Here is a 71,741-nt window from a genome sequence, read left to right as displayed (position 1 = left end):
TGATTTATGGTTGCGCGTGCCAGTAATACATTTTAATATTTTAGAAGGTCTCTTTCCATAAGTCTATAACATATAACTAAACTATTGTTGTATGTAAAGTAAATAAGGTTTTAAAAATGTTTAAGAAGCTTCATTTAAAATTAAAATGCAGAGCCCCAGGGACCGGTGGCCAGGACCTGGACAGTGTGAGTTCCACTGAAAATCAGCTTGCGTGCTGCCTTTGGCACACGTGCCATAGGTTGCCTACCCCTGATATAGAAGGAAAAGAATTGCCTGTTACAGTCTGCAGAATGGGTGGACATGTTGTATTGGTCTGCATGGGGGCTTTTCCATAAGGGAAGGCGTTTCTGCCTCCATCTTTCTCACTCATTCTCTAATTCCTTCTTCTCACAGTAAGATGAGGTTTCCCTCCCTCCCATGTTGAGCAGACCTGTTTGCAATTGGTAAGCTGACTTAGCCCTTTGGTATGCACTGGCTGGCTGGGTAGCCCGCAGCACATCTGGGCTTGCACCACGTGCTGCAAGACTGTCTGCCTCTCAGCAGGTGGGAGGTGGGAGCGCTCTCTCCCTGTCTTGAGCCCAGCCCACACTTGCACCCAAGCAGGGAGAATGGGCCAAAGTCACTCCCTGCCCCCCCCAACTTCAGTGCATTTTGGCACCAGTCCAAAATCTGGGCATCTGCAGATGTTTTAAAAGCTGTCTGGTGTCAACCTGAGATTTGCCCATGCCACTGTCAAGTGGAGCACATGCCTCACATCTCACAGCACCTATGGCACAGCCTTTGCATGGCAGTGGGAATCTTACTCCGAGAGGGGGTTGGCCCTTGCGATCCCCACAACAAAGTGAGGCCCTTTCTTAGGCAATGCAAATGCACACATATGGCACCGGAGCGTGGGAATGCAGAGGTGGGGCTGCATCGTCACACTACCAGTTCTGGAAAGGTAGGAAAGGCAGTTCATCAGTGCCAGAAATTAACCAAACGTCACACAGGGCTGTGCATGGGAAACCAGAGACAGAACATGCTCTATCCACTCCATGGTCTGTCCTCATTTCTGGTCCCCGTAGAGCCAACTGTGTAATGCCCTATGTCCCAGCCACTCTACCTTCCTAACCAGGACCTTGGAACAACCAAGGAATAGACTGACAAGGTGGGGTAGGTAAATATATTTTATTGGACCAATTTCTGTTGGAGAGAAAGACAATTTTTCAAGCTTACACCAAGCTCTGAAGACGAAGAAGAAAGAGCTCTATGTAAGCTTGAAAGTTTGTTTCTCTCACCAGCAGAAGTTGGTCCAGTAAAAGGTATTACCTCACCCACCTTGTCTCTCTAATATCCTGGGCTACAACAACACCACATACAAGGAATAGACTGGCAGGCTCCATGGAATCCATCCCAGGTTTCACACTGAGCTCACTGCACCCTGGGATCTGACTTTGAGAGTATGGCTTGCTGTGTGAATATACAGACTGTGCAAACTTAAGCAGTAAAGCTAGATTCTCCTCTCTCTTACATCAATGCAAAGTGGGTGAAAATGCCACCAAATCAGACCCCTCCACTTACACCAGTGGCTGCATTTCACATCAGCTTTACACTGATATAAACAGCAGTACACACAGAAAGAATCAAACATAGTTCATGTCCCTCACTGTCGAGCCTCAGTGCCTTGATTTAAGGAGCTTCTACTAACCAGACAAGACACACGCCCCTTTCTTTCTTTTCCTTTTTTGTATTGCTTGCTGGCAGCTCAGCTAGCTTCTCTGCTGATTTGTGCAATGTTCCCACAACACCATGTGCTGCCTGGTTGCCTTGAAAGCAGTCAGCTGGAATTTGCTATTTTAGGACCTAAAACTGAAGAAAAAAAAATATTAATGTGAGCACAAAGGGGCAATTTAACAGGATTTTACACGGAGGACAAATGCTAGGATTAGTTTTCAGTTGACTGGAACTTAATATTTCCATAGTTAGGGAAAGGAAACTAGAACCCAAAGCCAAAAAATTGTGTGTGTCAGATGGGCTAGTGGTCAAGTCACTAGCCCATCGGATATTGTCCTGGGTTTGGCAGGCTTGCACTGATCTAATTCCATCCATCCTTGTGGTCGCAGCTGGAGCTGCTCAGAAGATAGTGATGGGCAAAGCTCTGAAGGGAATAGGGTCGTGGTTGGCCCCAGTTCTCTGTTGTGCCATTCCTATGCTTGCTGCAGACATGGAGGGAGGGGGCAAAATTGGCTTTGAGTCACCTTTGTCCCTCCCCTATTTGGGGCCTAGCTCTTGGCATAAGTTAGTGCAGTGTCAGGACTAATCTAATTTATCCTCTGGCTGCAACAGCCCCCTATGGGCCATCAACCAGATAAGAACAACAGAAGCGCACTGGCTCTTTGGTCACACCTGTCCTTCATCCCTGAACACCCCTGCTATGTCCTTTGTGCAGGGGACTAGGCTGAGGAGATGATCCGTAGCCATTCTGACAGTTCTACCCCAGCTGTACACAGGGGTTATTTCCTGGAGACAATTTCAATTCCCTTTACTCCACTGCAGAAAGGTAAAGGGGCCACGGGGCAAGAACAACTGGCCTCCTGCTTTGTATTGTTATATGACCCGAATGCTTCCATTGCTGCCTCTCCTTCTGCCTCTTATCACACCCCTTTCCTTGAAATGAATCCCATTCCGAGATAAAACTCAAAGCCACCGATTCATGCATCACGCACAAGTCAGAGCTCGCCCCGTCTGCCGTCCTCGCCTCCTCAAGCCAGTCTGACTATCTCATATTACCTCATCTCTTAAAATCACCTGGCAGGTTTCCCAGGCCAAGGTAGCCTTGGAGAATTCTGGCAATGGGGAACACAAAGGAATTTGCTTAAAGAGTTCAGTGTAAACACCCATTTATCCCCCTCATTTTGGCAAATGAATTGACCTGTAGGACAGAGGCTACGTCCCTGAGGAGACTCCTCTGGCCAAGCAGAGTCAGGCAGCATCATCGAGTATTTGCTTTTGCTCCCAAAGCATTTGTGCACAAACAGATCACTAAATCTGGAGCCGCGTGGACTGAGTGAGGGTGGAATTCCCACCAGCAAAAGCACCTTCTTATAAGGGGAAATAAAGGAATTTAACCCCCACTCCCAAGTCAAAGAAATCACTTAGCTGTAATATCAGAGGATCACCTAACTCCCTGCACTAGTGCTAGGGCCAGAGGAGAGGCTGTTTATGCGTCTCCTATTCTGCTGCTATGAGGGGGCCAAGGCGTATACCAGGGAGCTGCCTTAACTTGTGCATCCCACTGCCATAGCCCCTCTGGGGCTGGAGGCAGCAGGAAATAGCCAGAGCAGAGATCTTCCCCAGCCATGGCTCCTCCCTCCTGTGTCTCACACCCACACTGGAATGTCCCCTCCTGGGCCCGGGCTTCTGCAAAGGTAACAGAGAAGTCAGGCTCTAAAAGAGACAGGCACCCTATGTCAACATAGACTTTCACTGCAGGTTTGCAATTCCTGGCTCTAAACCAGAGCTCCTTGCTTTACAGTGACCATACGTCCCGTTTTGGCTGAGACAGCCCCCTTTTTCAAGCCCTGTCCTGGCCCTCCCGACCTTTTTGGCAAATCTGGGCATTTGTCCCATTTGCTCTTGTCAACTGATCATCACCAGCCCTGCGCAGGAAGGAGGGCTCAGGAGAGCAGCTCAGGCTGACCAGCCTCGAGTGGGCTCGAGGCAGCAGGGTCTTGGGTCCTACATGCAGGGGGTAGCAGGGGTCCTCGGGCTGGCCTCATGCATGGGGGAGAAAGGGAGCCAGCCCTGCGAGCAGGGAGGTCAGGTGGTGGGGGATCACGGATGGGGTGGGGGAGGCCTCGGACCGGCCCTGTGCAGTGTCCCGTTTTCTCTTTGGGAAAATATGGTCACTCTATGCCTTGCTGTAAGGTGGGCACAACTGAGAAGAGGATCCCAGTTTGAGTCAACAGTGGCTGGCTGCAGCGAGGTTTCAAACACATATAGACACAGCACAGGAGAAAAAATGCTATTAGTCAGCTAAAGCCATTCAATCTCTGACCCCTGCTTGGCTCCGTTAGCGTAGACCAGTAGCTAGGACTAAAGAGATGTTGGTTCAATTCACTACTCTGCCACAGTCTTCCGGTGTGCCCTGGGGCAACTCATTTAGCTTTACTGTGCCTCAGTTTCTCACCGGTGAAAAGAAGATAGTAGCACTTCCCTACCTCCTAGGGAGTTTGAGAAAATGAATATATTAAAAGATTGTGAGGCATTCAGATACTACAGCAGGAGGCACATAAATACCTTAGATAGAGCCCAGAGGATAAAGGAAATTAAAATGAGACCTTACCATCACCAGGGCAAGAACACTGAACTGAGAGGCAGTGTGTGCAAATTCAATCTTGCAAATGCAAACTCACTTAAAAAGAACAGCAAAGCTGAAGGGGAGAGGAAGGAAGGGCAATTTGTTATGGGCTCCCTCCAAAATATGAGGATTTAAAATTCCTGTTATTTGTATTACACTAGTGCCTGGAAAACCCAGCTGAAATCAAGGCGCCATGGTACTAGGTGCTGTGCAAACACATAGTGACAGATAGCACCTACCCCAGTGAGATTACAGCCTAAATAGACTAGACAGATGATGACGTATTTTACAGATGAGGAATGGCGACACAGAGACTAAGGCCCAGATCACAAAGGCATCCTTGCTTTCAGTGGAAAGCTAGGCGCCCAAACATTTTTGTGGAGCTGGGTCTAAGTGACTTGGCCAAGATCACAGGAGGCGTCTGTGACAAAATCACGAATCAATCCCATCCTTTTAAACTTCCTTCTAAAATAATATTTTATGGCACTGCTTCCACTACCAGCTACCTAGAAACAATGAATTGATAAACTTATCTCATGATTCATATGGAATCAGAATAAACCAAGAGTAAAATATAAGGTGCTGATCCCGCAATTGGATTTGTATGGATGGCCCAAATGTCCTTGTATTCTTTTGAGTAATGTAAACAGAAATAGATAGATGTCTGTTCAGATTCCTGGGGTAAAATCCTGGCCTCATTGAAGTCAAAGGGAACTTTGCATTGACTTCAAGGGAGCCAGGATTTCACCCTTGGTAATTTACTAAGAAGACTATTCGATCCCTTTGACTGAAAACCAAATGCCATGTACAGAAATGTAGTGGACAAGGAATAAGTGAGTGACTTGCAGTCCATTAGGTTAATGACTGAGCAAGGATAAAGCAGACAGGAAACGCCATTGTGTCCAATGTCTGCCCATTCTTTGTGGGGCTTTCTGCTGAGATGGCCAACAAGAAGGCCAAACAGAAATGGTGCCAGTGGCAGGAGCACTTTTTGTGGTGTTGATACTTCTCCAGCAGGCAGCAGGGTGAGACCAAACTCAGACTCTGCTGAGCAAGATTCAACTACCAATTATGACCAAGGCTTTCAAGAGCCACTAGTGATTTTGGGTGCCCCCAACAGAGACATCATCAAGGCTTTTAGACAGTGCTGAGCACCCACCTTCTGGAAATCAGGCCCCTTTTATGTGTCTCAAGTTGGGCTCCCAAAATCTCTAGTCACTGTGAAAATCTTGGCTTAGGGGATATCTACCTTGGAGCTGGGGATGTGATTCCCAGCTTGTGGCGACATACCCACACTAGTTCTCATTGAGCTAGCACATGAGAAAACAGAATGTAGCCATGGCAGCATGAGCTGTGGGACGGGCTAGCTGCTCCGAGTCCGTGCCTATGGTCTCTGATGGGCAGGTACTTGGGGCGACTAGCCTCTCCCGCTGCTCGCACGCCACAGCGACAGCCTATTTTTAGCCTGCTAGCTCAATGAAAGCTAGTGTGAGTACATCTCCTCAAGCTGGGAATCACACCCCAAGCTCCAGATGTAGACACATCCTTAGGTATGTGTATGGATAATGAGAATACCCACAGTTCCATCGAACAGGAAAAGCAGAAGGGATACCCAGCTTATGCCCTGAAAACCCCCAGTTTTCAGGGCATAAGCTGACCTGTAATTGATGGGCTCAGGAAGAAAGTTCCACTGTGGGCAGGTTATTCCATAAATGCCCACTGGGGATTCTTGCACTTTTCTCTGAAGCAGCTGGTGCTGGCCACTGTCTGAGACAGGAACAGGACTGCTAGACGGACCCCTGCTCTGATGCAGCCTGGCAGTTCCTATGTCCCTGTTTCACAAAGGACACCACAACGGCCATCGGATGGATATGGATTTGGGTACCAACTGACCCAGACCAGAATCCAACGTGTCTTAGAGGCAAAAGGCTCCATCTCCTAATTTTATTTAATTGCATTTTTTCCCCTGCAAACCCTGGAATTATTTTGTCTGCTTTGTGAAGCTCTCTGGTGAAAGGGGCTCATCAAAGCTCCTAATTACTGCCGCCCACACACATCCCTGCCCGCCTGCAAGAGGCATCTAAATAGGGAACTGGCACTCTGAGTGCTGTCATTGCCGCCTGCAGCGCGTGGCGCTTCTAATGAACAGCTCTAGCTCCTGCCTGGGCCCAGGCAGCCCAGAGGAGCCCTGGCCCTCACGCTCTGTGCTGGCAGGAGAAGGAGGGATGCTGTCAAAGACGGACTGATTCCTTCCCTCCGATAATGGCGTGGGTGGGCGTTTGTCAGCTGTGGCAGGCGGGGGATCCTTTGCTCGCACACACTCTGCTTGCATAACTTAGCCTGTTAATTCTATTCCAGCTAAAGAAGAGGCAACAGGTAAAGAAGGCCACAGCTCAGCATCCGAGTGGCTGTACTATGCCATGTGAATGCCCTGGTTTTGAGTCTCTTGTCTCTGGGAGGGCCGTGTGCAAAAAGAAACCCAGGACAGTGGGGGAGAGAGGTCACCATTGTGACCTCTCCTGGCCAACTGAGGAGCGGAGTTGATAGATGTTCCCTCCAGCTCATGCTGGTTGTAACACTGGACAGGGCGTTAAATCTTCTATAGAGCATGGAAGAGTGCATGGTAGCTTCTCAGACAGCCTGACAAAGCAGTTAAGGGGGAAAAAGATGGTTCATCCCAGTCATCTCTGTGTTAATGACTAGCCCTCCAGTCACCCATACAGTGCAAGTCCTTTCCCCTCACTTAGGGGTAAATTTTGCAGTGGGAGCTGCTGGGTGCTGAGCACTGCTTAAAGTCTGGCTATGTGTAAATAGGAGCTGAACTGCACTGAAAACGGGTTCCTGACAGAAGATGCTGAGCCCTTGGAAATCCAGCTCTGGCGTTTCTAGGAAATCTGTGGACTCTACTGTAGTCTCCATACACTGAAATAAATACATACCCTTCACTATATGGGCAGCATAGTGCAAGGCGGTGTCTGGGGATTTGCAGGAGAAACACAGTGGGGGAAATAATGGGCTAATATCTGATTCTTCCGGTTGGGCAGGTAGATTACACATGGCAATTAGCCTGCAAACCTGCTCAGCATGATTACCTGGCACTCTGCTGGGACGTGTGTGCACTCCCATGCACTTACTGTCAAAAAGCCTGCTCAGCTACCGCCTTGGCAAACCAGAGTACGCCACGGCATGACCTGCAAGATAGGGTTGACATAACAAAGCAAAACAAAACAAAACAAAACGTTGCGGCACTTGCATGACGTTTGCCACACTCGCATCGTTCACTTGGCTTGTGTGTTCTACCCCTTTTCCCCACTCTTTGTCTGGCCTAGACTGTAAGCTCTTCGGGGCAGAGACTCTGTCTTATCATCTGTCTACACAGCAAAGGCTGTGCACAGGCTAAATGATTACCCGACCTAGCTTGTACCCAGTTAGCGTGGGTAATAGTAGCAACAAAGACAGCACAGTGCAGGCTAGCGAGCCAGGTATGGACCCAAGATCAGCGCTGGGCTTGTCCTACCTGCACTGAAGCCCATGCTGCTCTATCTTCACTGCTATTGTTGCCCAGGCTAACTGGATTCAAGCTGGATCAGGTAGCTCTGGTTGTGTAGACACAACCTTATTTTATGTTTGTACAGCACCTAGCACAAAGGGGCCCCATTCTCGGTTGATCCAGAGGCACCACAGTGATAAACCTGATACATGAAATGAAAAGAGGGGGATGATCAACACTCATTGTCCTTCGTTGCACCTTGCTGCTGTCATTTCAACTGCTTCCCCTCCCAAGGGGCAGGGCGGGATGTGACGGAGTCCTGCCCACTGGTCCATCCCCTTTGTTTCACACAGAGTGCCCAGAGTCCTTCTCTCATGTAGATACCACTGTGCAGTTTATTTAAGGGTTGTAGTGTAGTCCCAGTATTTACAATGTCGTTCAGTTTTACTGCCCCTTTTCCAAGTGGGGAAAGAAAAGGTGTCTCCTCCTAGAGCTCTCCCTTTTCTCAGGCCCTACTAGCTTTTCTCTGTCTTCTGCTAACCCCACCCCCTTCCTGCCTGTGTTCTTTTAGCCAGTTTCCTTGTTAATGGTCTGATTAGTTCATTAGCTACCCAGCCCCAATCTGATCTGGTCATCAGGAACTCCTCTCCTTAATCAGCCTCTGTCTCCCCAGGGGTCTAATTGGTTATACAGTGACCAGAGTGCTGGTTCAGTTGCTGATTCCCAGCACTCTGTCACAAGGGATTTCCTTCTTTCTTCACCCCTGAGACACAAGGCTTGTACAGGAAGGGGTAAAAAGGATGGGAGAAGGTGGAGGAGATGACCAATCCTAGAGGACAGAGAGAGACGGAGATAGTGAAAGGAAGAGAGTGGATGCTGAAGGAAGGGGAGGATGGGGAAAGATGCGAGGAGAGAGAGAGAATGGGAAGGAAGGAACAGGAGACTGGAAGAAGGGAGGAGGGTTTCTCAGTGCAGCCTCTGTTACCCCATCCATGCTTTAGGGAACAAAATAACTTGTGTTAGTTAAAAGCTGTCAGGTTTAATTCCAAGGATCCTGCAGGAAAATGGAGTGTGAGCTGTTAACCTCGGCCCAGCGGCCCGGCAATCCCGAAATGAGCAGTCAGCCAGAAGGGCCTCAATCACGCGCATGGCTTATCCTGATACATGAGGGATGTACACAGGATCTGGGACTTGGCTAGATTCAGGGCCCTGACCCACTTAGAGATGCCATGCATGGGGTCTTTGCAGGCAGGTTCCTGGAGGAGCAGCTACCCTAGGAAAAGAAAGGAAGTGACAGTGGTTTGGGATGTTACTGACTCTGGTTTGTTTGGCTGCATAGGCATTGGGTTATATTCGTCCAGGGGGATCAGGCCCCACCACTATTCTGGAAAGCCCCACTAATGTTTGAGCCAGGGGCACACGCAGAATTTTGTTAAGGAGGGAGCCCAGATTACCTGGCCAGCTGCCCCAGATATGAGTGGCATTGTGACCTGGGGCATGGGGTCACAACTCCAGAGGGAGCGGAGGCCAGGCCAAATCTGAATAATGTTGCAACTTGGCATGCAGGATTGCAGTGCCTCTCAAATTTGGCCTGGCTGCCCCAGCATCATGCCATGCCTACCTAGAAGGCTTCACACTCTCTTCCAGAGTCCTATGTATAGGGGGCTTTGCCCCTTATGCCCCACTGGGGGCTTCACCCCGACCCCTGCACCCCACCAAACCCAACATCTATGTTTGACTGTGGCAGCAGCGCTTGGAGTCACAGCTGGGGAGATGAGTCACTACTGAATAAAGCCAAGTTTCTCCCCCTACCCTTGTACTGAAGTAGCCTCCTCTCTCCTAGCCCCTTCTAAAGGAACTTCAGCCTGAGTGCTGCTCTGAGATAGAAGGCTGTTACTGCTTCTGAACCAGCTCAGCTTGACCCCTCTGAGAGGCATCGATCTTGCCATATGCCCAAGGAGAACTGGACAAGGCCCAGAGCTGAGATGGTCCCATCCCACTGTCAGAGGTAGAACTGGATGGAAAAGGCTGCTTCATCTCAAGTGAAATGTTTCATAGAGACATGTGGGTTTTGACAAAATTTCATTCAGGAAAAAATAAAACACCCCAAACTAAAACACAATGAAACCCTGAAAAAAGTGTGTTAAAAAAATAAATGTTTCTATTTGCTGTTTCAAACTAACTTTTCAGTTCATTTTTTTAAGGTTTCTTGTTAAATGATATACAATTTTACAAAGTTAATTTTTTTAAAAAAGTGTACATCAGAGGGAAGTGTTTTGATTTTGTCAAAGCAAAATGTTCTGATTGATCCAAAACAATTTGTTTTTTATTTTGTTTTGTGGGAAGTTTCAAATGTTACTGGTTTTATGCTGTTTCAGAATAGAAAAAAAATCAAGATTGCAGATTTTCCTGCAGAATAAAAAGCCCATTCCAGCTCTGCAGTTGCCAGGGGTGTTGATTCAGGATGGTCTCAAGGATGAATCCGAATGGGGTTTGGGATTGGGAAAGGAGGGAATGCTTCTCTGCCTATTGGACTCTGTTTGCCTAGGGGTGTCCCTGATGACACATGGATGAACCAACCAAAACACAGGTGTTTAAGTATCATGGATGGGCAAAACATTTCAGTCCAAACAGAACCAGCCCAAAGCATCACTGAATACTTGAACCAAGCCCCATGTGACGTTGGAATTAGAGGATGTTTAAGCACCTTACCCCCTGGCCGGTCCTGGCTGCCTCTACCTCATTCATTCCCATTTTCACGTCAGCCTCAGCACTTCAGGGTTCCTGCTGAGAGGGGAGGTGGAAATACTACTGCAAAAACCTGCTCTTGCCGGAATTTCCAGCCTGAACAGGACCAGGAAGAGCCCAAGACTCCAGCGTGGTTCTGCAGACCCAGGAGAAGAAGCAGTCAGACTTTTGAATGCTTCTGACACTTCTAAGGTTTGCCTCTCAAAGGCAAGGATAGAGGAGTTTGTTGCTTCACTCTAGTGGTTGTTTCAAGCCATTCATTTAGCTCCAGACCTGAACACCCACAGAGTTGAAGAGATTTTGAATCCAGGATATCAGTCCAGGTCTGTCTTATAGCATAAAAGACTTGGGGTCATGGAAACAGAATATATCATCTTAGAAAGATGTGTTTATGAATACAGGCTGAATTTTTCTATCCCACTGATGGGATGTGGCTGCCCATCCAAATCCTCCACCCCCGAGAGAGCTTTGAAAATCTCAGCCATCTATGACTCTTCATGTTGCCAGTCAGTTGGTGGCTCTTCAAACTCCTTGTGATGGGGTGTGTATCCCACACAGGCCCTGAAGGGGTTAATGTGGGCCTGCACGTTAACATACCTGGCAGCACCTGCCAGAGAGAGCAGGAGACCCAGGCTTGACAGACGATGAAGCCCAGCTGGGGAGGTGATTATAAAGCCAGGAAGGGCTATCCCTCTGTGTGGAATAGAAGAGGTAGCAAGTGGTTTGGGGAGGAAGCAGACCTGGGATGGAATCTCAAGTAGAGGGAGGGCCTGGGTTCCTTTACCAGCCACTGAGAAAGCTGGGGTGAAACCTCCAGTGGTAAGGAGTGTAAGGACTATGGAGCCCAGAGAAAAGATGGCAGACCTGATGTAAGGTCATTTGGCTACAGCTGGGTTGGACTCTTGATTACCCTGGAAAGGATGCACTAAAGTGTGACCTGACTGGGGGGCCAAGCTGCAGGAGAAGAGACCACTGCAGTGACTGTCGGCAGGGGTCATGGTACAGGGAGACACATGCCATGCCTGGCAATGAGGAGGTGCTTCTGTGGTGAGTGAACTCCTCCTTCACATTCCTCCTTTGTCTAATGTTAAAACACCAAAAGGCCCTAACAACACCCCAGGACCAAGCAGCCTCAAATGAGGGCAATGTCTGTATCTGGATCTAAATGATGTGTGGCTTTCTGTAGTCCCAGCGGAGTTGCTAAGCAGTTGTGGGTTCCTCTGTGGTCCTCTGTACTGGTCTGTGATGCTAATTTGGGTGGTGGTTAATGAGGCAGGCAACTGCATAGTGGGATTAATGTTGCCAAGTCATGTGATTTCATTGCAAATCTCACAATATTTGGAACTTTTCTTAAAGGCCCAGCTCCTGGAGTCATGGTATTACAGGAGAATCTCAGCTTACTTTTTTTTTTTTAAATGAAAGTTTCTAGGGCTCACAGTTGCAGAGCAAAGCTTGAAAAGGTGAAACCGAAAGGCTCTTAAACCAAGAGGCCAATACAAAGCCCCCAAACTCATTATCTGTTAAAATCTCCTGGTCTTTAAGCCAATCTCATGATGTTTGGATGGTTGGAGTTGGTGATAGTGGGTGAAGAGCTCCAAGCTCTAGGCAGGAACTAGAACCTAAGACTCAAAATCTGGTTTGTTATAGAACCAGGGGCCAGCTGTACAATTTAAAACTCCAAATTGGTTCAGATCTAGGGTCTTGGGTGGGGTTTCTCTATGTAGTCAGTACCAGAGGGTCTTCTGCTTTCAGTAGAGCCCTGAGCAGATACAAAATTTGTATCCACATCCGATCTGCAAAAATTGTCTATGGATATCTGCATCTGCGGATGCAGATTTAAAACAGGTATCTGTGCATTTTCAGGGCTCTAGCTTTCACCCTTCTCCCCACAATTCTTCTGCATTATTCACTGAGTTATGTAATAACTGATCTGGGAATCTCTCTCTCACATACACGCATGTGAATAACCAGCTGGGCAGCAAAAATGTGATGCTAAAGAAGGTTGTGAGGGCAGTTTGTCTCACTCTGTCTGCCTGCCTTCATCCCACAGCTCACAATGACTATTGTACAGGCTGCTTTTCCACCACTTAGGGGAAAAATTGCCCCGGCTTTCTCCAGGGACTATTCAACTTACTGCTTGGCTCTGTTTCCTTCTGCTTCATTGGTCAACAAACCTGAATCCCTCTGAATAATTCAGTGGAGGCGCTGCACTATTTGTCTAAATAATTCATCCCAGCTCTTTGGAGAAGGGGTGGAGGGAGCCAGGCTTTTCCCGAGTTGACAGACTCCTAAACTCCAGTTCAGACTGGAGTTTCCTTCTGATTAGGGGAGGGAGATGATCCTGAGGAACAAAGGAGGCTGTGCTGGGCTAGAAAGAAACAATGCAAACAGCAACATCTCTCTGCTCATGTCATAATTCCAAAGGGGACCTGCTCTGCTTTATGGCCACGGCTGCTTGTATGGCACCAGGCCTTGTCTACACACACAAACTTGCACTGGTTTAACTAAATTCCTGTTTACACAAAGTTACATAGGTTTAAATCGATTTAAACCTGGTGTATGTTAATTCTGTTTAAATCCTTACTGAATTAGCCTAAATCGATATAAGCCATCTTAAAAGCAATTTAAGTATGTCCACAGAGTGGTTTGCAACTAATTGGTTTAAAAACACTGTTAATTATAAACGGATGCAAATTTGTGTGTAAACAAGACCTCAGCTGGAGCCCTTTACTGGTCACGACCTGTGTGTGTGTGTGTGTGTGTGTGTGTGTGGGAGTTCAGCTGCCTTACCCCACACAGAAACCTCATAAGTAAATGACTTGCAAAGCCTCACCCAATAGGAACACCACAGACAATTGTACGGTGGGCACTCTGGGGCTAGGCATTCTCAAATTCTCATCTCTGGCCCTTTCCCAAATGCTCTGCTAAAATATCCCTCTAATCCTCCTATGAACAAGATCCTGAAAGACACCATACACTCCTCCAAACACCCCAGATTAATCTGATGACTCCTTCCTCTTCCAACCTGTCCTTTCATTGTCATGGCAAAGTCCTTCCAGCTAAAGCCATGAAACTGTCCCATCTGGAAAGAGCAGCTGACTCTGCTCTCAAATCCAGCATGTGCCAGGGGAAACCCAGCTGCTCATTAAGGGAACACAGTCTTCCAGGAGGCTCTCAGAACAGCCTCAGCAACAGTGACCCTGGGAATTGGGCAAGTGGAATCACTGGTCTCATCTGTCTGCGCAATCTTGGATGATGCATGGATGAAGTCTGCTATGATCCTCTTCCTTCAGCAATGCCATTGAAATATGCCAGAAGGAAAGGCACATTGCTGGCACCTGGGCTGAGTCAACAAGTGTTTTAGGCTCACCTCAAAAGCACTCCCACAGTATTTTATTAGTGGTTGTGCAACAAGGTGACTGAAGGTTAGGACACTTTCTGGGCTGTACTCCCAGCACTGCAATTCTGGGCAAGTCGCTTCCCCCGATTGCTGTTCCAGTCCACACCCCCTGCTTCACAGCTCTGCTGATGCACCTCATTCCTGCCTCCCCTGACCCCCCCGGGGCTCCCCCCACCAAGCTTGACCAGTATACCCAACTCAAATATGCAGCTCTGCCAATGCACCTTAATTCTGGCTTGGAGCCACCCCTCCCGTTACAATCCTGGGACCCCTCTCCAAACGGGCCACATTTCATTTCCTTTTTCACGGATGACATGGACAGAGCTGATTACTTGGCACCAGGTATCCACCAGTCTCTCCCTTTGCTGGGAGTGGGAGCAGACTCAGACATGACCTCCTATCTATGGTATCCAAGTGCCTCACCTCCTGATTTACCTCTTCCTGGAAGGCATTGGGTGAAGTGCAGGGTGGTCTGGTCGGGAGTCTCAAGACACTGCAACTGGTCGTCCATTCAGTGTAAGCCTAGGCTGTCACTGGAGAGAAGTCTGTTAAGAACCACTCCATCATGCAGCGCTAACCAGAACTCTCTTCCCTAATCCCCTCTAGGGTGACCAGACAGAAAATGTGGAAAAATAGGGACAGGGGGTGGGGGATAATAGGAGCCTATATAAGAAAAAGATCCAAAAATCAGGACTGTCCCTATAAAATAGGGACATCTAGTCACCCTAATCTCCTCTGCGATACCGGGAGGGCAGCAGGCAGAGAGCTGGCTGGCTTGATTGTGGCAAACTGAGGCCTGAGGATGACGAAGCAGCAGAGGATCAATTCTTTTAATGAATAAAAAATAAGAAGGCCAGAAAAAACAGCAAGGTAGTCGGTGATCTTTGTAGGCCAGGGACTCAGCAAGGCTTGACCTCAGTTGGTAGGTCCCCAGCGACAGCCAGCTGAAATGGGCAGTGCAAGGAATCTTCCTTTGATCAGCCTGCGTGAAGGAAGTTGCAGTACCCCTGCTGGGAACAGCAAAACCACAGACTTGGAGCAGCTGGGCTGGTTAGTGACTTAGTGTCAGTCCCTTAGCCACAGGGGAAAGGCATCATACAGCCCCAACCAGCTGCAAACACTATGATCAGCACAAAAGGCTGATCTCTGGGGCCGTAGATTATTAGTAAATAATACCCATTCTACTTTGAGATTATGATGATTTGGGGGGAATGTAAAGAGAGGCAGAAAACTGAATGGGAAAGCAAAGGAAAGGGCTTCTCTGCCTGCTTCTTTCCCCCCCCCTCTTCATTCTTTAAATATATGATCTTGTTGTTCCTGAATGTGAATCACTGCAGCAGCTTGATCCTAGGATTGTTCTAGCAGGGGACTTGCAAGCTTCCCACACACAACTGTGATAAGCACACCTCAGTCTTGACATGCGGTTCCCACTGCTATTCTAGACCTGACCCCCCTCTACAGCTCTGCCAATGCCCCTCAATCTTGACCTCCAGTACCCCTGCTGTTGCAGACCAGTGCTCTCACCACAGTATTATGCTAATGCACCTTAATTGTGATCTCCAGTCAGCTCTCCTGCCCTTCCTGCTACTCTAGTCCTGGGTCTCCTCACCCAGGTCTGCTTGTGCATCTCAATCCTGAGCTGCAGCAGCCCCTGCTGAATCAGCCCTACACACCAACTCTGCCAATGCACCCCAGTCATGACCTCCAGCCCCACCTGCGAGCTGAGTCCTTAGCCCACACGCTGTTCTGCCTGCACACCCCAGTCCTGTCCTCCCCCTACTTTGCCAGGGCACCTTGCTACTCTTGTCCTGAATCACTTCTGAGCAGATACTCTAGCTGAAATTCTTCCAAGATGCCTAGGGGGTTTTGATTCACAATCCCCACTGAAACTAATGGAAGCTGTGTAGCAAGGGCCTGATCCACTAAAATCAACGGTAAACTTCCTATTGACTCATCTGGAGCTGGATCAGGTCCCGAGATCCCCTTAGAAAGTTGGAGCCTTGGATGTCCCATACCGTATAGTGTCTGTCTAAATTCTGTCACATTGTCAAGCTTTTTCAAACAAAAAAAAATATATTTTTTAAAAAGTGATCATGTTAATGAAAATATTCATCTCTTCCCCAAATTTCCAGTTTTTTAAAGAAATGAGTATATGAAAAATCAAGCATGCCCCCCCTTTTTTGGGGGGGACAATTGTTTATTTCAGTTTTATAGGCTTTATTTTATTCTCTATCTGCCTCTTTATGGTGGCAAAAGGAAAATAATAATGAAAATCATAATAAAAAGGTGGTGGGAGGAAACTTCCTTGCAAAAAGAGGGAATATTTAAAAAAAAAATCAATACAAATGTTTGAAAAAATTTGAGTAAAACTAAAACTCATTCCTTTTGGGAACCCAGGGCACAAAAACAGCTAAAAAAAATTTTTTTTTGGTCTCGTTCTGATGGCCACAAAACACTCTCTCCAGGGGTATAAACCTCCACTAAGGCATTGCTGAGAGTCACTTGTGATCTAAATTTTTGCTGCACAGAGGTGACAGGCTAGCGAATTAATGCACTGCAACACTGCTTGCCAAAGAGATCTGTTGAAGGGGGGGAAAAAAATATGGCCCATCTTCACCTCTGCACCCAGAACAGCTTTGAAACTAGGAACGCGTTCACTTCTTTGGCCTAATTTCAAGCCCACTCAAATGCTGCAGGTTCAGAAGTTCTACCTGGATGGAGGCCAGTATTGTTGACATGTTCTGTTAACCAGAGTGAAAGTGAGGAGCAGGAAATAAAAATCCAATGAAAACAAAATGGTGAGAAGTGGAGCAGAGAGCATGGACTGAATAGGAAACAGAGTGAGGAAAAGGAAGAGAGGAAAATTGGATAAAATATTGACAGAGGGCCTATTCTCTGCTCGTATAAACTGAGAGATCAGCACATTTGGGGCCAATGGAGCTGTGCTAATTGACACCAAGAGAGAATTCAGCCCAGTATGTAGTGCATCCACTTGTGCCAGATGAGCTCTTGGGTGGAACTTCTGTCCTTAACAGATGGAGGAAACGCAAAGCTCCCAAACTCCACCGGGCTTCCCTGTCCTTCTACTGAGCAGTCAGAAGTGCATGCTCTCTACCTTGCCAAATAGTCAGGGCGATATTTGCAGCCCACCTGAAATTGCCAGCTGGTGTCCCTTCCCCTGAGGATAAGTCAACCCTCCTAGCAGAGGCTCAGAGCCCTGAAATGAAACCTCAGAGGCTTAAATGAGTTTGACGTTTGATTCTGAGAGCCTGTGATTGCAGCTGACATTGCACGGCAGCTGGGAAATGCAGCGTCACTCAGCGGGATAGGTAATGGGAATAGGTAACTTAGGAGGAAAGGAAAAGGCATGGCTGACGCACCCAGAGAAGGCCGTTCCTCCATATGGAAGGGAGCAATGGGGAGAAGTGGCTGTTCAGCAGCCACCAAGGATTTGTCTCAACCCTAGACTTTGCCAGATGCAACCCTTCCATGGTGATGTGCATGTAACACCGGCTGGAGCCAGAGGGAGAAGAGGCTGCACAATGGAGACCCTCCCTCCTGAAGTAGCTGGGCAGGGAGGGCAAAGTGCAAGTTCCCTCCAGCAGGGGCGCCGTTAGCACTAACGGGTGGTGTAGTGAGGGGGACTCGAGGATGGCCTTTGAGTCCAACCCCACAACTGGGACTTCCCTTTTGATGGGCTGCTCATGAGCAGAACCATCCTGTAGTTGCCTCTGGCTATTATTATTTGGAATGTGAGAGCATCTAGGAGCAGGACCTCATTATGCTTGGTGCTGTACAAATCCAAAGCAACATAGTAGGACTCATTGTCTACTAGGAATGGGAGGGGATGGATCAGAGGAGGGACAGGGTGACTCTATGGCACATGGGGCTACAGGGACTCTGGCTTGTGGTGCAGCTCATGGGCACCCCAAGTAAGGCTGCAATAAATCCTGAGACGGCTCTCATTTACTCTAGGCTCTTCATTGACACCACCACCAGCATCTGACCTAGAATTTGGGCTTAAGGCCAAATTTCCCCTTGTGCTTGGGCTGCACTTTCGGGGTTGCTCCTTACACGAGGGGCAGCATAGAATCTCTTCCAGTATTTTAGCGACAAAGAGTCCTGTGGCATCTTATAGACTAACAGACGTTTCTTCCAGTATTTTGTTTCACTTACTGTCTTAAAGTTACAGCACACAGTTGCTGTGTGCCTGATAAAGGCTGTCACATTCCACCCCAGAGGTGGCTGCGTTTCAGCAATGGCTAAAGAAAAAGCACTACAGGAGTCTTCAGTAATCAGCCCATAAGTGCTTTTCATTACCCAGTGGGGTAGGTAACAAGGTGGTGAACAAATACCACAGCTCCCGGCGTTTTCCTTTCAAGAGCAAAAGAAGAAGAAATCATTTATCAATGGAATCATCAGCGAGCCCCAGTCCCAAATAGCCCTGTGTCCCCTTCCAGCTGTTAACAGCTGCAGAGCTGCTGCCTGGCTCTTTGTGCCCATTTTATTCTGAACAAAGGCTGCACTATCCGCTCCTGTAAAAGCAGCTGTTAGCAGGATCTTGAGCTGAGAACAATCACTCCCTGCTTTAACCAACGGGGTTATTATTTCTACTTGGCTCAAGTGTTAAAAACAACGCACACAACACAGGGTATTAAAAGTGTGTGGGGGTAGGGGGAGACAAGAATCCGCCGAGGGAACACAGATGGCTGGGGATCTGTCAGTAGAGGGAATTGTTAGAAACCTCCTCGCTATTCACATCCTTCATGTATGTGATGCTAATAAATCCTGGATTCAGAGAACAGTGAGAGAGCTCCAGATGTAAAGCCCCTTATAGATCATATGGTGTTTCCGACATACGCTGGGCAGGCCCAGGACTCCAGGGGGATGATGGGGAAAGCCAGATTGGAGCAGTGGGCTGTGCAGAGAGCTCCTCAGCTCATTCAAGCTGCGGCTGTTCCTTTACCAAAGGCGTAATTAGATGCTGTTGTTCAATACAGAATCCTACAGGGGTCTGCTGGAGAAAATCCTTTCTGATTCTGTTTAGGAGGGGGAGGAAAGAAAGGGAAATGTTGCCCCCCTCTCCCTCCAAGTGGAAAACAGAACGCAGCAGTGGTGAGATTGTTAGCTGTGAAGCGGAGGAAGCCGCCTGCTTCTGCTGCATGTGAGAAACCCATTTCTAAATCCCTCTTGCCGGAGATGACTCTCCCACGGGGAATCGCTCAGTGGCTAGTGCCAGCAGCCGGCTGCTTTCAAGATTAAAAGACATATGTGCCTTCCTTTCCAAGGGGCTGTTTAATTAAAAAATTATACTGTGTTGCTGGACTGAAAAACAGGGTTCTGGCAGGACTGGATAAAGGCTAGCAATACTGTGGATAGGGGCTGTTGGGGAGGTTTCTGGAGACAGCTCTGCTGATGTCTCTTTTTCTGTTCATTAGCCATCCCTGCTATTCCAGTCGTAGGCTCCCCACAAACAGCTCTGCCAATTCACCTCAGTCTTGACCTGCAGCCTCGCCCATTCTTCCAGTGGGGACCCTCATACCACTCTGGTAGTTAAGGTGACCAGATATCCTGATTTTATAGGGACAGTCCCGATATTTGGGGCTTTGTCTTGTATAGGTGCCTATTACCCCCCACCCGCTGTCCTGATTTTTCACACTTGCAGTCTGGCCACCCTACTGGTAGTCCACTTCACTTCTTACCTGCAGCCCCCTGCCCAGGGCTGATGAGAGGAGGGGGAAGCGGGTACAAATTACCGGGGACCGGCGGTCCGGAAGGGGGCCCAGGGCCCGGCTTCTCCGACTTTGTCGGCCTGTTTAGCCGGTCTGCCCTTGCTGGGGGGCCCGAAATTTTTTTTTCACCGGGGCTCGAACCTGCTCTCAGCGGCCCTGCCCCCGCAGAATAGGTAGGGTGACCAGACAGCAAGTGTAAAAAATCAGGACTGGGGGCGGGGGGTAATAGGTGCCTATATAAGAAAAAGCCCCCCAAATCAGGACTGTCCCTATAAAATCGGGACATCTGGTCACCCTAAGAACAGGGCCCATGTATATGGACTGTCTCTCTTTATACACATATTTCAGTTCTCTATAACTAATAAAACAGAGTATCTTCTGTTTACATAGTGCCTTTCATCCTGAAAGACCCCAATGTACATCACAAGGTATTTATAAAGTATATCAGAATTCCTTCACCCCATCACTGAAATGCAGTCAGCTCTGGGGAGGAATGTGGCAGATGTTTAACTGCAAAATGATATAATAAAATAAATTAGTGCCAAAAGGCAAGGTGAGTCCTCTATCCACCTAGAACTGCAGGGGTGGGGCGGCTGGGGGCGGGAAGTATAGTGAGGCAGGACATAGGCTAACCCTCCCCATCCTTGTGAAAAGTTCCAAGGGGATCATTAATTTCCACAATTGGCCTGGACTAATTTTGCATCTCATATTCCCTTTAAAAAAGGTGATCTGAGGGCTGTCTCTCAGTTCTACCATCCAGGCAGAACATCTCCTAGGGCAGCAAAATGCTTAGCAACTGCTCAATGTGTGAGTGCTGGCAGGGCTGTTTTAAAAACAAAAAGAGGGAGAGAAATCATCACTTTAAAGACAGCACAGGCTCATTTTTGCTTTCCAGACCAGGGGAATACCCAGTCCTTCTCTGGCCTGGTCTACGCTACAGCCTTCAGCCAGCATACTGTGTGTGTCGGGGTGTGAAGAGGTGTGATCCCCGACCAACAGAGCTGTATCAGCGGAAGGTCCTGGTGTAGATGTAGCTATGCTTTGCTTTATGGGTGTAGATAGTTTCCGTCTGAAGGTTGGTTTTATGATACTAGTACAAAGCACAGTTTTGATGGTATATCTGTGTCCATGCCAGGAGTGTTTTGCCAGTATACCTATACCCGTAAAGTGCTTCTAGTGTAGACATGGCATTAGCAGAGGGGCAGACACAGATTTCCTGTTAGCTCAGGACAGAAAAAACCATAGAGCTGGTACATCCTATAAGGTGAATCCACTGCCATCCTAATCATCAAACCATTTCACTCCCGCATACCTCCCCTCCCCCTGTTTGGGATGACATTATTAGACAATACTGGGTAACATGAAGGAAGGATGGTTTTGTGGTTAAGGGTCTGGAGAAAGAGTCAGGAGAACTGCATTCTTTTCCCAGTTCTGCTACAGACTCCCTGTGTGACTGTCTGTTCCAGTGCTTCTTATGGCCCTTTGCACTGTAATGTCAGAGCACCTCTCCTTACTTAACAGATGACCTTGGGCGAGTCTCTGGAACTGTCTGGGCCTCAGGGTTCCTATCTCTAATACGGGAATAGTAATCCTTCCTTTCTCCCACCCGCTCTCTTGTCTGTTCAGACAATGAGCTCTTTGGGGCAGGGACTGTCCCTCACTATGTGTGTGTACAGCACCTAGCACAATGGGGAGCATGGAGGTGCTACTGCAATATAAATAATTACAAGGATGATACCCACCAACAAAGGACATTCCCCTCCCCACAACAAAGGACAAGGTTTCCCCCTTGTTTTGCCTTGTGTGTGCAGAACCTCCCCTAGACGCCACCCCCTTTCCCTCTCTTCTTGCTGCACTAGCAGTCACAGTGACTCAGATTGGTAACGCAATAACCGGTAGGTTGATATATCTATTGCTCGACATGGCCAGGATGCTCATAGCCAAAGCCTTGGCAGGGTATCTACTGAACTGCGATGCCATGCAATGAACTTCCAGGGTTACTGGTGTTAGCTACAGAGTAGCATAGCACTTTGCAGGCAAATGTAAAGACGAGAGACTGAAGGGAGCCAGGCAGTGTGATCTTGTCGATGTCAGTCAGTCAAAGTGAATTTGTCAGGTTACTGCAATGCCTGGCATCCAGTGGTCATAAATCCTGTGTGATGTGTTCATTACACCAGTCCATTAAGATGGCAGGGGGACCCAGCTGCAGTTAATGATTTACCTCATTCTTGTAATTTCACCTCATGGAATTTGTCTGCTGCGGGATGTGCAACCTCATCTCCTTTCTCCTTTATGGGAGGCAGATGAAGAATACTAAAAACCAGAAAAGCTGTATGTGGGGCTAGAGAGTGGAACAGCAGGGTAGGCTTGAAAATGGAACTGAAGGGCAGTGGTAGAGCTGTTAGGGTGACCAGATGTCCTGATTTTATAGGGACAGTCCTGATATTTGGGGTTTTTTCTTATATAGGTGCCAATTACCCCCACTCCCGTCCCGATTTTTCACACTTGCTGTCTGGTCACCCTAAGAGCTGGGCATGTCTGGAGTCTGGGACTGGGACTGCAGTGGGGCTCCAGAGTAGGACTGAGGAGCGTTGGTAGGTCACAGTGTGGTGAACAGGATGGAATAGCCAGGAGGCTGCAGTCCTGGCTGCATCAGCAGAGCAGGAAGAACGAAAGGGCCTGAGGACTGGTCAGGGCTGAGGTGCGCTAGTATAGCTGTTTTCACGGGAAGATTGCACATTCCCCGTGAACCAAGCCACCTCAGTCAACCCTTTGCTTTCAAGACCTATCTGCCAGCCAGACCTCCCTGGTAGGATATCCAGCCGGGAGCTCTGCCCCAAGCTGATGCAGGCTGAAGCGACTGGCCTCTCCTGGAGAGCAGTTTGAAAAAACAGCACTGAACAGAGGCAGGGAAAACACTAAGACCCAGGTCCCTTTACTCATTCCCCTTCGTTCCCCTTCGCAGTCATCTCAGCAGAGAGGAGCCAAATTCCTGATTGGTCTCCTTTTGTTCTTCTTTTCCTCCTGAGCTGTGTCTCCCGATAACAAGCCCCCACATCTGTTCTCCCACTGCAGCCTTGGGCTGGGGCCTTATCTTGCCGCAGACTAATTTGATTTTTATGGTGATAGAGGCATCGGTAATTACTGTAATAAAAGAGGAGATTTGCAGCCGCTCCCATTGCCCAAACTGAGAGTGGCGGGGCTGCTGGACTGACACCACAGTTGACTTATTTCATAACTCATGCATTACATTAATGATAAGTGGTGCCCCTCTTGGGAATGTGGGGAGGGGGCTGTAGTGGGAGGGGGGGAAAGAAAGTGTTTCCAATTAAAAAGGAAGCCACTTCAATTCCACCTCCCCCTCGCTTCTCCTTTGTTCTCAAAATTAGAAAGCAAAGAAAAGAACAAAACAAATCGAGGAATAAGGGGAAGGACAGGAAGACTCTAGCTACCAGGGCCAATTGAAAGAAATTAACATGGGGCTGGGAGGAAATCAGCATCCAGGGGTGCTAGCGTAGGAGGGGTGAAAAGAACCACCTGAGTCCAGGGCACAGAGGGACAGGCATCCAAACATCATCAACACCTCAGTCGCAATTGCCATTTTTTAACATATTTTTGCATGAATGCATTGTTTTACATATCTCTGCTCTCAGTAATACGAATCAATTAATTAACACATTTAATTGCAGAAAGATGTATCTCCCTAGAGCTAGCTAAACATCGTACAGTTAGGTAACCCCCTAACCTATTGTGCACATAATAAATGTGTGCATTAGATGCACAGACTGACAATCTGCAACGCTATCTAGGTATCTACTTCCCCCACAGAGATACACTCTGGCTGCTCTAGTTGTATTTCTATTGCATAGTAGTTAACCCTCATTAAATATGTAGCTGGTCTATATTAGGCATAGAATAATGATCATATTAGATTAAGCTTCAATGCTTGGGGTCTGATTTGGCCTCCCTTACATTGACCAGTGCCTTGTTCCACAGGTAGCCCCATTGGTTTCAATGGAGGTACTCACAGAGTAAGGTACTGTTCACCATGAGCAAGAGTGGGCAGAAACTAGCTCTGAGTTTGGTGCATTTACTGAAACTGGAGCTCTTCAGGAGGTGAGTGTCTCCATGACTGTTTGAGACTGGCTTACCCATTACAGAGCTGAGCCCTTTGTAACTCCAGACTCCAAGGATTCATATCTTGCTTAGTAGCTCATCCTTATACCCCATCACACTACTTCTGGCATCATTCTGCAGAATCCGTTTCTTCCCAGCCCACAATTCCTTTTTGGTCCATTTTTGGGCTCACACACCTGATTTGCTTTTCTCCCACACTTAGGGTGAAATATCTGGACAGGGGATGGGAGGTAATAGGCACCTATATAAGACAAATCCCCCAAATCAGGACTGTCCCTATGAAATAGGGACATCTGGTCACCCTACCCACACCCCTACTCCTGGGGAATGCTGCTAGTGTACAGCTAGTGCAATGGGAGAGGTAAATGATCCATTCCAACTAGGCAGCCTGCTCTGCAAGCCCTTTCCCAAACGTGCTGCCATTCTCGTTTATGGGCATCCATGAAAACCGAACGTGCTGTGCAGTTTAGCTTAATGTATTATAAACTAGAAGCCAAAGCCCATAAAGGATGAGTTTTTTGCATAATTGAATGCATACATCTCTTTATGCACTTTTACAGCATTCCAGGTCTGTGGTTACAGGAACGTTCCACCTCACTGATATGCAATTAGCACCGCAGGAGCATTCTCTGAAGCCTGATCACCTTTGGCTGAATGGAATGGCCAGCCAGTGAGATGTCAGTACGTGCTGCATCTCCAGCCCAAAAGCAAGTGCAGTTGAGCCCACTCTGGGCAGCCATGGGACCTGTCAGCAATAAAAGGGAGCGGTGTGGTTTTGAAAACCTGGCCCCAAATGTATGTGCTGAGCTCCTGTGAAAATCTGTCCACTTGGCACCAAAATCAGTGACCAGATTTTCAAAAGTGCTCAGCATGTCAGGTACTCCGCACTTTCGAAATTGTGGCCCCCATTCTGGGAACTGAGCACTGGGAAAACCTGACAGCTGACTCAAGAAACCTTTGTGGCTCAGCCATTTGAAGGAGACATGGAGCACACACTGAACAGTGGGTCACACCAGTAAAATTTCAATCCATCTCAAGCCTATTTTCTATTCTTAAAATAAAATTGCCAACTGGGCATGCAGCAGAGGAATGAGATTCTGGACAGCTTCATCCCTGCCTCTGTTTCTCACTTTTTTTTCTCCTTATTTATTCACACAGCAATTGAAAGCAAATTAAAAACAAGGCCCCTGTGCAAAGTACCCAACCAAAGTATCTCACATCACAGTATTTTGATATGTCTGCTTCGAGCCCTGATGATAAGGTCTCTCTATAGAGAAATGTTCCACAACCCATTGGCAGGGAAAAGCTTGGGCTTGGGCCTTGCTGTGCTTTGTTTTGTTAATCAGTCTATAAGTTTTAAAAATAAACGGCTGCCTGGGATTTCAAGAGTCTAAGGGAATTAGGTCCAGATCTGGGCCTTACACATCCAAATGTCATCAAAATTCCATAGAAGTTGGGCACCTAACTCCTTTCCACCCCATGGAAATTCCCGTTTTTGTTTCTAATCCTGAGCAGATGTCTGTCAAACCTACTCATGGAGCCTCTCCCCCTTACAGCAGAAGGAGACCCCTGCGTTGAGTGCTGAGGGAAGGTCTGGGGCATGTGGTTATTTCATCTCATCTGCTCACATGCTGTGAAGAACACTAGTGCGTCTTTGGTTGGGGGAGAAAGGAGGGTTCTCCAGGAAGCATTTTAAAGGCAGAATTGACAGCGAAATCCTTGTCTACACACAGGAATTCAGCATTCAATGCAGCTGCCTGGCTGGACCTTCAGTACGAACACGGGCAAATGGGGATCTGCACCAACCGCGATAATAAAGGAGGTAAATGCATGATGTGGCTTACCCTCGTTTGCGCTCAGGGGTCATCAACAACACAGCTACACCAGATTCAGCAATTGGGGCTCCTCCCCAGGAGGACAAGGCCTAGTAACATTGAGGGCTTGTCTACACTACCTGCTGGATTGGCAGGCAGCTATCGGTCCAGCAGGGGTCAATTTATCGCGCCTATACTAGACACGATAAATCGACCGCTTAGTGCTCTCCTGTCGACTCCGGTACTCCACCAGAACGAGGAGCACAAGCGGAGTTGACAGGAGAGCGTCAGCTATAGACTTACCGCAGTGAAGACATTGTGGTAAGTAGATCTAAGTACGTCGACTTCAGCTACGTTATTCATGTAGCTGAAGTTGCGTATCTTGGATCGACCCTGCACGGTAGTGTAGACAAGCCCTAAGGCCTGGTCTATACTTAAAAGTTAGATCCATCTAGCTACATCCTTCAGGGCTGTGAAAAAATGTGTGCCCTGAGCACTGGAGTTAGGCTGACGTAACGCTGGTATGGATGTGGTTAGGTTTTCCATCCACCTCGCTACTGCATCTCGGAGAGGTGGATTAATTACATCGATAGAAAAACCTCTTCCTGGATGTAAGAAATGTCTACCCCGCAGTGCAGCAGTGGTACCGCTCCCGCCCCATAGCTCTGCAGCTGCTGTAACATAGACATGGTCTAATATTTTGCAGTTCTCCAGCACTGCTCCTGTGAGGATTTCCAAGCACTTTGCAGACATCAATTAAAAAGCCTCCCAAAATCCCTGGTGCAAAATGGAACATTCATTGTTCGTTCAGCTAAACCACCACACGTGCATGTGCCAAAAAAAAAAAAAAAAGGCAACCCAAGTAAAATGCAAACTCACCCACTTCTGAGCTGCACCTTTCAGAACCACTCAGGATCAGCTTATATAACAAGCTCTTATCCCAACACAAATACATGGTGTTTAAACTGGGTTAAAAGGCCCTGCTGGAATGGCTCGGGGGACTAAGTACAGCTTAGCTCAGTTAATGAAACAAAGAAAGGAATCCTCCCTGTTTCACTTAGGGCATATATACATGGGGAAATTGACCAGAACAGAGAGTCCGGAATAGCTCCCCATGTGGACACTCTTATTCTGGAGTAAGGGTCATTTTTTCTGATTTCTCTTAATCCACTTTGGAAGTGAATAGGGTTTATGCATCACTTAATTTTGATTTAAACCCTAACAGCTTGATCCAAAGCCCTTTGAAGTCAGTCTAAAGACTCTCATTGACTCTAATAGCCCTAAAAGAACTTCACCCTCAGAAATGGAGCCTAAGTGGTGCATAGAACTTGTGCTGCCATCCTACAGGGGATTAAACCAGGGACCTGGAGAATTAAAGGCATATGCTGATGCAGCTTGAGCTAAAGAGCCAAACTCCCTCATGTGGGGCTGTAACAGATGCATATTATCTGTGGGTCGGGCACAGAGAGGGACCTGTAACACACACCCTGACCAGTGGGTTACATGGGCTCCGCACCAGGGTGCATGTCGCTCTACTGCCTAGAACCGTTTTTGTGGTAATTTTTCTAAAGGGAAAAGCTCAATCAATGGCTGGGTTCCCTCACATCAGAGCCACTCGATGGAGTCATGGCAGCTACACAGTGTCGTCTTTAACCCGGCACGCCTCTGGCTTTTTGTTTTGTAGTGGGAGCCTAGTCTATGTGTTAGAGTGCAGTCTGGAGGCAGGAGTACTGAGAAACATGGGAAAGGATCCAAACGCCAGCTGACTCATGGGCTAGCACCATTTGCAGCCCAGAGGGAGCGTTCATCGCTCAGTTATACAGATGCCGTGTCTGCTGGATTCTTTAATGTTCTGCCTTGCATGGGTAATTCCTCGTTTGCTCCATATCATAAACCCCTCTGCGCACGTATGCTAGGATAGGTTGCCTTTGCTGCAAATAGCCAAGTGATCAGTTAGTTGGCTCTTTTCTGAATCCCCGGAAGTGCTGACCCAGCCTGCCCTATATTTAAAGGGGGAAGAATCATGGCTGGGGCTGAGGCAGGAGCTGGCTCAGGTGGGGAGCTGGAGGGGCTTTGTTTTCAGAGCAAGGATGGTTTTGCTTGCATCAAGAGCTCCCTTTGTTTTTGCAACAGCCCAAGGTAAGGTCGAACCCACTAGGGTTCTAGGAAAATGGAATTTTGTTTTGCTTCAGCTGGTTTCTGGGCAAAGAGAGAGATTTCATTGTGGTGATTCAGTTAAGAGACACCTCCTCTCTCTCCATTTCTCCTTCTCCCTGTCTCCAGTATCTTTTCCTTCCTCCTGTCTTAAAACACCCACACTCCTGGGCCTGGGCCAAAGTCACCTGAGAGGCTTTCATTCCTCTCTCTCCTCTTCCTCTCTCCTCTTTCTTTCTGTCTTCCTCACACTCCCTTATGTTTAGCCCTCTCCCTCCTCCCAGTAACAACTTCTCACTGCAACAGGGACAGGTTTTTGCATTAGCCCATTGAGCCTCCCATTTCTCTCCAGCGTTCTGTTCCCTTCAGTTAAGCCTACTTCCCCTTTTGGCCAGGAGAGTAGGAAGAGCTGAGCTGGCACAAGAAGCTGGAAATGTCCTTGACAGAGAGTAAACAGTGCCCAGCTGGCATCAGAGGGATCCTAAGTCAGCGTCCTGGACATGCACACCCTGGAGAGGAAAGAGCACATGTGACCTCCAGGTGCCAAACTCAAGTGCTGTTATTTAAAATGAAAAGGCAGATCTGTTGCTTGATCTTGGCATGTACCTGGAATCCCATGGGGATGGCGTGTGCATATTCCGAACACACCCAACCTCCCAGCTTCTAGCTCCAAGTCGGCATCTCCTTGCGTGTCATTAGCGTGCTGCCTAACCGCATGGTGTGCAATTACTCGGTGAGGATAAATAAACCCATCAAACACTCAGAAAAAACGATTCTCTAACTGCCTTGCAGTTAATAGGTTTGGAGCCTTGGGATATATGTCCACTGTAGTCTCTTTGTCTGTAGTAAGTTTCAGCAGTCCTGGAATGCTGAAATGTATGGTGTCCCTAGCACCCCTGGATTTAAACCCTGAGCCACTGAGATCCTCCAAGATGCAATTTCTTTGTGTCCAGTTGATTGTGGTTTATTTTATATTTTAGGAGAGGCAACTGGAAGGTTTGTATTTGAAACATAATCACAAGAGAGTATGACTTTTGTGCTGTGTGAGTGGCTATCACCCGCCGTTCACCCCAGAGGCAGCTGCATTTCATCAGCCTTGCAAGTAAACAGCTGGCAGAGTGCCTTGGGATCCATTGGGCTGAAAGATGCCATGGGTATATAAGAGGTAGTAGTACATGCAGTGACCTGTGTTATAGGTGTGGTTACCTGTTTGCCTATCCATGAATATTTTTGTGGGTGCAACGCAGGCACGTTGTGTAGCTCAGGCAGAAATGATGATGCACGTAGAGAGGTGCAATAAACAAGGTGCCAGCGAGCAAGAGGATGATATAAACACAGACCCGAAGTTGTTCTGCAATTTGGGAATACACAACCCAGATAAAAAATTAGATAGATGCAAACACTTTCCCTGGCTGTTTTTGAAAGCATCTGACAAACGCAATAGGCAGGGGATGTATGACCCACTCCTGGCCACATCACAGGTGGCTCATACAGGAGATGAACTTTGGCTAATATCTCTCTGCTGCGTTCTCCCAGCCTCCCTCGGGTGAGGAGCAGAAGCAGGGAACTGGTCAGCTGCCACTCTGGAGCTGTGAAAGGGCAAAGCAATCCTATCTCAGAGCAGATGCTAAACTGACAGCTGGCTCTTGCCCAGGGCACCTTGCCTCTCCCTGGAACGGGAGAGCTGTCACTGTGGGGAAGGGTTCAGTGACAGACCAGTCACTGGGGGGCTGTCAATCAGTGTCACTCGACCACAGTGCAAGGAATCAAGTAAAAATCCTGGAGCTTTCAGCCAGCAGTGCACTCAGGGAGTTCAGCCACTAATAGTGACCAAACGGGGTGAACAGAGAACAAGGGACACGGACGTCATATCTGCAGAACAAGGCAGCTGGGGAGACGGATGCCACAAGAGTCATTTTTTCCCCCTGAGTGGAGATTCCATTCCTAAGAGTTTGGAAGTAAGGAGGATGTTCTGATCCACTTCTCCTGCTGGGACCAGATCCTCAGATGTTGTCTGAAATGGGAACATCTTGCACCCAGGGCCACTGGCCAACTAATGCCTGGGGGAAAAGTGAACAGAAGGGTCCCTGAGGTTAATGGTGTTAAGAGGGAAAAGCCAGAAGAGGGCAGATGAAATCAGGAAAGAGAGAACGCGTAAGGAATCGCTAATTCCTGAGAGACATTGGCTATAGCTCTTGGGGCTAAGGCCATGTGGGGAGGGTGGTATGGATGCAGGGGGCTCTCCCATTCATCTGGGACTGCAAAGATCAGACTATTACGGCCTGTGCTCTGGGCCGGGGCTGCAGGACTTGCTGTGCTCCGGCCGGGGGAGCGGGGCCCTCTTAGGCGCCGGGCCCAATTCGGGGGAATCAGCCTAAAGCCGGCCCTGATTATGGGACTACCGGAGGCATGGCATCTGGTTTACTACAATGTGTTCAGCCTCTGGTGGAAGGGCCTTTGTCCTTAGCTTGTGCTGCTCTCTGCTGGCCACATCCTTGCTAAACAGGCACACTGGAAAAAAGCCAGGGCACTTTGCATGGCAGAAGCATGTGTGCAGCCTGGTATCGACCTCTCCCAGAGAAGGGGACGTATAACAACAGAATGCCTTCCCTTTTGGGGACACATGTGGAGAATTGTTCTGGAGAGTGAGAAAGTCAAGGGGGTCTAGCGGATTGGGGTACTGGGCTAGGAAGAGGCAGGAGATTTGGGTTCTGTTCCTACTTCTGCTATGTGACCTCAGGCAAATCACTTCCCCTCTCTGTGTCGTTGCTCCACCTCTCTATCTTGTCTACTCAGAGAGTAAACTCTTGGGCCAGGGACTGTCTCTCACTATGTGGCCATACAGCATCTAACACAATGGGGCCCTGATCTCAGCAGGGGCTTCTAGTTGCTTCTGGAATAGAAAATAATTGTGCATGAAGGAACATGCATCATAACTACATGAGGTTTAAATTGTCCTTGACTTGTGGTGTAACGTAGTCATCACTAGAGCTGGGGGCAATTGTTTGACTCAAACTTTTTTTGGGGGGGGGGGGAGAAAAATGCAGATTTGGGTTGATTGAAACATTTTGCGAATGTGTTTCATTTTTTTCAAATTGTTTTGGTCAAACACCCCTCCCCCTCAAAGCCCAAATTCTTAAAAACCCTAAATATTTTGTTTTGACATTTTTGAAATGAAATGTTTCAATGTTTTTATTTGAAATGACTTTTTGTTTAATTTTTTTTTCAACTTTTCAGTTTGCTGAAAATTTTGGATAATTTTCCTCCTGGGTCAGCTTGAAGCAATTTTTCCCCCCAACTTTGTTTTGGAACTACCAGCAAACCAACAAAACCAGTTATTCTCACAGCACTGGTCATGACTGCAACCTAGTGACAGAACTCCAGAAAACAGGGAGAGAAAAGAGGGTGTCAGGTGAGAGAGGGAGTTACTCCAGCAGAGTATGGCTTAAAGCTACATTCAATCCTCTGAGATAGCCTAGTCCAGTGGTTCTCAACAAGGGGTTCTGGGCCCCATGGGTGGCTGCACGCAGGTTTCAAGGGGTCTGCCAAGTATGGCCAGTGTTAGTCATAGGGCCCAGGGAATAAAGTTAGAGGCCTGCCGCGCAGGACTGCAGCCTGGAACCTCAAGCTTAGGGTGACCAGACGTCCCGATTTTATCGGGACTGTCCCGATATTTGCTTGTTTGTCCCGCGTCCCGACCAATGTTAGGTCGGGACACTGGACAAACAAGCAAAGGCTCCGGAGCCCAGAAGGGCTCGCGCCCTCCCCCACCCTGACTCTGCCCCCTCCTTCCCCCATTGGCTCCCTCCCCAAATCCCCGCCTCTTGCCAAGCATGCCATGCCCAGGAGACGCAGGGGAGCGCGGGGCTAGGGTGAGTGTGAGTCTGGCCTGGCCCCGAGCAGGCAGGACTCGGTACCTGAAGGGAGAGTAGGGGGGCGGCCCGCGGGGCCAGGCGGCGGCTGTTCTCCCCACCTGGGCAGCAGGACTCAGGAGCAGCCGCTGCTGCAGCTCCCACTGCCGCGGGGGGAGGAAGCGGCCAAGCATGTGGCGCTCAGCGGCTGCGGCTTTGGCGCCCGGGCCAGAACCCCCCGAGCCCGGGCCTGCTGCAGGGACCCAGCAGCGCGCATGCTGCGCCCAGCCCCTGGCCAGTCGTGTCTGGGCTGGCTGCCCGGCTGGTGCAATCCCGCAGCGGAGGCATCGGCAGCCCAGCCCCATTCGTTCTCCTGCGGGACCCAAGCGGGATGGGGGGGCTGGGGCCTGCTGCCCACACTCCGGGGCCGCCCGCGGGATTGCACCAGCTGGGCAGCCAGCCCAGACGCGCCTGGCCAGGGGCTGGGTGCGTGCTGGGTCCCCGCAGCAGGCCCGGGCTCGGGGGGTTAATGGGTGCTAGAGCCGTAGCCGCCAAGCTTGGCCAGCGGCCGCTTCCTCCCCCCGCGGCAGTGGGAGCTGCAGCAGCGGCTGCTCCCAAGTCCCGCTGCCCAGGTGGGGAGAACAACCGCCACCTGGCCCTGCAGGCCGCCTCCTACTCTCCCTCCAGGTACCGTGCCCGAGTCCTGCCTGCTCGGGGCCAGGCCAGACTCACACTCACCCCAGCCCCGCGCTCCCCTGAGTCTCCCAGGCCTCCCTCCAGCGCTTGCAGAGGGAGGAGGAATCGGGGGTGGGGGATTTTTTTTTTGCTCTGCCGCCATTTTTTCCCCCTCTGTCCCTGTTTCCCCCCCCCCCCCCGTCCCGATATTTGACCTAGGTGATCTGGTTACCCGACTCAAGCTTCAACACCAGAGAGTGAAATCGAAGCCTGAGCAACTTAGCATTGTAGGACCCCGGGGCAGTTACCCTGCTTGTTACCCCTTAATGCTGGCCCATGGCTTTAGATGGAGAAAAACAATTGTTGTGGCCCAACCGGGCTATGGGGTTTTTATAGCATGTTGGGGGTGGGGGAGAGCTCAAAAAGAAAAAGGTTGAGAACCTCTGGCCTAGTTGAACTACTAGGATAGAAGCTGATTTAAAGTAGCTAGTCACTAAGCTGCAAGGCTGTTTTATTCGGTAGAGCCAGCTCCAGCACAAAGAGTATCTTAGTTTGAGTTCCTGGTCAGTTTCATTTTTGAATCTGCTCACCGAGTGGACACATCATTAAATCATGTTGTGATGGGTCTAAATCCTGACGTCTTTACTCAGGCAGGACTTCAGGATCTGGCCAGTGATTTCTTGCTACTTTCACTTTGATTCTGAAAGTTTTTCCTTCTCCTAGTAAAATATGCGGACTGATGGCTTGACCTTGCCAGCCCTTACTCACCGCAGTGGTCCTTGCTCCTGTGAGGAAATGAGACAACTCATACAAAAACAGTCTTGCAGGGTCAGGCCCTAAGATTCAAACAGCTCATACCTGTACCACTCTCCATGGCCACAAGAGGCTGCTATGACTATTTAACAGCTTAGCCAGTATCATCAGATCTGGCATTCCTTTTTTATCTCCAGTGTTTAAAAAATGAATTGTCCTCCCTAAACCTCCAGACAAACACACACAAAAGGCTTGATTCTCCACTGCCCTGCATCTTGTGTAGGCATTTACCTCTGGGCCAAGCGAGTGCAAACCCTGTCCCATATCAGAATCTAGTGATAGAGTTTTGCATTCCCTTTGCACAGGTAAATATGAGGACACAATGCACCAGGCAGTGGGGAATCAGAGGTCAAGGTGTTGTGTCACTAATTGCCCAGCAGGGGTGGCTGGGAACATCTGTGGAAATAAAGCCTGTTTTTATGAGGACAGCAGCTGCAGACTAGTTGAAAAGTGGCAAGGTTTAGTGACCATCAAAAGACCCAAGATCTCATTCATCTTGGTAGAATCTGAACATTCCGCATATGTAGTTGCAGAAGCCAGTGAGCTCAGACCATCAACATCTTCATAAAAGGCAGCCCCACAGATAAACCTGACCTCATGTATCAACCATACCCAGATACATCCAAAGAGCATTAAGGGAACAGTCTACCGTCTTCTGGCAAGTGGCTGTGATGGATAGAAAAGCCATCCTGAGCTGACACCAAGATCCTGTAAACTCATACATGCTGGCAGACCCCTGCACCCATTCAGGGGTCCATCTGCATGGAGCTTGCAGGACAGTGGCCCATTAGCTGCACACCAAAGTGGGACTGAGAACAAGCGGAAAGAGCCTGGTATCAGCTGATGTAACTGACAAGATAAGCTGAGAATGGGTGTAATGAGTCTGATATTAGATAACCTACTGGGAACCAGGGTCGTTGAGTGCCTACTGGAGGAACAATACCTGATATCCTCACGCCAACTCCCCTGCTCTAAACACTGGACCATACATCCTTCCAGTGTTGGGTCTAGAACCCAGGAGTCCCTACAACTTGCTTTAACCACTTGACCACACTCCTTCTTAGTGCTGGGTTTAGAACCCAGGAGCCCTGACTCCCGGTCTCCATGTTCTTCCCAACAGACAAAACTGCCTCCCTGGTGTGACGTTTAATATATCAGCACAACTCAGTCTCACAAGAGAACCAAATCCCCCCAAACAGAATAGTGTTTGCATGCAGCAGTGGAGGAAAAATAAAAAAGACTCAAGGTTTCTCTTCAAATTCTAGCTTGAGGTAGGTAATTTAATTACTTTAATAAGAACAATTTAGGAAGTTAATTGATTTGTAACTAGGCTTAAATTTCTTGAATATCAAGTGTCACTTTCTTTTTTAATACTGCTGCATATTAAAGTAATTAGGTCGTTAGCAGAAATCTTCCTGCTCCCCTTAGCACATTTGACTAAGATTAAGAGGAAAGTCCCTGACTTTGGGGGCAGATTTTGAAGTTCTTCTGTTTTTGATGTGGCTGACTGAGTTTGTAGGGCTAAACTTCCTCATTAAAACCACCAGGGTATTCTAGTCTATTCTATTCCTCCAAAACCCTATTGCATTCAGAGAAGGGTTGATCCTGAGCTAGGTCCCTCTGGATGTGGGTCCAGTTCCCCAATCCCCCACATTCTTCTTGTGTGATCTTGGTCAAGTCACTTTACCTTCTGTTTCTCTTCCCAGTGTTTGCCTATCTTGTCTACTTAGATTGCAAGGTCTTTGGGGCAGGGACTGTCTCTTGTTATGTGTTTATACAGGGTCCGGCATGATTGGGGCCCCTGATTTTGGTTGAGTCCTCTTGGTGATGCTGTAATTCTACTCATAATGTAATTCCTATTGAACTCGATAGGACTTTTCCATTTACATGGTGCTTGGGAAGGGCAAGGGACCTGCTGTGTTGAGCAGAGAGCGGGGTTCTTTGAACTCAGCACTGGGATCACAGAGTGAGAGTTGAGTACAAGCTCCAAGAGCTTCTGCCTGTTGCGGTATATGGGGGGGCAATACCGGCAGATCCCCCCCCGCCCAGCTCCTCCAAGCTCCTCCCAGCAGTCACAGCTGAAAGCCCCCTCTAATTTTCTTGCATCTCATCATGTATTGATAGCTGTGCGATGCCAGGTAACTATGGCAACTCATTGATTAGCATCCAGCCCCTGTGAAACGAGGAACATGCAGCCATAAGAATTACAAATGATGCCGTATTGTCTGCTGCCAATAGGCTGATTACTGACATTTTCTGCCAGGTAGACTGGCCTTTACAGGCAGCCCAGCGGTGTGTAATTACCGCACAGTGATTGATGCATTGCTATAGTTACTATCTGCTGTGTTCCCTGACTAATAGCTTTTAAGTTCCCTTTTCAGATGGAAATGCATTGTCTGTAAATGCAGAAGGCAGAGGTCTAAAAAACCTGTAGATTCATCCTGGAAGATGCCAGCCTGGGCATGGAAAAGGGTGGGAGCCACTTAGAACAAACCACTGCTCAGATGGGGGGAGAAGGAAAACAATTCTGGTTTGTATGAATTGCTGTGGAACTGCTCTCAGGGTTAAAGTGCAGACAGTGGCACAGCCAGGTTTTTCCAGTCCTTGCCACCCATTAACATCACATGATGACTGCTTTGGAGATATTGGTCACTGCCATGCTCTCTGGAGTGGGGAGACATGGAGGAATGGAGATGTTCTGTTCAAGTGTGATCATTTTCTGAGTGCCTGGGGAGAGAGGAAATGTTGTTGTTCTTGCCAGCAAGTTAAAGAAGTATGGATAGATAGAGAGCTGGCTAAATCATCAGGCTCAATGGGTAGTGATCAATGGCTCCATGTCTAGTTGGCAGCCGGTATCAAGCGGAGTGCCCCGAGGGTTGGTCCTGGGGCTTGTTTTGTTCAATATCTTCATTAATGATCTGGAGGAGCCGTGGATTGCACCCTCAGCAAGTTTGCAGATGACACTAAACTGGGAGGAGAGGTAGATACGCTGGAAGGTAGGGATAGGATATAGAGGGACCTAGACAAATTAGAGGATTGGGCCAAAAGAAATCTGATGAGGTTCAACAAGGACAAGTGCAGAGTCCTGCACTTAGGACGGAAGAATCCCATGCACTGCTACAGACTAGGGACCGAGTGGCTGGCAGCAGTTCTGCAGAAAAGGACCTAGGGGTTACAGTGGATGAGAAGCTGGATATGAGTCAACAGTGTGCCCTTGTTGCCAAGAAGGCTAACGGCATTTTGGGCTGTATAAGTAGGGACATTGCCAGCAGATCGAGGGATGTGATCATTCCCCTGTATTCTCCATTGGTGAGGTCTCATCTGGAGTACTGTGTCCAGTTTTGGGCCCCACACTAGAAGAAGGATGTGGAAAAATTGGAAAGAGTCCAGCGGAGGGCAACAAAAATGATTAGGGGGCTGGAGCACATGACTTATGAGGAGAGGCTGAGGGAACTGGGATTGTTTAGTCTGCAGAAGAGAAGAGTGAGGGGGGATTTGATAGCTGCTTTTAACTACCTGAAAGGGGGTTCCAAAGAGGATGGATCTAGACTGTTCTCAGTAGTAGCAGATGACAGAACAAGGAGTAATGGTCTCAAGTTGCAGTGGGGGAGGTTTAGGTTGGATATTAGGAAAAACGTTTTCACTAGGAGGGTGGTGAAGCACTGGAATGGGTTACCTAGGAAGGTGATGGAATCTCCTTCCTTAGAGGTTTTTTAAGGTCAGGCTTCACAAAATCCTGGCTGGGATGATTTAGTTGGGGATTGGTCCTGGACTAGATGACCTCCTGAGGTCCCTTCCAACCCTGATATTCTATGAGTCTATGATACGTCTGCACTTAGAGACACCAACGGAGATTGGGGCCCTGCTGGGCGGGGTGCTGCACAGACATATAAAGGACAGTATCTGCCCCAAAGAGCTTGCAATCTAAATAGACAGACAAGGGAGTATTATTATCCCCCCATTTTAGAGATGGGGAACTGAGGCATGAGAAATTAAATAACTTTGCCAAGGTCACATTATGAGGCTATGGCAGAGCTTGGAGCTAAACGTGGTCCTGAGTGGAGTCCAGTGCTTTAACCCTGAGAGCATCCTTCTTCTCCATTTTAAACAAGATGCCTGTCATTTCTCAAAACAGTGCAATAGCAATGCACAGACCTCACACAGGAACTGCTGGGCATACTGGAACAGGACAATTGGTCATCCAATCCAGTAGCCTAGTTGCTTTAGAGAATGACACAAAACACCCATAATGCTTTAAGCTGTCCAATATTTCCCAAGGGGGGAAAGTTCCTTTCTGACCCCAGCATAGAGCAGTTCATCCCCTGGAGCATGAGGATCAATACTCCTTGAACTTTTATCCTAGATAGCATCACAGCGAATGAAAGCTGTTACTCTTAAAAATGTCTCAGCTAGAGGTAGAGCTCAAGATACAAATTCAGATATAGATCAGGATTCTGAATCCCCTGAAGTTCAAGGTTTTTCTGAGACAGGGTTTTGAAACAGTTAAATTGGCAGTGCCTACGGATGGTGATGGGAAGAAGGCGGCTTATAGTTTAGAGGGGAGGGATGTCATTTGTGACTAAGGGGCTTGCTGGAGAGATGGGTTTGATTCCTAGCTTTACCCCAGACTTTCTGTGTGGACTTGGGCAAGTTACTTAATCTCTCAGTTACACATCTCTGAAATGAGGATAGTTATTCATGCCTGTTTTACCTATTTAGAGTGGAAGAGAGAGCAAAGAAAGCAGCAGTTAAACCAAAAAGTAAATTGTACAGTCCTTGACAACCTTAATTCTCCCCCCCCCTGCTCTTGTACACTATAGTGATCTGAATAGGTAGGTAGGCAGATAGATTGTGAAAGTTAGAGGGACATCAATACTGTTGGCTTGTGTCTAAATAGACAATGAACGTGAAGCCATCCCAGCTGCAAGCTCTGCTGGCTTAACTGACTCCTGATTAGTCAGTGACTAACGCTCAGACCTCAATGGTTCAAATGTGTCCTGGAAAAGGACGGTGTACATCCTGGCTCAGATCTGGAAGGATCACAGATGGGCTTTGCCTCCACTGTGGAGAACGCCAAATACTTCTCCAGACCTTCCCCTCCCCTTCCATCCCTCATGCATTACTCCTGATATTTATAAATTTACCTAACCTACACAGAGTTAAAAGTGGTTTGTTTCTTTTCAGGCTGTTGAGTGCAGCCAGGGTAATTTAGTAGAAAAATGTCATGCTAATGCAATTCAAAGTTCAAATGATCTTTCATTTCGAGAGAAAGAAGAATGTGTGTGCCGTCAGAATGTTAAAACCCACTACTTGCCCTGCAATTCAAATAGAAATATGAGCTTCAGGGGATACATAAGTCACATGAAGTACTGTGAGTGAAATGCACAAAATGAATAAAAATGATCCAGAAGCTGTTATTAGCATTGCTGGGGGGCTGATCCAGCATAGAACAAGTGTAGAGGCAATCAGGAGCGGTGTCGGAAAGGGGAAGTTTGCATGAAATTACATTAACACAGAAATAATGAGAAAAAGTTATCAGTAAGACCTTTTCATATTAATATCTAAATGTTGTAAGCCAGGAGCTCCTAGCCCTCTCAGTTCTGATATGCTATAAACACGTGGGTATGGTGCATAGTTAAATAGCACAACACAATGTTGTGGACATGGGGTAGTCTAGTCACTATGCTGCACACACCCAACTTCATGGCAATAGCAGGGATAGAATTCAGCTAAAAGCACAGGCCACCCCTGCTAGAACTAAAGGAGAATCTCCCAGTAGCACTATAGGGACTATGACATAGCTAAGCAGTACTGATTTCATCCAAGGGAAGGCAGTGGTAGATAAACATACAGGCCAGTTCATTACAATGACAGTATTTCTGTGGTTCTCAAACCCTGGCCTTGAACCTCAAATTCATTCCTGATCTGGATCTGAATCTGAACATCACCTGCTCTGTCTTTCTCTATCTAAAAGCAAAGTCCTTCTGACTACCTGTAGTAATGAAAAATCCCATGGCACATCTTTGCAAGAGTGGAGGATATTGTTAACTTGTGTGTCCTGGTCACATTCCATTCCCTTGCTATTTTCACTGGATACAGAGTCCTCTAATTCATAGGATGATAAAATTTGTCACACCATATCAAATGAGCTGCTAGATGGAGTCTGGAAACCCCATCTCGGGTAGCAGTTTAATGCCAGATGGTCCAGAACAAAGTGAAAATCCCTCTCAATGCCCAGAGTGCATCACTGTATAGGATAGGGTGGCCAGACAGCAAGAAAAATCGGGGAGGGGGGGCAGTAATAGGACCCTATATAAGAAAAAGCCCCATATATAGGGACTGTCCCTGTAAAATAGGGACATCTGGTCACCCTAGTATAGGACCAGATCCTCAGCGGCTGTAACTCAGCACAGCTCCAGTGACTTGAATCTGCTATGTCAATTTACACCAGCTGAAGATCTGGTTAGTGGCTGGCCATTTCTTTCCTATTCCCCACCCACTCTCCCACAGGCAATCGGTTTACTCCCTAATGCATTTGGGTTTGTTAGTCCTGTAACACCACTTAGGCTGTTTAACTCCAAATATTTAATGGTCATATCATCATCCGGTCCTTTAAAAAGTCCCCCTACATTATTTATTTATCTCAGCAGTCTCCCTGCAGCAGTGAATTCCAGAGTTGACTGAAAGCTGAGTGTATTCCTTCATAGTTTACCAGGAATTACTCAAAACCAAAACCATTTATATGGATCTGACATGCTTTACTCCAATGAAACCCAGATCCCAACCATCTGTGGTCTAAATTTTGCAACACAGAAACCCTTAACCATGAGCTTCTTCCAGCACTTTTTGCCTGTCATTGATATTTATTGGATGAAACCAGTCGCAAAACTCCCACTGACATCAACAGGGCCAGGATTTCACCCCTGCCTTTTGATTTTGTCGAGTAGCTCCAAGTTCTCTCAATGAAAGGCAGTAAATGTTAGTGTCTGATGAACGCATGGTTTTGTGGTTTTGGTGTTGCAAAAACCCTAGACTAGGGTTACACTTGATCAAAGTATGTAGGATCCAATGGAACAGATCTGTATTGGACTAATTACTTGTTCATGGGATAGTCAAGAGGCAAGGACATTGGACTAAGAGTCGGAAGATGAGAGTGATAATCCCATTACAGCCACTAACCTGGTGTGTGACCTTTGGCAAGTCACATCACCTCTCTGATTTTCTTTTCCCTCCTACCCTTGTCTGTTTAGACTGCAAGTTCTGTGGTGCAGGAACTGTCTTTCACTGTGTATCTATATAGTGCCATGTATACACAATGGAGCCCTGATCTCTTGTAGGCATTATTCTAATTCCAGCTATACTTTGAGAAACACTCTTAGTGGCTGCAAATGGTGTATAACCCTTGCGCTGCCCCCTGCACAGGGGTGGCATTCATCCAACATTTGTAAAGCACATTGAGATCTCAGGGCGGGAGTTGTCATAGAAGCGCAGAAGCATTATCCTTCTAAGAAACATACAAGCATGTTTGGAAACAAACATCGATACCTGCCAGAATTCATTAAGTGTAACTGAAGGCCAGAACTATTCGTTGCGGCATCCGGTGGGGAACGAGCAGCAGGGGTAGTCAGACTCTGAAAGAAGAGAAATATTCCTGTCTCAGTGCAAGCATCATTAGCAATCTTTTTTTTTTTTAGTGGAAGAGAAATATCAAAACCATGTGATACAGAAGCACGACTGTTTCTAAGAGCCTCTTTAATACTGAAGATCCCAACAGAGCTTCTACTTTTGACTTTGGGTTTGCTAAAGGAAACCCTGGAGACAAGGAGTTCTGACTCCCTTCCCTTCAGAGGACAGCGGCCAAGTTCTCTGTTGGTAAAAATATTTCACAGTTTTCATTTTTTTTATCTTCTCTTCAGTGCTTTGTCCTTTGTTCCTTCCTTGCCCTCCCTCCCTCTTTCTCTCCGTAGCAAGCCCCAGGGCAGTTTTCATTGCACTCCATGGTTTTATCAGCACACACAGAGACTTGACAAGCAGAATAAGGACTTCCATGTCCAACAATTACATCTTGTGTTTAAGTGTCAAACGTGGAAATGCCTTGGTTGGGTTGCTAAGGAAGGAGGGAAGCTGAGTCTTCTAATGGTTCTCTGCTAGTTTGTATCCAGCTAAGGATCTGACTCAGGGTCTCTAGCTTTGGGTTGCAAGTTGCCGGTGTGGCTGTCTCACCATCATATTATCCCCACACCACATCAATGCTAATAGACCTTTTAGGATTATATGGGATTTCGTGTAAACAGACAGTTGATCAGATTCCCATCTAGGGGATATCAGCAGAGCTGCACTGAAGCAAATGATGATGACGTCGGGGATCAATGGAGCTATGCTGATTTACAGCGGCTGAGGATCCAACCCAGTGTTTCAAATAGAAATGTTCAAAGTTGATGTTTGTTAAAATAGCACACATGAAACCAGAACACAAGGAAATCCCATGGGGTGAGAACACTTAAAACTGTGCTCAGAATGCATCTTGCTGGCAGAATCCCTAAGTAGAATTATAGTGATGGCTAATTATCTGTCTATCTGATCATTCTTCTGCAACTGTATACAATTTTAAGGAATATGAAACAGTTACATGTACATGTCCAGAGACAAAATATTACACAGGTAATTAGGCTGTAAAGTTGTGCAAGCATTAAAGGAATTCTTTCTGATCATACTCTGGTAATCCAGAGACCAAAATTTGATTCCCCATAATCCTGGAATGTCTGAATTGCTGCATCCACAATTTACTCTGTTGTGTTGTATACAAAGGTGTCACAATATTTTAATATGAAAATTGTGTGTGTGCGTGTTGAGGGGGGGTTTCCATTCCAATCCTGCATAAAGCATAGCTGTGCCCTGGGCCTGAGCCCTCAGGAAGAGGAATTCTTTGTAAGAACCTGATTGCTAGAAGGAAAGCATAAAGAGGAGAAATAGATGAAAGATTAAAGAAGACAATTTTGGAAGCAAGGCAGGAGTGTGACATCAGATGAAACACAGCCACTTGCAGAAGGTTGTCTTAAATTACTGTATGTTACAATCCCATTGGCTAAAAGACTGTAGATGTTGGATTGGAATGGCTGTTGGACATAGCGCAATACAATTCAATAGGTAAGGACAGGAAGTAAAAAAGAATGCTGTGTCCAGCTGATGCTGCAGGGGAAATTTAGGCTGGCAGAGTGTAAGTGTCCCATCTGAAAAACAACAACCTGAATCAGTCCCAGCACATGGTGGTCTTGTCCCATGCCACAATTCAGGTCTGGTTTAGAAAAATAAACAGTGTCTCATTCACAAGTTGAGGACGTCCCATGTGCTCTGAGGAGAGAGAGAGAGAAGAAATGAACATGGGGAGAAGGAGAGGAGAGGGAAAAGGATACTGCATCAGACCCAAGTGGCCATAAATATTTTCACTCGGGTGTTTCTTCTGTGGGCTGGTCTACACTAAGGGGAAAAATCGATATAAGATACGCAACTTCAGCTACGTGAATAACGTAGCTGAAGTCGAAGAATCTTATATCGATAACTTACCCGTCCTCACGGCGCGGGATCGATGTCCGGGGCTCTCCATGTCGACGCCGCCACCACCGTTCGGGGGGTGGAGTTACGGAATCGATAGAAGTGCATTCGGGGATCGATATATCGCGTCTAGATGAGACGCGATATATCGATCCCTGAAAAATCGATCGCTACCCGCCGATACGGTGGGTAGTGTAGACGTAGTTTACGTTGTTCACAAATGCACTGATCTGCTAGCCATGGGTGGCAAGTTTGTAGAAATTTTGGTGGTGCCCAGAACCTGCCCCCCCCAACTCTGCCCCCCCCCAAACTCTGCCCCCACCTGCCTAAGGCTCTGGGTGGGGTTTCGGGGGGAGGTATGGGGTGCAGGTCCTGGGCTGGGGATTAGGGTGCAGGAGGGGTGCAGGCTTTGGGACGGAGTTTGGGTGCAGGCTCTGGGCTGCGGGTGGAGGCGTAGGAAGGGGGAGGTGGTGCACGCTCTGGGAGGGAGTTTGGGAATAGGAGGGAGTGCAGGGTGAGGGCTGTGGGGCTGAGGATGAGGGGTTCATGCTGTGGGGGGGCTCAGGGCTCAGGGCTGGGGCAGAGGATCAGGGTGCAGGGGGATGAGGGTTGTGGCTGGGGATGAGGGGTTCAGGATGCAGGAGGGGCTCAGGGCTGGGGCAGAGGTTTGGGGTGTGGGGTGAGGGCTGTGGGGCTCATGATGTGGGGGGACTCAGGGCTGGGGCTGAGGATTAGGGTGTAGGGGGGATGAGGGCTCTGGCTGGGGCTGAGGATTAGGGTGCGGGGGGATGAGGGCTCTGGCTGGGGCTGAGGATTAGGGTGCGGGGGGATGAGGGCTCTAGCTGGGGCTGAGGGTTTGGGGCGTTGGGGAGGCTCAGGGCAAGGGCGGAAGGGCAGGGTAAGGGCAGCCCGCCTTGCCATTAGTGAATGGCAGGCGCTAGGACCCGGCGGCAGCAGACAGCAGTTCTGCCGGGAGCCGATCTCCGACAGCACAGAGCAGGCAGGGGAGAGGCGCGCGCTGCTTTTTGTCAGGCAGAGACGTGGCAAGGCAGGGGGGGGGATAAATGGGGGGGGGTGGCAGGCGGGGGCTGGGACCTGCTCCAGGCAGGGACGGGGCAGGGGGAGACCCGCAGGGGCCAGGGCCCGATTCAGGCAGGGCCGGGGGAGAGACCCAGCTCCAAATATTGCTGGAGCAGGGCACCCGGCCCTGAATATTCCTGGAGCCCGGGCACCGCACACCTATATAACCTGCCGCCCATGCTGCTGGCAGCAGTGCCCATAGAATCTATGGCAGTGGTCTCCAACGTGGTGTCTGTGGGTGCCATGGCGCCCGCCAGGGCATTTATGTGCGCCCGCCTAGTGCCCAGCAGGGGATCTGCCGGGGACAGAGAACTCAGGCTGCGGGCGCGATGTTCTCTGTTTCCGGCAGGCGCAGGGCCTGCATAGTTCCCAGCATGGGAGAGAAGCTGCGGCCCCACGCCTGCCAGGGACAGAGAACTCTGGGGCTGCAGGCTGCGGGCACCAGTGTTCTAGGTCCCTGGCAGGTGCAGGGCCGCGGCTTAAGCCGGAGAGAAGCCACATCCCCGCGCCTGCCGGGGACAGAGAACTCTGGGGCTGCAGGCGCTGGTGTTCTCGGTCCCCAGCAGGTGCGGGGCCCACCTAGTGCCCAGCAGAGGAGACAATCTGGGGCCCCGCACCTGCTGGGGACAGAGCACTCCAGGGCTGCAGGCACCGGTGTTCTCTGTCCTCGTGGCTTCTCTCCAGCTTCTCTCTTCTCTCTGGATTCATATATTATGTAATATTAAATATGTTTTTTTGTATTATTTAATGTACAAATACAAAGTAAGCCTTGAAAAATTGTTGGCGCCCACCACGCTCTTCTGAAAACACGAATGTGCTACTGGTCACAAAAAGGTTGGGGACCACTGATCTATGGTTAGGGTTGAGTCGGCTTTTCCATCATCATCATCATCATCATCAACAGTTTATGGCCCCAGGCAGTGTTAAAAAATTTTCATGCCACTGGTCAGGGCTACAGTCCCTGCCTGGAGAGACCAATTAGGTGAACCACTCACACTACAACCTTATGGATTGGATAAAAGGAACTATCTAGATCCCAAGTTCCTGAGGTGGACAGGGGCTGAGAAAGTTGTGAAGGCAGCATGTTTGCTACCAGGGCCTGGGAGAGAGAGATTCTCACTTGTCAGCACTGTAGCAACATGGATGGATTGTCAGGGGAACCACATCCAGTCCTCCATAGCTGGAGGGAGGGAGGGAGGCAGGCTGCAATGTGGGGTGTGTCATGGGGAGAAAGTATGAGGGGGTGTAAGAGGCAGGGGCTGCTCTATGTTTTTTGCCACCCCAAGCACGGCAGGCAGGTGGTCTTCGGTGGCATGCCTGCAGGCGGTCCGCTGGTCACGCGGATTTGGCGGAGGCTCTGTGGGTGATCCCGTGCCTTCGACGCACCTGCCGCCGAATTGCTGCCAAAGCCACAGGACCGGTGGACCTCCCGCAGGCATGCTGCCAAAGGCTGCCTGACTGCCACCCTCGTGGCGACTGGAACACCACCTCCCGCTTGCTGCGCTGGTGCCTGGAGCCGCCTCTGGTAAGAGGGTGCGGATTCCAGAGGAACCTCCTAGAAAAGTAATATCTTCTCCTGGAGTCAGTATCGTCCTGGAGCATTGGACTGGGAGTCAAGCAACCTATCCCCCAGTTCTGACACTGACCTGCTATGTGCTCTTGGGTAAGTCACCCCCTCTCTCTGTGTCTGTTTCCTCTCCCACCCTCGGTCTATTTAGACTGTGATCTCTTTGGGGAAAGGACTGGCTCCCATTATGTGCATGTACAGCACTTAGCACAATGGGGCCCTGGTCTCAGGTGTGGCCTTGAGGGGCTACAGCATTAGAAATCATAATACTGCCCCTTCATATGTTCAGCTCCTGGCAGGTGGTTCCCAAGTTCTAATGAGGCTGGCAGCCCTGCACCACAGCTGTTGAAATGCATGTTGCCCTGCACTCAAAGAGCTGCCAGGGAAGCAATCTATGTCAGTGTGTTTTCCAAGAGCACCATCAGGACATTGGCTGCCTGGCTGATTTATGTGGCTGACAGGGAAGAGGTCAAGTTCTCGCCTTTCTCCACCATGTGGTGAAGTCAAAAGGAGTTCCTTGCTTCCTGCAGGGGGAGCATCAGGCCCCAGCAATTGCTCTCCCATGGCACCCCATTTCTGGAGAAGAGGGATCTGGAGCGGTGGGGCTAGGAGTCTCCTCCTACTCTGGCACAGGGAGCTGAAGGGGTAATTGAACAAGCCCATGAGCTAAGCTCAGCTGAGACGGCCAGGCCCTTGCCAAGTGCTCCTTGCATTGTTTAAGTCTAAGGCATTTGAGCCCTACTTGTGAAAGGCATTTGAGCATCTTCCTGTGAAATGCCTCACCCAGAATGGCAACTGCATAAGTCCTTCCCATGGGTTAAGTGTCAGGCCCTACGAACCCTTTCCATGGAGGGATGGCCACTGCCCAACATATGCAGTTAAGTTGCTGTGATTGGCAGGCAGGGATTGCTGGGACCTTTCTCCTCCCAGCTCATGCAATCTATTTACGTAGATATAGAAATTCCCCAACCACAAACCAAGCTATGTCAGGTACTTACCCCCTATTAGTGTAATATCTGAGCACCATACAATGCTCCTGGGAGGTAGGAAAGTGCTGTTACCCCCATTGCACAGGTGGGAACCGAGGCTCAGAGAGGGTAAGGGACTTGCCCAGAGTCACACAGTGGTCTGTTGCTGAGGCAGAGAACTGAACCCAGCTGTGCTTCAGGCTAGCACCCTTATCACTGGACAAGCTTTCCTCTCTCAAAGGCCAGGCTGGCTCCTGAGTTTCTTTGGAAGGAAGGGGCTGACTAACTCTAGTAATATATATAAACTTGAAGATGAAGCTAATTTACACCATTGATGGCTTAGGCTGTCCTTGCAATTCTTTGAAGCGTCAATTACACGATGAATCCCTCGCCTTCCTGAACCGAGTGCTAGCAAATGCCTTCGTTGTTATTCTGGAAGCAAAGCTAGTTTGTTACGCCTTCCTTTCTGCAGAAGATAAAAAATATCCCCATCAATAATGAGGCTATTCCTCTCCGAGGGAGACTGGCAGACCAAAAAATAATGCCCCAGTCCTCTACCAAGGCAAAGAGAGAATGAATAAACCTTGACGGCCTCAAAATCAACCCATGCAAATGAGCTTGAAACGTGCTGAGGACTTTGCAAATTAACTTGAAGATGTTCAAATCACTTTGCCACTTTTGGAACAGTCATCCCTAATGTCTAGTATTGTGTCTCCAGCACTAACCAGTGAGGGGGGGCATCCAAAGAAGGTGTATGCCCCACCCATACTCTCAGCATCATAACACACCTGACTGCAGTACTATAGCAAGGGGAGAAATTATTCCCCATCCAAGATGGTGACCTGAAGCATGAAAATCAATAGCCCTTATGATTTTTGATGCAGCTTATATAAATTTTGGCCAGATCCTCAGCTGCTATAAATCACCATAGCTCCATTGAAGTCAATAGAGTAATTCCAATTTAAACCAGTTGAGGATCTGCCCCTTAATGTAAAAGCCATCAGTCCATATGCACTATTCCTGGTCCCATACATTTCACATGCATGTTTGAAACACACACAGTGATTTTTCTCATCAGAAACTGGCATTATCCATATAGATACTTATGGTGTTTATCATAACCTTGGTATCTAAGAGCATCACACCCTTTTTGAATGTATCCTCATACTAACCCGGTGAGGCACAAATGTACATACACATAGTAAGAAAGAGCTTACAGTCTAATAGACCAGACAGACAAAGGATGGAGTCATTCAATTCCCGTTGTACAGGTAGGGAACTGATGCACAGAGAAACGAATTGACTTGCCAAAGGTCACACAAGAAATGCATTACAGAGCCAAGACTCGAGCCCACATTTCTTGTGTCTTATGCAGTGCTTTGACCCTAACCCAGTCTTTCCTCTCCAACATGCCACTGATCTGAGCACACAAGTGGGATCTAGGAACTCCTGAGCTCTTATCCTGTCTCAGACATTGTCTTTTACCTGTGACAAGCCACTAAACCTCATTTTTCTCCATCTGTAAAATGGGGATAATATTTACCTATCTCATCATGGGGGAGTTGTGAGGATTAATTGGCTCAAAGCATATATATGTATTTTTTTCAAACATCAGCTAATGCTAATCAAATAGCGAAGGAGTGAGTAGATGCAATACACAGCTGGGGACACTATAGGGTGGAAGGAAGGAAGAAAAGTGCTGAGAGGTGTGACCTTATAATTTATGAATTGGCCGAGTTAGCTTGAATAAAGAATCCATTACAATCTTACTGAGTGCAACTGTCTGCGAAATACAAGAGCAGGCAGATTTGAGTGCGTTCATACTCCTGGGATTAAATTCTTAATGATTTTCTTTGTAAACTCTTTGGGGCAGGGACAGTGTTTTTGTTCTGTGTTTGTACAGCACCTAACACACAGGGCCTTGGTCCACAATATTAATAATAAATATTAACTAGGCTGGGAGAAAATGTTGGGCTTGGTCTATAGCCACATTGCTGTTCAAAAATCATCAGACTCTCCCAAACCATGAAACTTAAAAATATGCACTTTTTTTCTCTGATGTCTGTTTTTTGAGTTCTTAGGGAGTCATGTTTCCAAGCTTTTTCTGCAACAATGAGGGCAAAAAACTTTTTAAATTAAAGCTGAAATTCTCATATAATCACATGACTCCAGGAGCTGGGGCTTTAGCAACTAATATCACAAGAGCTGGCAACCCTGGTACATTCTATACATTAGTGGAGACAGGAAAGTCTCATGGTCCATGGGCAGGAATTCTATCAGGTAAAGCTAAATAAGGATCTCTCTGGTTGAGACTGATGGTGTCCTGCTGAGCTCACCTCAGCTGGAAGTCACTCTGTGTAAAGCCATCTGTGCAGGCAGGCATTTCAAAATAGTGTTGTTGAGAGATGCTCAATTGGAATCTGCTTTCAAATCACCATCAAGGCATTTACTGGTAGTGAAAATATCCCAGCAACAAAGTAGCAGCAATTGTAGCCTTAGGGGTCCTGATCAGAAGATGCTGAAAGGAAGGGATGCTTGTTTTTGTTAGTGCCAGTACAGAGATATCACATATTCAGGGAGCAAATATGCTGCACATGGCAAACAAGACTGCTGCAGCTGTAGGAAAATCTCACCATTGCCAGAGGAGCCACATTACAATTGTTAATTATTGGTTTTGCTGCAGTAACTGGAGGTCCTAACTGAGCTTGCTGCCCTGGATTTGAGGGGTGTATATATCCCAGAATGTGATCAAGCTAATTGCAACCATATTATGTGCACTCAGCCACTATGAATTAATGAAATAGAACACCACATAGTTAAGGGTTAATTTGGAAACAGGCTTTTAGAAGCAAGTTCATGTCTAGCTGGCAGTTTTTGCTAGAATGGGAGGAGGGGACAGACAACTAAACAACTGAAAACCTTAGTGGTTGGAAAACCTTGAATGTAGATGCCTCAGATATTAGAAAGTTTTTTGAAAGTAGGAAAAGTGATGATCCAGTAGGGGTCATTATGGAATGGGTTACCTAGGGAGGTGGTGGAATCTTTAGAGGTTTTTAACGTCAGGCTTGACAAAGCCCTGGCTGGGATGGTTTAGTTGGGGATTGGTCCTGCTTTCAGCAGGGGGTTGGACTAGATGATCTGAGGTCCCTTCCAACCCTGATATTCTATGATTCTATGACCTATGTGTTTTGTAGAAGTTAGTTATAAAAGATTAGCTAATAGAGTGTACTCTGGGGCAGTCCTCTGAAACCATCTTAAGAAACATTTTTCCTGACACCTTTTGTCCCCGGCGGGTGAGCAACTGGCCACTGCGAACCTGCTGTTAATTACTCAATACCATTCCAGATGTTAGGTAAATATCTGGGATGTTCTAAACCTATTGCTTATATCTGTGTGTGCTTAAATCTAATAAACTGCAGTGTTAGACAAGAGCATGCTGACTTGCATTTAATCCTTGATCAGACAGAATTGCTGTGTTCCTATTGATTTATTCCTGACACTACCTGAAGAGAAATAGTTAAGTTACCCCTGTTGGGGGTTCTGAAAACCCTGCCTAACAAGCTCATGGCCCCACTGTGCTGGTTTTTGTAAAATATATATTGAGGCTCTTGCCTCAAAGAGTTTACAGTATAAATAGACATAGTAGAATTATTATCCCCATTTTATAAACAGGGAACTGAGAGACTTGTCTAAAGTTACAGGATAAGTCTGTAGCAAAGGAACTAGAGCTGACTGAAATTTTTTCAATGGACAATTTTTCTGAAAATTTCCTTGGGAACATGTTGATTTCAATGACATTTTGTTTTGAAAAAATATTGAAAAAAAGATGTTTTGCTAAGGTGGAGATGTATGTTTCAACATATTCTGGGATAGAACATTTCAGTTTTTAATTGAGAAATGACTTTTTGTTTCAAAATTTATATGGTAACAAAATAAAATATTTTTAAAAAATATAAATGGAAACAAAATGTTTTGATTTTAGCAAAATGAAACATTTTGACTGCCCTGAAACAATTTTTCAAAAACTTCATTTTATAGGAAATTTTGGAATTCTTTGTTTCCATTCCGATTCAGAACAAAAACAAATGTCAAACCTGTAAGATTTCCCCCAGAATAGAAATTCCGGTTCCTGCACAGTCCTAATGGGAAAAGAATCCAGGCTTCCTGAATCCTAGCCTGCGGCCTTAACTTCCAGGTCTAGTAACCACATTGGTAGTATTCATGCAGATAAGTGCTAGATGATGTTGTATGACCTGCAAAGCAAGCAGGAGTGTTACAGCGGTGACATGTATTTGTATCTGTGTATACACACTTGTGCATGGCATGCGGAGCAATATTTACAATTTGTTTAGTGGCACTTATAAAAGGTGATTTCTATTGTTGGGTGTATAAAGTGTTCATTAGTAAGATAACACAAGCTGTTCGGTATTAACTGACTTATGCCCAACAGAGCTGCCTTTGTCATTGCAGAGCTCAGAGGATTAATTGCCAAGATATATACCCCAGCATTCAGATCCCTTAAAGAGCTGTAAACTCATAAATCAAGCATGTGCTTATTGCAGGGAATTTCCTTCAGGTTGGCAAGGCCCTTTGCCAAAGGGAAGGAAATATTCAAGAGAATTATTATCCACCACTCACCAGCCCATCTTCCTGAGTCCACACACTGAATCATTTGTGGACGAGCAGGGGCTGAGGCTCACAGAGCTCTTGAGGCACAAGTTCATTAATGGCCATGTGTGGTCAAGATCTCAGTTTTGTGACTCATCTGAAAGACACTGCCACCAGTAGCAGAATGCTTATTTGATCTTGTCTATGCGTCCATGCTGCCGCCATTACTATAGTAACTGACCATCTTTATCAGTGCCCCACTGGGGCATAGGACCCAGTTTTGACTCAAAGGGAAGGACACTTTCTGATTTACCAGCACCACTTGAAGCTTCTACGTACTGAATGAAGGTCAGGCTTGACAAAACCCTGGCTGGGATGATTTAGTTGGGGATTGGTGCTGCTTTGAGCTGGGGGCTGGACTAGATGACCTCCTGAGGTCCCTTCCAACCCTGATATTCAATGATTCTATGATAGAATCTTCTGTCCAAGCCCAGAGACAACCCTGTTGCTTGGCATGGTAAGAAAAAGAAAGTACAGCTCCCTGGAGAATTTTTTGGCTGCTATTTCTGGGCCTGTACTTATACCGAGTAATACCTTACCCTTCAAGTAATTCCACTGAAATAAATTAAACTGCTTGCACAGTAAGGTACTACTAGATTCTGGCCCTAGGTGAATGGATAGATAGATAGATAGATAGATGGAATGGACAGACAGCATCCAATATATGAAACCATATAGACATAAAAAGAAATCAGAGACATCAATCCCAATAGCTTCTGAGTAACAGCCACAGTCAGTTTGCCTTTCAAATTTCTGCCTCCTTCTTCAGAACAGTTATGTACAGCACACCTGCATTTCCCAGGGGGTTCCTCATGGCAATTCTCAATGCTTCACACAAGCTCTCTGTGCATTGGAAGCTGAGCACCCTCCCCGCCCTCATCGTTTACTGCCTTGGTTATGAAAGAGAAGATCAGAGAGAAGAGAGGAAATGCTGTATTGTTGGCTAGGCTAGATAGCAGGGGACCCCATCCTGCTCCCATTGAAGGCTCAGGTAAAAATCCCAGTGGGAGCAGAATCGCAGCCTGAAGAGAAGAGAGACATCATTAGAAGTGGACTTTTTAAAAGAGAGTTTTAATGGGACATCCAGTTGGCTGAATCTGGGAATCCTCCTATATCCTTCTCTTCCCCACTCCTTGCCTCCCTCTATTGCACTCCCCCTCCCTCTCTCATACCCTCTTCTCCTTTGCTCCCTGCCCCTTTTCCGTCTCTCCCATTTCCTTGAGGATTTATGCCTTTTAGAGCATATTATTTTATAAGCCGAGTGTTCTTATTGCAATGTGCAGAAGAAGCATCACCACGTTGGGAACCGGTTTGCAGCAAGAGGCATCATAGGTGTTGATAAAATTATTCTCCCTCCACATCCTCCCCTCTCCTCCCAGTTAGGTTACACCTTGGCATCTGGATAAACCCAAGTTTTACTTAATGGCTCTCAGCTATGGGAGAAGTCCCTGGGCAGAATTCACAATCAGCTGCGTTACAAACTCCTCATATCTGGTGATAACTTTTTACAAGGTTTTTGTTCTTTGACAATAAATTAAAGCCATATTTTTGCCAGGTTTGCTTCAGCTTGTTCCTTGCCCTTGAATCACTCCCCCCGCCCCCCTGCTCCTTTTCACCTGAGTGGCATTTTCACTGGAGATGTTTAATACTCCTCTAATCCCCTGATTCCCCGAGGTACATGAAAGTGGCTTTATGAACCCATAAATCCAGAAAGATAAAGTGCATTTTTATTAGTTGTGTTGGCATCAAAGAAAAAAAATAGAATCTAATATGCAACAGTCAATAATGAATTTGCCTAATAGCTCTGCTTATCACAGGAAAAGCACTCAGCGGAAGGACCCGCCTGCAGGTTGGTGGGTGTGTGGCGAGCCAAAGAGGGAATGCACAGCACCCATGAGGCCTGCAGAAAGCACGGCCGGCTAAAAGGGAGCCCTGTGTGTGGCAAACCAGCAGCCAGAGCAGGACTGCTCACTCAGGTGCCATGACTCACCTTTTCAACAGAGTCTGCAGTGACTCAGCCCTAGGGCATGCTGCCATAGCTTATCCTTGGGCACCCCCAGGCACAGGTATTTCACTGAGCCCACCAGAGCTGCATGTTAGTTCATGTAACACACCATGACGCCAGGAATGCTCCTGCTGCCTTGCAGCATAAGAAGACTCCCTAGGGCTCCAGCCTGCCCTTGATCTGGTTCTGGTTCCTGCCCCAGGCTTGTTCCAGCCTTGTCCATGACCTACTCTGATCTTGCTCCAACCTTGTTACTGACCTGCTCCAGCCCTGCATCCACCTCCTGACCCCCAGACCCTTGGACTGGCTCCAACCCAGCTTCTTCCCTTGGCCTGCATCTGGACTCCAACACTGATCCGGATTTGGCTTGCCTGTGGAGACCCATGGCCTGTCCCCAGATGCTGCTTTCAGCACCGCCCTTGGCACAGTCCCAGATCTACATCTGGCTTAGACCACCACTCCCCGCACCAGGCCTGACGGCCCGGAACCAGAGCCTGACACCCCTGTCCCATGTAGAACTGGGTTGGTGCTTGCATGGAAGGATATGTAGACATGCGTATCTCTGTTTGTGAATGTGAATTAGTGGCTTTGTGAGCATGTGTGTGGAAATCTGTTGGTGTGCAGCCACATCAGAGTGCGCCGGGTAAGTGTAGGAGAGTGTGAAATCTGCAGGTGTTTGAGGGGTCACATGTATGTGGGGGCAAAACATAGTGCAAGGTGCACAGGGGCATGTGAGATGTGCGTGTACCTGTGTGAGTGTATATGGGAGAGAGATGTGCATGCGTGTGTGCATGTGTTTGAGCTGTGGGAGTGTGTGTGAGCATGTGTGTGTGTGTTATTTGAGTGCCGGTGCGTGTGAGCATGAGTATGTGTGAGGGTGAAAGGCATGTGAGTGTGTGCAAATGAGCATCGGTGTGTACTTGTGAATGTTTGAGTGGCATGAATGTGTGCAGGTGTGTATGTGTGCAAGAGGCGTGTGACAGAGGGCATGAATGGGAGCGTGGGAGTAGTATTCCAATAGAAGCAGGGGAGGTGGCATAGGAGGTGAGTGTGTTGGGATTACATGGCAGGTCTCTACCATTTCCTTGCACAGTCGGCTGAAGGAGCCTCGTCATGAAGCGATTTGCCTGGGGCAACTCATCCCTAACAGCTGGATTCCGAATCTAGGTTCTGTCCCAGTCCTGCTCTGGCTGACAAAATGCTTGTGTGTTTGAGCAACAATGAGCATTTTTCCAAAAGCAGAAAGGCCAGTTCAGTGTCTGTACAGCACCTAGCACAGCGGGGTTCTGGTCCATGACTGGGACTCCTAGGTGCAAACACAAGACAAATAATACAAAAGATAATAAAGGTCCCTGCACCTTTGGTTTCACACCCCTGGGGAGTCTACACAGGGGCAGTCTTGGAGACCTTCATGGCTGAAGAAGAGGGCAGACAGCAAGTTGTATCTGATCTTCTCCAGTGTTTGACTCACAGCATCTGCTTTCAGGGTGTTGCTGCAGTCACTACATCAAAGGCTACCACAGGGACATCTCGGAGCTCTAGATTGGATTTCACACAGCCATATGATCCACCCTTTTGAGTGAAAGGTTAGACATGAACTCCTTCCAGGCAGCAGGCAGCTGGAGAAAGATCCTTGTTAATTACCCCGAAATTTATCCTAAAGTCTCAGATTTGAGTAGTAACCTCTCTAATCTAACCTCCGACCTTTCTGTTTATCCCTTTGGACTCCTCTTTGGGTGTGATTGGAGCTCATGTAGACATACTGGAGCTAACTTTCAGCTATCTAGCTCAAGTCTCAGAAAAGTGAAGCTGCAGCAGAATGTGCTTCAATGCAGGCTGTACAAGCCTGCCTGGAAACCTGGATAATTACTCAAGTAGTTAGCCTGTGCTGAAGTATGCATTGTCTTGGCTTCACTGCTCCAGTACCGAGCTAGTTAGATTAAAGCTAGCTACTCAAGCAGTAGTCGCACCCTCTGATTGCAGTAGGGGCATTCTCAGACATTTTTAGGAATCAGGAAACATATCACATATTACTGGGAAGATCATCTTCTCCAAGATCTCCAGGGAGATTTCATGCCTGGCATATACCCTAAATTACATTAGAATCTCTCTGGGTGCCCCTTTTATAGAGTAAGAACAATTTATGCTGAACAGAACACAGCGTTTTCAGGATTGACTGGGAAGCTGATATGCTTTCAAGAGGCCACTAGATGGTAGGAGTCAGTCATGCAAAAGCTGGTGAGATGGAATTCCACCAATTTGCTCAAGGTGTGGGGTGACTAGAGATGAGATTAAGTCACAAAATTAAGATCTGCCTCCACGTTTGGACTCCCCCAATATGTCAGGAGTGTGTGGATCTGGAGGTTTTGATCTAGCTCATTATAAAGATGGGGACCACTTGCAAAATGGATCCAGGCTTATATTTTGAACACCTTCAAAGTTTGGGGTGTTTGGATCTGTGGCTTCAGTTGAGTGTTGTCTCGAAAGGGGACATTCACTGAGTGGTGTTTCAAGATCACCTGCTACTTTGGTGCTGGGATGACTTGGATTTGGTCAGTTCTTTAGCACCTTCAGCCAGGGAGAAATGGAGGGATTTGGCTACGGAGCCATTGAAAGCCTCTGTGCTTTACCATCCATGGAGTCCAATCCTGATTTAGAGGATGACATTTTCGCCTCATTCCGGCCATAAGAATGGAAAGGAATTAGGGTGCTAACCTGGGACTTGTGAGACCCTAGCTTCAATTTTCTGTTCTCCTGCATAATGCATTGGGTAAGTCACTTAGGGCTTGGCTACACTGGAGAGTTGCAGCACCGGTGGTGGCTTTACAGCGCTGCAACTCACTCACCGTCCACACTTGCAAGGCACATACAGCGCTGTATCTCCCTGGCTACAGCGCTGCATGTACTCCTGCTCTGCCTGGGGAATAACGACTGCAGTGCTGGTGCTGCAGCACTGGAGTGCCAGTGTAAACAGTGATTAATCTTACTACGCTGTAACTGACCTCCAGAATTTTCCCATAATGCTTTAAACTAAATTACTCTCTTTGTTTTGTTATGATGCCTCTCTTTGTTTTGTTGTGAACTCGGGGCTCCCAGAGCTGCTTATCTAAAAAACAAACACAGCTCCTGTTTGCTGTGAATGAGGCAGGCAGCAGCTGCTTATCTGGTCTGAAGGCTATTTGCATTTAAGGGTGTGGGGGAAGGGGTCGGAATTTGCAAGGCAGGGAGCTCACACAGTGTCGGCTCCAAAAATCCACTCTCTCTGTCTCCCCCACACTCCCTGTCACACTCCACCCCACCCCCCTCTTTTGAAAAGCACATTGCAGCCACTTGAACGCTGGGATAGCTGCCCATAATGCACCACTCCCAACACCGCTGCAAATGTGGCCACACTGCAGCGCTTTCCCTACACAGCTGTACGAAGACAACTTTAACTCCCAGCGCTGCACACCTGCAAGTGTAGCCAAACCCCTAGGCTTAGGGTATGTCTACATGGCAAAAACCCCATACCCCTCCCTGTAACAGCACATCTCAAAGCCTAGATCGCAGGACTCATGCTACACGGCCGAATATAGCAGTGTAGGCCAGGGATTGGCAACCTTTGGCATGCAACCCGTCAGGGAAATCCGCTGGTGGGCTGGGACAGTTTGTTTACGTGCAGCGTCCACAGGTTTGGCTGATCGCAGCTCCCACTGGTTGCGGTTCACTGCTCCACGCCAGTGGGGGCTGCATGAAGCGGTGCGGGCCAAGGGAACTGCTGGCCTCCCTTGCCGGGTTTCAGAGCCTGAGCTCCAGGCCAGCCAGACTGTCTGCATGGCTATTTTTAGCTCCATAGCACAAGGCCCACGAGCCTGGCTCTGAGATTCGCTGATGCAGAGTTTTGGTTTTTTTTCCGCCATGTAGACATAGCCTCAGTCTCTCTGTGCCTAAATTCCCACCCGTACAATGGGGATCCTAGCCCTGCCCTACGTCACGGGGGTGTTGTGGGGATAAATACATTAAAGATTGCAAGGTACTACAGCGATGGGGGCCATAACTGCAGCTGGAAGTAGACCGATCATCTAGACAGACTTGTGTTAGCGGGGCTTGGGCTAGCAGGATGGACATTGCGGCTCAGGTCTCTAGTCTAAGGGGTCGGATGGGCTTGGAGCCCAACCTGCAACATCAACCCTGCTAGCTCGAGCCCCACCAGTGTGAGTCTGTGTCCCTGGGCTGGGAAACTTGCTCCCAGCTGCAGTGTAGGCATACCCATAAGGACCTATGGTGGCAGGGCTCCAGTCTTCTTCCTGAGTGGTGCCACCTCCCTGGTTCTGCTCAGCCGTGTGGTTTTCAAGGCAGGGATAGGGCAGTGAAAAAGAGAGAGCCCCGGGCTGTGTTTATGAACATTTCTGCCTCTCCCATTTAGTTCCTGCCAGCGTGTCGCTCTGGGAGATGGGGCTGGTAGCCAATAATTGCAGATTTGGCTCAGTGAAATGACAACTGTTTCAGTGAGAGGCACTCAGAAGTCAGCAATATTTTCCCCAGGCTTGTTATCACTTTTATCTCCCCAGGTTTTGCTTTTGAAGATGCTCTCGCCAGCTTGCGGAAGGTGGCAGCTATCTCACATCCCACTCACTAGCAGTGTTTCCTTTTCATAACGAGTCAGGGCTGCTGTAGCCTCCATGTAGTTTGTGCTGTGATGTTATCGGACAAGAAACCCGAGAGAGAGAAAGAGAGAAGATGCTAAGTCAATCATCGATGGAACACTTGAAAGGGAAATGAGTGACATCAAATGTTATAGTATCAACAAAGAAGCCCAATTTCTTGTATGAATTGTCTGCCTTACACATTCATCCCTGCAGCAGTACAGAGCCTGGTGTAAGAGGAAAAGGAATTTGCACCTCCCCTACCCTGGACCTGCTAGGGGGTTGGTTAGAGAAGCCCTAACTTGCGCCCCTTCTGCACTGACCTCAGTGGGTTATTACCCCATTGCGGAATTACACACCCTCAGCCCATATGGCGGGTTACTGCTGGGGCAGAACCCCAAGGTAAAGGGCACTAGGGTCCAGGAGGGATAGGGGGCCAGCGGCAGGTGAGACACCGGCCAGTAGGGATGCTCCGAAGCTGGTGAAGAGCTAATTCCCAGGACGACCAGCAGGAGGTGCCGCACCAGTGAGTCAAGCTTCCCTACACTCCTATATCTGGTGCTGATGGGGATATTTATTTTTACTAAGGCTCAAGTTTCCTCCTAGAAGAAATTAGTCCAAACTCAATCTCTTGATCCTTAATCTGACTTCCCACTGGGTCAAAGGCTCTGCTGATTGTTCTGGTAAAAACAATGATTTTTATACAAGAGAGAGAGCTCCCCTATTAAAAATAATGAATACATCAGGCCCTTAGTATTCAAAGATTCATAGATTCTAAGGCCAGAAGGGACCATTGTGATCATCTCGCCTGACCTCCTGCATAACACAGGTCAGAAAACTGCACCTAGTAATTCCTCTATTGAGCCCAACCGCTTATGGAACAAAATATATTCAGCATTTTTACTAATGGCATATGAAGCCCTGATGTGCAGCTCAGTTGCATCACATTTCCTGGGCAGACCCTGCCCTGTGCAACAGATTCTGGGCCTGATTCTCCACTGCCTTGCACCTTTTGCAGTCACTTGACCAGCCCTAGCTCATGCCTCTTGCTAGCAGTGAATGTACTTAGGCCTTGTCTATGCACCGATGTTGTACTGCTTTAACTAGACAGGCACAGCTGAAGTGGTATCTACCACTCTATGGTATTTTTATGGCATCCATTCCCATAGTATCTGAGCACCTCAGTCTTTAATGTATTTACCCTCACAACACCTGTTTGAAGCGGGGAAGTGTCATTATCCCCATTGTACAGACAAAGAGCGGAGACACAGAGAAGCTAAGGGCTTGTCTACATAGCCTGTTAATGCCTGGCAAGCTGGGATGTGCATGTTTCAAACCAGCTTTTAGCAGGGTCCACAGGGCCTGTTAATGCCTGGCAGGTGAGGGTGCTGTAGAAGTACACCCCGGCTCGCCGTCCGCTTTCAGACCATGTAGACAAGCCCGAAGTGACTTGCCCAGGGTCACACAGGAAGTCTGTGACAGCAGTGGGAATGTGCAATCCTTCAGAGACATATTTTGCAGATAATTGTCTAGATTTATTTTTTTTCTGGCATAATGAGACAGAAGTAGGTGGCATGACTGTGACCTGCTTCTATAAAGGACTCCTGTTAGCTCATGCCTCCAACCCCATCTCTTCTTGGAGGAAAGAAGCTGGGTTCAACCGTCTCCTGGCAGCCTTGCAATGCTGGAGCTGACCTTTCTTTAAAGAGAAGAATGGAATGGGAGGGGATGCATCTCTCTCTCTCTGTCTCCATTCCCTGAAGCAAAGAGAAGCAGCCGCCTCTGCAGTGCATCTTGAATTGAATGGGGGAGTCAAAGTCTGGGGTTAATCACCCAGGCTGGGCATTGACAGAGAATCTCTGTGTGCATAAGGGCTCTTCATTTTATCTGCATGCTTTCTCAGTGTGCCATTCACAAGGACAAAACACCTCTCTGCAGCTGGCTGGAACAACAGAGAGCTGCTTTCAGAGGAGAGGCCAGAAAGCCAGAGGGGTTTCGAAAGGACACTGCAAGTTTTTGGTTTTTAAAATCAAGAAACTTTCAACTTAATTCCTCTTTTCATCTGGTCTTGTACAACACGTGTCACTCAGCAGAAGACATTCAAAGCCACTGTTGTTCACATGTGCAATGGTTTTGAAGGCTCTGTGATCTCCCTGGTATTGTGAGGGGTCAATTGTGAGGGACAGGCTGCAGGTTGGGATGGAGATGCATTGGCAGAGCTGTGTGTGACCAGCTCAAGACTGGAATAGCCTGGGGTGGGGGCCTTCAGATCAGCTCTGGCAGAGCTGGCAGTGATGAGCACAGAACTGGGACAGCAAGGACAAGGGCTGCAGGTCAAGCCATTTCTATCCTCTATTCTTCTTGACCAAAGAGAAAGTAAAGGGGCAGGGGAGAGAAAGGGAGTCCTAGAGAGAGGAGAAGACGATGATTCTGATGGGTGGAAGAAGAGAATAAAGAAAAGGGGGGAAATGCTGGGAGAAGGATGAGGAAGAGAAGAAGCACTAGCAGAGATGAAGGAACGTGTTGCTAATGCTCTGTAAGGTCCGAGGGGTTATCCCAGGATTGGAGATGATTAATGTGCCCCAGGATTCCTTGCTGCTGTGGTCTGCTGGCCATGTGATCAATCACTGGCATCTGATGGACTGCCTGGTTCACACATGTCACTGTTTTAAGGTGGATTATTGATGGCCCTGCTTTAAAAAAAAAAGTTCCTTCTAATTATGTTTCGACCTGGGAAATAGCTGTCAATGCTGATGGTGGCAGCGTGGTGGGAGAGCTCCCCTATACAAGAGGCTGCATGGAGCCTGACTCCCCCTTACGCTGGCGCACACAAAAGAGAGACACAAGAAGGGTGGGGAGCACTGCTCATCGGTCCAAGAGCAGAGCATGCTCTAATGAGGACTCAGGCAGCTGGAGGCAGAGATCGAAGGGACCTCATTTCAACAGGTGTCTCCATTCTGGAACAGATCCCATGGCAAGAGAAAGCAAGCTAGCTAGAAAACACTCCCCCTCCCCCCCAAGCTGCAGGGGCATGATCCTAGAGGGCAGGCAGGACGATAGAGACTATGCCATGGGAGACCCCAGGCCATGAGAAGCTATAATTCCTACCCTAACAAAGGAGAGGTGGGAGTTAGCATTTAACTTGCTTAGGTGTTTGTGAAATCCCACTTGGCACCTATTTGCATTTTTAGCTCCTTAAATACCTTTGTAAATCTGGCCCAAATGGCCCAAAAGCAGCTGGCTCTGATAGAGTGGGACATCCTGCAACCCTGGTCTGCCTACCCCATATCTTCCTTCCCTCCATCCCCTTCCCCTACACTCATCTCATTGGACTGAATTATCATTAGTCTTTTGCAGCCCTATCCCTCTAGCTCTGAGAAGCCAAGATGCTGGAGGAGCCAGAGCTGCCCCTTTGCCCTGTGGTTTGCTGTCTTTCAGATTATTTCAGATTAGTTGAGCAAAAGTCTCTCCTTGCTGCACAGTCTCCAAGATCAATTAAAGCTGACCACAAAGAGATGGATGGCACAGATCCTGAATTCCCCTCCACCTCCCTAATTTTTTCCCATCTCTGGAGCCTCTTCAAGGTTAATTGTCCTGGCAGCTTGCTCCCTTGCTCCTGCTGGGTTTATAGGATGTTGTCTGGCTAACATTGTAACTGATCTGGTGTTGAATGGCGGAGGGGATTGAGTTGGAGAAGGGGTGAGGGTGGGAATTGATTTGCTCCAGGAGGCAGTAGCAACAACCTTCATCTTTTAATTTTTAGCTTAAGGCCAGGCTGTGAATGCAAACAGTGCTGCTTCTCGTCCAATTTACAGGTGCTGACAAGCTGCTAGACAACATCTTTGTCGCCTTTGCATGCGTGTGTGTGTGTGTGAGAGAGAGAGAGAGAGAGAGTCTGTGGGCTTGTGTCAGGGTGACAATATGATGCAGAGGAAAGGCATGCAGACATTCCCACCATTCCTAACAAGCCCAGTTTACCCCTGGTCAACAGCAAACCCTGGATTAATTCGATCCAAAGCCCATTTAAATCTTCACATTGACTTCAATGGCCTATGGATGAGGGCCAAGGGGCCAAAGTCATCCCAAGAGTAGGCAGGTGTAATTCCATTGAGTTCTAGTGCCACAACTCCCTTAAATGCTTATGGTAGGTTGGGGCCCTATTTGTGGCAGTGTACAACACAATCTGTAGTAAATGTCAGTCCATGCCCTGAAGATCTTACTGTCTAAAAAGACTCTGAATATGTGTGAGTGCATACATGCCTCTTTGTGTACATGTTATTTGTAGCAGTGTAGTGTTCTGCTGGCTCCCCAGTGCTGGAGTCTTTCCAAGAAAAGTCTGTAGCAGCAGGGAAAATCTTTGGCTGGGGAGGCAGTGGGTAAAGGCTGAGGTAGGGGAGAAAGGCTGTGGAGAAAATCTGGACCTCTGCCAGAGGCTTTCACTGACATATGTAGTGTGTGGCTACATGAACGCTACATGCTGCTGCAAGTGGTGCATAGAACAGACGTATCTATATATATGCTCTTGGGCCGCAAAGCTTGCACCTGAATCCAGTTTGCAAACATCCCTGAAGATTTGAATTTAGTTTAGTGAATTATACACATGATAGCCAGAAACACCATTCAGAACCAGATTTGGGTTAGGGTTACAACGTGCAGTTCTTAAATTTCAGCAGCATTCAGATTCTGGGTTTTAGTTTTAATCAAGTCTAATTTTTTTTCTTTCTAGAATCATGGATTTGCCAAGCAGTTAGGCAAATTCTTAGCATCCCAATAATTCATAAATGCATCTCCTGTCCTATCATGCTGGTGCATTGTGCCAAAGAAAAACACAAATCATGACAAGTTGGCAAACCTTATCTGGCACAAAAGCACCTTCTAGGGGGCAGTATCAAGCGAGCAGAAGAGCACTTGGAGAAACAAATCTCAGATGAGACCTTCTTCTACTGCTAAGTCTGCAGTCCCTTCATGACCAAGCTTTGCTTTGTCTTAATGGTGATCTACCAAATGGCAAACACTGTCCCCACATTTGCCAGTGTCCACATTAATGCAGCTGCTACAAATGAAGAAGTAAACAAAACACAACCATATTGGTTTCAAATTCCAGTCTATAGCCTTAGTCTTATAGCTGGATCTGCTAGTGTGTGGGAGTGCAAGGTTAGGAGATCCAGTTACAAGATCAGGGCCTATGTAGAATAATAATAATTAATAATTAAGCAGCCTTGTGGCTAAGGAAGAGTTGTCTTATGTTTCAGGCCCTGGAATGGGACTCAGAAGACCTGCAGTCAATTCCTGATATAGACTTCCTTTTTGACCTTAGGCAAGTCACTTAGGGCCAGATTTTTAAAGTTATTTTAGGCACCTAATGATGCAGCTAGATGCCTATTGGCATGTTCAAAAACACCTAGGAACCTACCTACCTAGGTGCTTTTGAAAATCCCACTTAGGCACCTAAAAATGCAGCTGGATGTCTAAGTACCTTTATAAATCTGGCCCTTGAGCTCTCTGTATTATAGTGCCCCATCTGTAAAATCAGGGTAATAACTTCCCTGTCTTGTTTGTTCAGCTTACGGGGAACTAGAAAGCAGGGACCTGTTTCTTACTCTGTTCACACTACCTAGGGCAATGGGACCCATGTTCGTGTGGGTGTAGGTGCTACTGTAACATATGGAGGATAGGTCCATCAATGGCTATTAGCCAAGGTGGTCAGGGATGCACCCTCATGCTCTGGGTGTCCTTAGCCTCTGATTGCCAGAAGCTGATGACAATGGACAGATCACTCAATAACTGCCCTGTTCTGTTCATTCCCTCTGAAGCCCTTGGCATTGGCTACAGTTGGATGACAGGATACTAGGCCAGATGGACCATTGGTCTGACCCACTATGGCAGTTCTCATGTAAACAATGAATAATAATTGCATTGCTGAAGCACCTTGGAGTCCCAATTAGGGATCAGAGCCTCAACACTAGGGTCTGCAAATCAATCCCAGTCATTATGCTGCGGGCTGATTTGTCAAACAGAAAAGCACAAGAGTCACTTGGGGGAAGGTGATCCGTAAGCTTCTAAGAAGGACTGACAAACAATAGAAGGTGAAATCCTGGCCCCATTTTTGCCATTGATTTCAATGGGGCCAGTTTTTCACATATATATAAAATATATATGTGTGTGTGTGTATATGTATGTCACAGGATGCTCTGGGCCCTTTAAGAGGGAACAGGTCCAATCCACCTATGCCTCATTAAAAGCCTTTTGATGAGGGAGAGCTGACTGAGGGCAGCTGGTCTGTATAAATAGCCAGAGGAAGTTGCTGTGAGTAGAAGGCTGTAGGTGAGTCTGAGGTTTCAGGTACCAAAAGACTCCGGCTAAGTAGGGCTGGGAGTAGCCTGCCAAAAACAGAGCAGGCCAGAATGAAGCTGGCAGGCTTGGATTTTTTCCAGGTGAAGAGAAGAAGGCCTAGGACTGAGAGCTGTTGTGACTGATATATAAATGAATTTGACCCAGAGGGGAATGTGGTCTTTATTTAAAGAGTCCTGAAGATGATAAACTGAAGTAAACTCCAGAATCCTGCCTTGCAATGGGGTGTGTGATTGGGACGGGGCTGACCCTGTTTACACCCACAGATATGTTTTACAAGGCTGCAAAGGAAGCCCATGGCAGAAGGGAATTCTTAATCTGATCAGTAGGATGTGCTGTCTGATATGCAGCTCTTCCCTGAGAGCTGAAAGAATGAGGATGGTAAAAGTGTGGGCAGTGCAATGACTGCTCTGTCCCTTGCTCATAATCACAACTGCTTAGGAAGCTCAGGCAGCCCCTGATGTGTTTAGGTGGGAGAGATTTTGAGCTGATTGAGTGCTAGCCAGAAGCATGCAAAATCTCAGAAGGACTCCAGAGAAGATATAATATAAACTCATACAGTTTGCATATGTGCTCCAGGGCCATGTGGGTATGAAGCCATTTTGGGTCAAACACCAGCACTGCAATAACTCTGGCCCTAGACGCTGAGATCAATTCATTCATCAGAATTACTTCTCTCTGCTTGGAGTGATAGTCAACAGCAACAGCAGTGACACGATGTAAAATGCTTCTAGGTTGGTTGCTTTGCTTGTCTCTAGTGCTTTTCACTGAGGATCTCAAAGCAGCATTAATGGTGACTAAAGCTTGCTTGTTCTGGGAGCAGGTTAATGGCTCTCCCTCACCTCCTACTTTACAAAGGGGGAAATGAGGCACAGGAAGGAGAAGTGACTTCATCACAGAGACTCAGAAGCAAAGCTGGGAATGGCACCCAGGAGTCCTGGCTTCTGCTCTATCTACCTCACTGCAGTCTTTTCCAAATCTGGAAATAGAGCCCAGGGGTCCTAAAGCCCAGTCCCTTGTTCTACCCCTGGACAGTGCTCCCTCCCAGAGCTGAGTCTGGAACCCAGGAGTTGCTTGTTACAATCTCAAGACACACTGGCTCTCTCCCAGAGGAGAGGAGGTGGATTCAGTAGGGTCTCATAGCCAGAGCTGGCCAACAATTTTCTGACCATGTTTTTCTGTTGGGGAAATGCTGCTTTAGCAAAACAAACATTCTGCCGGAATGTTCCTATTTCAACCAAATCCACTTTAAAATGTCTGCAAGCATCAGAATGTTTTGATTTTTTTTATTTTGTTTTGATACTTTTCACTTAGAAATCTTATTTTTTATAGTATATTATACTTTTTTAACAAGTATGAAATTGAAATGAAGAGCTGTTTGACCTGAAACTTTTGCTTTGAAAATATTTCATGGGAAATTTTGAAAGTGAGGAATTTCCCACAAAACAAATTCCAGTTCCCACAAAGCCCTACTCATGACTAAATGAACAGCTGCATTCTATAGTCCAGTTTTCTTTATATTTAAGGGAAAGTCTGTATTTTAGCATAGTATTTACAATTCTCCTTCTTCCCCATCTCTAGTTTGAGGCTGGTTCCTTATTCCATGGAAGTTATAGCAAGCTTCCCAGTGAGCATCTGGAATCAGGATCAGCCCTTTCACCTCATATGAGTTTGGACTCAGAAAGCCTTCTTGTTAATCAGGTTTTGTTAATCTGACGAATGGAATTAGCTTGTTCTGTGCTCAGCAGGGGCCTGCTATTGAATTTAAGTAAATTATCTCCTTAACTACAAATCAATTACCAGTGCTGCTTTCAAGGAGAATACTGTGGTTTATCTTTTAAAAAACAAACAGTAAACCTGCATCCTTTTACTGCTACCAAGAATAAGAATTAGCTGCTGGTATGAAGCCAAAAGAATAATAATCAGTCTAGCCACACGACTAGCAGGTTAAAGAATTATCCTCTATGGGTTTTTGAAATTGGGGCAGAAATGTAATGGCCACAGAGATCTTAGTGGATTACAAAAAGTTAGTCCTTTTCCCTTACCTCTTTTGTCCCTCCCCACCCCCCCACCAAAAAAAAGTTCCTGTGAAACAATTGAGGGTAACAATATTTACCCTGGGTTAATAATACTTAGCTCTTATATGGCATTTTTCATCCTAGATCTCAAAGTGCTTTACAAATGAGGATACAAATTTGCTCCATTTCACAGATGGGGAAATTGAGGCACAGAACAGAAGTGGCTTGCTCAAGATCACATAACAGCTGCAGAGCTGGGAATGGAACCCAGGTTTCCTGATTTCCCAGCATTGTTCCTTACTGTACTAAAGGTGGGGATGAGCTAGTGAAATAGGTAGGAGCTGCTTTGAAGCTTAGACTAAGATAGCCTGGAGGGGGAGTCTTGAGAATAATACACTGAGGTCTTGCTGCACAGCAAAGTTTTCATGGCCTCCTTGGAGGCAAGAGCCACTAGTTTGAATCCTGATCTGAAACTAGTTCTTTCCCATGGTCTTGAACAAATCACTTAGGGCTTTATCTTGAAAATCCTTTCACATGTGGGAGCTGTTGCAACTGAAATCTTAGTCTCTTTGAGACTTGCTCCTCCCCTTTGCAGAAAGGGTTATTATAATATCTCCCGCCCAGTGGGGGTTATGAGGCTGGCTTAGCTAATGTTTATAAAGCACTTTGAAATGGAAAATGCGCCATAGCTCACTATGCGTTACTTGTCATTCATTCCCTCTTCTTTTTTGTCAGATGTGTCTCTCATGCAATCGCCGATTGCCACTCACCCTAGTATTTCTGTTTGGTTTCATCAGGAAGAGAGTCAGTGTCTGTACAATTCTAAAACAAGGTTCCTCTATAGCATAGTACCTGAGAGAATGGAACAAGATCCTTCCGTAGAAGGCAATCGACAGAGCAGCTAACACCAGACTTCATCTCCAGGGTGAGCTTGCTGGGGTGCTTGTGAGTACAGTTTGTTCCTCCTGCAGCTATCCTTGAGACTGCCACTCTGTGAAGAGGCAGCGCTGGAAAGGCTTAATAATATTCTGGGAAAGGGTTATTGGTGGGGTTAGGGGCAGGACAGGCTATCCAGGCTGAGGTTCAAAAAGCCCTCTGATAGAGAAGCCAAAACCTGTGAAGAAGCAGGGAGGGAGATATATGTTCCTCACTCTTGCTGTCTCAGCTGCCTTCAGCACTTGATGGCCTTCCCCATACCATCAGCCTGCAGGTAGGAAGCATCTCTTTTCCACATGGGCTGTGTCTAAGAGCTGAGTTCAGGCAGTTGGCCCTGGCAGATGCCCGTAACTTCAAACAGCTCAGCTCCCCTCTCTCCTCTCTCCAGTGTCCAGGATTTGGGGATTCTAGACCTGCAAGGTGTAGGGCCTGCACTGGCCCGAGCTTCCTTCTGAGGGATATTGACACAGTGTGGGAATGTCTGTGTCCAGTTATGAGTTCCATTTGGTTTTATGAACACCAGATGTACTGGAACAGTTGTGAATTAGATCATTCATTTTGGGTAGGAATCTGACAAGGAGTGGGAAGCTATGTTTGGAAAACTGCTGAGGCAATCAAAGACCATCAGCATATAATATTCCTTGCTGGGTGAAACAACAGGGCTGAGACCTGTATGACCTTTGCTTCCACAGCCTGGGGATCAGAAGAGAGACTGGAATTCCCCCTGGTGTGTGCACATGGCAGGGGACAGCTGCAGTTTTCTTCAGTTGACCAAAGGGGGACAGGGCCTGTTTTTAAAAAATCATGCTTCTCCAAACTACAGTGATAAATGGACGGCCCAGAAGGAGATGTGGAGGCAGGAGGGACCTCCTTTGGGACCAAACCCAAAGATTCAAATGGTGTGTGTGTGTGTGGGGGGGGGGAGAGTTTTCCATAGGTCTGCAACTGTCTTGTGCTTTTTAAGAGTAAAGTGTCTAAAATTCCCTGGCTAGTTGTATGCTCCCTTGCATAGACATGTTGCCTCTTTGAAGGGTGTAAGTAGGAAACACAAGTCCGCTAGCCAGGAGGCCTCTAGGGGGAATGTGTAAGCACCTGAGGGGCTCAGGACTGGTTCCAAGGTCTAGGTGGCCTTATTGTGGAGTACCCCTGTCAAGAGTAGGGTCAGATACAGGGTTTGTAACTAGAGAGGGCACCTGAATGACACACAGCTAGAAGTAGTGATCAAACCCAAGGAGAACAGAAGCATGTGGGATTCAATGTTTGGATCCCATCATATTGACTGGGGCCAGGATTTTCTTTGTTCTGTGTTTGTACAGCACCTGGCACAGTGGGGTCCTGGTCCATGACTGGGACGCATAGGCACCATTGTCACAATAGACTGGTCTTTGTTCTGAGAGCGGGACTAGACCAGGTTGTGATAGACATAAAGCAATGAGACCCTCTCCTACCTCAAGCTTCTTTCTTCTGGCATTCAGATGCTCTAGGAGCCTTGAACTGTTCGAGGAAGTCAATGCTTTCTTTACCTGATGCCTATATAGGAGAGGTGGACTGTATGATAAAAAGCAACAGTTCTCAATCTTTCCTGTGTCAGGACTCTCTTAGGAGCTCCCCATAGCTAGCTGGGATATAGCTGGTGGACCCTTCCCTCACCTATTTAGCAATCCTGTTTGTACCCCACTCTTGAGGCCTGACTATGCCTTCCTGGTGAACTCTGGTGCACAGAATGAATGAACTGTGAGCAGAGAAAGACAGCAGTGTTATGTTAGTGGCCAATGGGATGTCATCCTTAGAAGATCTTCGTTTTTTAGAAGGCTTCTCCATGATTCCCATCACAGGGCTGTTGGAATGCTGACTCTCTTGCCTGGACTGAAATCAGGCCAGTTTTCCATATATTACCATGTAGATGTGATTTGTGGTATGCATATTAGCATCTGAGCAAACATGGCTCCTCCCACATGAGGCTTCCATCACAATGGGCAAGAGAAAGTGAAAGCCTGTTCTTCCTTCTGATGTCTAAAGGAGGAGAAAGCATCACCAGGACATCCATTTGGCAGGTTACCCAGCCCCATATTTAGCCTAAAACGGGGATAGAGAGCGGGGGGTTGAAAACACCCAGCCAGCTTTTGTCTGGCACGGGGTGCTCCAAAGACCAATGTAGCTTGGCATGACTTCTCACTGCCTGCCAAGCCTGTCTTCTCCTGACAAACCAGCGTGGCAGCCGGAGCTGAAGAGGAGGCAGTGGGTGGAGAGGTGAGATCATTCCCTGTCCTTTTCTTCCTCACCCCCCCCACCCCAATGCACTTTTGCATCTGTTTGCAAGCACTAATTGCCAGGCTTTTCATTTGGGTGGCAGGTGGGCATCCATTATTTAGTGGCATTATTTGTGTTGACAGGATTGATAGGGACATTTCATCAAGCAATTAGAAAAAAAGAGCCCAACTTGTTCCAAAATACAAAGGCAGCAGCCGGCATAAATTAATGTGTGTAGTTTTTAAGTGTTTACTACAGCACTGTTTTCTCCTGCTTTCCCACGGGAGATAATTAAAAAAGAGGTGGTTTCCGAGCTACCATTAGGTACCAGAAGATGCTGCCATGTCCCCTTACCTCCAGCAAGCATTCTCAAATCTGACAGATCATCAGTTTTAACATAGCCAGAGAGGAGGGTTATTTCTTTTCCTGTTTAGGTTTAGGGGAGAAGGCGTTGTTATTTCCCTTGGTAGACTGATTCATATTCACTTGGCTTCGTTAGCTGAAATATGCCATACACCAAATTAGCCCTGTGCATTTGTTGATCAAGAAGGATGGAGCAGTTCATTCTTATCAGTAATTGATCATGGAGCTATTCATGGATGCAAATGTGTTTGTTCACTCCGGTTGGATAAGTAATGGCACGCTGCTCCCCTGTGATGTGATTTGTGTTTGTGTTTCCTCCCTCTCGTTGCTATACATTCCCCAGGCCAGGGGTTGAAACATTTGGCTAACAGGAGATGGCTCTGCTGGGTTAATTTTCTTTTGCTATCTGTTATTGATGGGCAAGCCCTCCCCAGCCAATTCATCCAGGATGGCCTGTGATTTCAACAAGCTGTTAGGGTTTTGTGGTCTCAGAGCAGACTACTTTTCCAAGCAGGGTTGATTCTTCTGCGAGGAGCAAGCTTTTCCAAAAGCTCTCATGAGCTGTGTGCTGCGAGGTATCTTAATTAGAGTCTTGCTGTTTGTAGAAGCCTTTTTTGAAGCTTTCTGATGCTGTAACCCATACAAATGCATGCTGAGCTCTAACCCAGCACAAGAAGTCTCAGGCCCGCAGCAGAGGGCCATGTGTTCCACCCCATTACACCAGTGGAACTCCACTGCAGTCAATGATATAAACTAATATAAAATACAGGGGGGAGTTGGGCTCAGTATTCCTGTTTGTTTGTTTGTTTGGTGGTGGTGATGGGCAGTTGGTGAAACTTCCGTGTCTGGGAATGGGTGGAGTGGAAAGGATTGCAGCCATATCCATGCTGCAGATCTAGGTAAATTGTCTGAGTGTATTTAGCAATGAATGGTGTTGAAACATCTGTTGGGGGGGGGGGGGCGAGATATAGGATGGGGGAAAATACATGTCCTGCCTTCAGAATCAGGGGAGACACACACAGGAGGCAGCTTGAACTAGTTGGAGAGAGAATCAGGAAAACTGCATCCTAGTCTCTGCTCTGCTGCTGACCTTCCATGTGACTTCAGGCAAGTCACTTCCCCTCTCCTTGCGTTTCCTCTTCCTTGTCTATTCAGGCAGTAAGCTCTCTGTAGCAGGGACTGTGTGTATATATGGACAGCACCTAGCACCAGGGGGCTCTGTTCTCAGCTGGTACCTCTAAGTGCTACTGTAATGGATTAAAAAAAGGGTAAAGCAAGAGGTAGTTTGGGAGGGCACTTCGCCATCCTTCTCTACAAATATATTGCTGATAATGTCCCCTCCTCCCCTTCATTATGGTAACCATATCATTTCTGCACACATGAGTTCTCTGGCACAAATAGCACCTAATCACTGTTCCCATTATGGTAACTACACTAATATTAACATCCTGTAGTCACACAATGACTTTCAGTGTTTCAAAACAATATATGTCACACTTAACCGAGTGGTGAAACTGAGGAAGGGGGCCACATTCTCCTCTCCTTTATAACAGCATAAACCTGGAGTCAGTCCAGTCAAGCTGATGGAGCTTGCATTTGCAGCAGCATACATGAGAACAGAATTTTCCTTGTATGTAAAAGGAAGGGGTTTTCTCAGGGTCACTCCATCATTTTAGAGCCACAAGTAGAACCCTGAAATGCCTCACATTCCCAGGGTCTGTGCCTCCCCTGGCAGAGGGAAGGGTAAAGTATCTGTGGACTTAATAAATGAGGAGAATAGGAAATGTACTGTTGGGTAAATGAGAGGGCTTCTATGCATGGCCTAGCACTCTCAAGCAAGTCAGGCATGATTGAGAGAGGAAAGATGGTCCAATGATTAGAGTGCTACCCTAAGCTTCGGGAGACCTTGGTTCAGGTCTTATTTTTCCACAGACTTCCTCTGTGAGCTGGGGGAAGCTGCTTAGTCTCTCAGTGCTTCAGTTCTCCAGCTGTAAAATGCAGGTATCAGCATTGCCCTACCTCGTAGGGGTCTTGTGAGATGCTCAGATATTCTAGTAATGAGGGCCATATAAATACGTTAGATGGAGAAGGACTAATCCTGTTTGCTCAAAAATGGGAAGTCAACAGAGCTATAACAATTTACTTTAGCTGAAAACATGGCTCCTGGTTTCTATTTCTGATACTGCCAGGTAATGTTGGGCAAAT

General features: G+C 47.6%; 1 long non-coding RNA gene across 1 annotated transcript; it reads left to right on the top strand.

The window, feature by feature from the left end:
• Positions 1-11,291: 11,291 nt before the first annotated feature.
• On the top strand, positions 11,292-41,891 carry LOC120399117. Its single transcript, XR_005594968.1, has 3 exons — positions 11,292-11,624; positions 25,580-25,668; positions 40,848-41,891. It is a non-coding gene; the product is annotated as an uncharacterized LOC120399117 (long non-coding RNA).
• Positions 41,892-71,741: the final 29,850 nt, after the last annotated feature.

Source organism: Mauremys reevesii, linkage group 2 (assembly GCF_016161935.1).
Source record: "Mauremys reevesii isolate NIE-2019 linkage group 2, ASM1616193v1, whole genome shotgun sequence".
In the NCBI taxonomy this organism is placed as follows: Eukaryota; Metazoa; Chordata; order Testudines; family Geoemydidae; genus Mauremys; species Mauremys reevesii.
This window is presented reverse-complemented; position numbering and strand designations above follow the sequence as displayed.